The sequence below is a fragment of the Adiantum capillus-veneris genome, chromosome 29 (assembly GCF_014529385.1).
Source record: "Adiantum capillus-veneris isolate H3 chromosome 29, ASM1452938v2, whole genome shotgun sequence".
In the NCBI taxonomy this organism is placed as follows: Eukaryota; Viridiplantae; Streptophyta; class Polypodiopsida; order Polypodiales; family Pteridaceae; genus Adiantum; species Adiantum capillus-veneris.
Window position 1 is genome coordinate 34,451,484 of NC_140959.1, and position 72,089 is coordinate 34,523,572.

Consider the following 72,089-nt stretch of genomic DNA (forward strand, 5'->3'; position numbering starts at 1 on the left):
TAGACTTTTGTGCAATCTAGTTGAAATTGGATATTGAGGGTTTCTATCTTGGCGCTAAAGAGTGCTTGTGCATGAGAGTCTTCTAAGGTAAGACACAGAGGCTTCATGCAAAGACTATGAGGTGCTCTTTGGTTGGCGAGAAGGCTTTGAAGGTAGGTAAGGTGAGACTTAGCTTTGTTGAGTTTACAATTGAGGGCTTTAAACCCTTCCAAGGAGAGGGATACAATTTTTTAAATTCCAATGGTTTGTCTAATGCGGGCAAAATGGGAGGAGATATTAATTGGAGAGGGAGAAGGGGTCAAGTTTGAAGAGCTAGCGGAGAGAGAGCCAAAGGAAAAGGGTAAGGTCAGGGGGGGATTTGTGAGGATGCCATTATAAAGGGTATTGGATAAAAAGCCTCCGGAGTTAGAGAAAGAGGGGCTAGCCATGCCGGAGTTAGAGAAAGACGAATAAAAAGGGTACACTTGCCACGGTTATTTGTAAAGGGAATGGAGAGTTGGTTGAGATCTTCTATTGGAAAGTTCACGATAAGCCCCAAGATTTCTTTTGGGCTAAAAAAAAACCTTCTTAGAGGACATAATTGACGGGGTAGAAGGTTGCATCGGGGTGGTTAAGTTTGACAAAGGTGGGTCAATGAGGCTAGCCGCCAAGACAAAGCCGGCAAAGGGCCTATTGCCTACGAGAGGGGTATTGCGGGTTAGGGTAATGGCAAGGGTTGGGGGTGCGGGCGGGAAAGATTGGTGGTTTGGAGGGTTTGCCACAAAGATGGTAGAGGGGGGATTTGTGAGTGGAAGACCGGACCCTCCATCTATCACCATTGCTTCGGGAACAGAGGTTAAGGTTGTGGGAGTAAAAGGAGGGGGAGGGGTTTCCATAACGAGAACTTGGGTAAAGGGTGGGGAAGGGAAGGGAATAAGAAGAAAAGGCAAAAATTTGTGAGTTTTACTGCAATCCTATGACTAATAAGTGATTGCAGTTAACGGCGTAGAGGTGGTTGAAACTTATTGAGGTGATTGGCGCTTTGGTTGACGCTACTTGAGGTGATTAGCGCTAGGTTGACTGCCACCAATTGTAGAGAAAAATGCCATGAGGAGGTCATTGCAGCTACTTGAGGTGATTAGTGCTTGGTTGACAACTGCCAATTGTAGTGAAATTTTCCAAAGTCAAGGCTTTGAAGAGATTAAGGGGAACTACTGGCTGCGGGGGACGCCACTAGTGTTACAGGCCATAGGTGTTGTAGGTGCCGCGACTGCAGAGAGTAGATAGGCAAGATGCCACTATCTTTAGAGGCTGCTAGTGTAGTGACCCCAAGGCTGCTGGGATATATTTTGGTCAATATTTATGTCTTTTTGGAATACTTTTTCCATTGCTTAAGGTGTATGCATACTTTTTTACGTGGGTTCGTTTTTGGGTGCTCTAGACAGTTAGGAGAGCACGTACTCTTCTCATGTTTCAGCAAAGTACAAGTGGACTACATATTCCTCTTCAAAACCTCTCTTTGTCAATCCCTTAAATTTGCTCATGACTTGGATGAGCTCTCCTCCCTTCATTATGAGCTCTACTTTGATTGTTTCTGATTTTTCACGTGTACTGTTTTTATGGTTTTTCCTCATTTTGAGGTTTCCCATTAGTAATTCAATCTGATATTACTAAATTTAAAAAAAAATGTGTGTGTGCATACACTTTCCCAAGCCAACATTGCTTTGCAAATTTTTACTAGATTCTGGAAATGTTGACTACTTGCTTTCTCAAAACTCCAATGCTACCGTGGCAGGTCCCATTTTTCCAAGAAAAATCAAAACTTCATCGTTGTTGAAAATCTTTGTTTACTAATGTTCAATAAGATTCCCCAAAATCTTCAAAGAAGCTTCTATTTCTATAATCGGCTAAAGTTGGAAGCCCCATAGCCAAGGCTTATGTGCTATCGCCTTTGGGTTTCTCCTCCACCATTAAGAGTGAGTAGAAGATCCTCATGAAGCATTCGATGCCACCAACCAGTAGCTCAGCTACCAGTTGAAAGGGGACGAGCATGCCCGTGCATGCGGGAAGGGGAAGAAGAGGAGAAGCAAGTTTGGGAGAAATACCACACATCAAGAATAGTGTGCGTGTTCCCTTTATTGGGTACACTTGAAGAGTAAATAGCTACCTGTAGAACCATAAGCCTTTACCCCAACATATAGTGTCATATGTGTAAAAGCACTTGTCGTGGTTGCAATTGTTACATACCTTACCAGGGAGTCAAGGCCCTAGAAGTAATATTGTTGCGTGTTTTATCACATTGGAACATGTCTAATTTGGTATATAAATGTACATATGTCATGTGCATCATGGTGTTGCACTCGTTTCGCTTAGAAAGCTCAATGCAGGCAAACACCGTTCAAAAATAGCAATTGGAATACATAGTCGTCAATGGTGTGATTAGAGGTCAAGACAATAGAGAGATGGGCTATAAAAAAATTTGAGCTCAAGGGAATTTTGCCACTATTTTAGTGGTGTTTTTGAGCTTGTTTGGGCTTTTCACGACCAAAATGGGTCATTTTTTAGCTAAAAATGGATTAAAAAAGGCCATGAAATAAAAACAAATAGTATTTCAAGAAAAATAGACTAGAAATGCCACATCACTCACGGTGGCATGACTCTAAGCAAGGGGCTGGCTCGTTTGGGTAAAAGATCAGCATTTCAAGCCTCTTTGAAGAGTATGTAGGCTTGTCCTATGGTGTGTGAGTGCAATCCCGTGTTGCTCCTACCTTGTATTCGAGTATGTGAGGGTTCCAATTAGTATTTTCTCTCTTCATAATGATGTGTGAAGGTTCCAATTAGGGTTTTGTCTCTTCAAAATGGTGTGTTGCTCCTACCTTGTATTCAAGTGTGTGAGGGTTCCGATTAGGGTTTTCTCTATTCAAAATGGTGTGTGAGTTTATCTATGGAAATTCCCAAGCTTCCATGAAATCATCTCTACGTTGAGAAAGGAAGTTGTTTTCCGCCAAAGCAAGCATGCACTCTATTTGAAGCTACATAATATCATCACACACACATCAATTTTGGATTCTTGTTGGCCTTATGATTGAGTGGAGCTTACATGGCTAAATTGAAGTGTTTTTCTTTTTGTTTTTATCTTTTGAATAAGTTGTTTTTTTCATCGATGAAGTGGCAAACTCTCACAGTCCAAGGTCGTCGATTTAGCAGCGCACTCTCACAGTCAAAGGCCAGCACCTTCCTAGGTACGCTACAAAATTTCTTACAATGCATAAGGAACTCTTTCCACAATCTATGCATAAGCCATCAAATCATAACAATAGGAAATTGAAAATACTACAATCGATATCAAACGAGAAAAAAAGAGAGAAGTTCTTGTGTATCTTGTAAAGAATGAGGATGCAAGAGAGCTACACAAGACAAGCACAAAGCACACAGAGATGGAAAGCTTCTTCTTCTTCTTCACAGAAAAGAGAGTACAAAATGACTAAGTGCTAAAGCTGAAAAGTAGCACATATGTACATGCGGTCACTAAGTGTGAACTCGCTAGAAGCGTACTAGGTTGGCACTATAAGTGTAGTCTAGCTGTAGAATCACTGGCAGAGATCCTCCGTGTCGGTCACCTAACGCGCCAGTGAGTAAATTCCGTAAGCGGCCAAGACCCGTAGTGGATGCCAGCTCAAGGTGTAGAGCTCGACATCTCAACACTCCCCCTCGAGCTCTACATGTCGCAGAGTCCAAGCATAGTCCAGAAACGTCGAAGCTTCTCAGCTCCGAGGGCCTTGGTAAAGATATCCGCTATCTGCTCCTCTGTGCTGATGTAGACCAAGTCGATGTCGCCTGCCAACACTCGCTCTCGAACATTGTGGTAATGGACCTCTATGTGTTTGGTCCTGGCATGGCACACTTGGTTCCTAGCCAACTGCATGCTGATGAGGTTGTCACAATGGATGAAAATATGCTGGTCCACCTGCACTCCCAAGTCCTCAAGTAATGTGCGTAGCCAAGCTACCTCGCACGCTGCAACTGCTGCACCTCTGTACTCGGCCTCTGTGCTCGATAAAGCAACCGTAGGCTGCTTTTTGCTGCTCCAAGTAACAGCAGCACTCCCAAAAGAGAACATGAAGCCACTCGTAGATCTCCTATCAACAATGCTACCTGCCCAATCTGCATCTGTATACCCATACAATGCTAATGGTGCATCTGCTGCATAGAACAATGCGTAGTCAAGAGTACCTTGCACATACCTAAGTGTGCGTCGTACTCCATCCAAATGTGGCTTCCTCGGAAGCTGCATGAACTGACTCTCCAAGCCTACTGTGTAGCTCAAGTCTGGCCTCGTGATAGTCAAGTAGATTAGACTACCCACAATCTTCATGTACATGTTGACATCCTCAACAACATCACCCTTCTCTGCACTCAGCTTTGCATTCACATCCAAGGGAATAGAAATTGGCTTACAATCAGCCATACCATACTTTGACAACATGTCCAAAGCATATTGTCTCTGTGATATCCATACACCCTCTGGAGTCCTGATCACCTCAATGCCAAGAAAGTAGCGCAACTCGCCTAAATCTTTCATTTCAAACTCCTGTTTGAGAAGACCCTTCACATGGTCAATCTCCATAGCATTGTCACCAACAATAATAAGGTCATCTACATATATGGTAATGACCACAATCCCCACATCACTCTCACGTACATAGAGTGAATGATCAGCATGAGCTCTCCTAAAACCAACACTGACAAGATACTTGGCAATCCTATCATACCATGCTCTAGAGCCCTGCTTCAAACCATACAAAGCTTTGAGAAGTCTGCATACATAATCTGGGTAACCTGGATCGACATAACCAGGTGGCTGATCCATATACACTTCCTCTTGCAACTCACCATTCAAGAAGGCATTCTTTACATCCATTTGATGCATAATCCATCCTCTAGATGCAGCCACTGCTATGACAACTCTCACAGTCGTCATCTTTGCCACTGGAGCAAAGGTCTCCTCATAGTCTATGCCATACGTCTGTGCATAACCCTTTGCGACCAGCCTTGCCTTGTGACGCTCAATGTTACCATCAGCCTTATGCTTGGTTTTATACACCCATTTACATCCAATACCTTTCTTGCCACTTGGCAATGGCACCAACTCCCATGTGTCGTTTGCTTCCAATGCAGCCATCTCTTCATTCATTGCATCATCCCAATGCACATTTCCAACTGCATCCTCAAAACATGTGGGCTCCACATCCTGTATCACCTTAGCCATGTAGGCTTGGTGATGCGCTAGATACCCATCATAAGTCAATTTCTGAACTGGATTTCTGACTCTATTAGATCTGCGCGTCCTAGGTCACAATCCTTTGCCCTCTAGCATCTTCTTGTACTTTCCTTACACCAGGTGTCCTGACAGCCGGAATTCCAAATTCCTCATCAAGACTTTGTTCAAAACCATCTGAATCCATGTCTACATGTGAAAAACCTGATGATGCATCAGCCATAAAGGGAGGTTCATCAACCTTTTCCTTTCCTTTTCGTGATACATTCCCTGTACCTGTTGGTGGAGTAACCTGCGTACGTAGTCTACCATTGCATGGTTTCTCAACAGAGCCACGAGAAGAGGACTCTTGTGGTCCACTCAAAACCTGTGACTGTGGCCTCACATTTTGTACAACCACATCATCTTTTACATCAGCCCCAATAGTGCCATGTGCATTACTGTACCAGCAGCTCATCTCATCAAAGACTACATCTCTGCTCACTCGTAATTCTCGTGTAGTAGGATTGTAGCACCTGTACCCCTTTTGTTCAAGGGAATATCCCACAAGAATACATTTCTCTGCTTTAGGATCCAATTTCCTATGCAACTCATCTGGTACATGCACGTAAGCTATGCAGCCAAACACTTTCAAGTGTGCCAAATGAGGCTTTGTACCTGTAAACTTTTCCTCAGGTGTTACATCATGCACCGCAGCTGTAGGTGTCCTGTTCATAATGTACACAGCTGTATTTATGGCTTCAGCCCAGAAATGATCAGGCATGTTCTTCTCATTCATCAATGCACGTGCAACCTTTGCAATGTGCCTATTTTTCCTTTCTGCGACCCCATTCTGTTGTGGAGTATATCTGCATGTAAATTGCCTGCGTATACCATGCATTCGTAGAAAATCTGAAAAATCATTGGAGAAGTACTCTCCCCCTCCATCTAACCTCAATGTCTTGATTTGCATATCTGTCTCCTTCTCAATCATGACTTTGAAGTCTTGAAAGTGACCAAACACTTCACTTTTGTTACGCATGAAGTAGACCCATACTTTCCTTGTATGGTCATCAATGAAAGAGACATAATACCTGCAACCATGTATACTTGTAGTATCGGTTGGACCCCAAACATCTGTGTGCACCACCTCAAGTGGCTTTTTACATACATTGCGCTCATGTGGAAATGAGCCCTTTGACTGTTTTCCAAACTGGCATGCTGCACACACTTTATGCATACCATCCACCTTGAATTTGGGCAAACCTTTTACAATCTGTTTTGATTGCATGCTGCGCAATCTCTGCTCATTGACATGGCCAATGCGTTTGTGCCAAATGTCAACATCAGCCACAACACCTGTGCCCTGTGCAAATAATGCAGCTTTTACCTCAGGCATGTCTACATTTAGTGTAAACATTCTGCCCACACATTTGCCCTCTGTGATCAGCTTACAGCCATTCTGGAAATCTTCTACATAACAGCCATTTGGATTGAAGCGAACCTGCAAACCCTGCTCAACCATTTGTCCAACAGAAACAAGATTCTTTGTAATGTTTGGGACATGAATTACATATGCTAAGTACTTTGATTTCCCACTCTTTGTATTTAGAGGTATGTCCCCTACATGAGCAATGGGGTGAGCTGTGTCATCTCCTGTCTGCACATAGCCTGACACATCTGGTTTGCGCATATCTCTAAACCACTCTCCACGAGACGTCATGTGATTAGAGGCACCTGAATCCACATACCAAACATCATCTTGGGTGGAATTCTCTGCAGTCATTGTATTCATTACATGCTGCATAACAAACATGCGCTCGTTTTTGCTGTCATCTGCATCTCTGCTAGTAGATGCATAGTTGCCCTGTTCTCTCTTTCCACTTGCTTTTCCCTTTGGACAGTCACGTGACATGTGACCTCTTTCACCACAAGTCCAACATTATCTGCTATCTGGAGTATGTTGCTGCCTGCTTGATCCTGCACCACGACCTCTTTGACTCCCGTTGCCTTGAGACTGGTTTCCCCTGCCACCTGTATTGTTTTGATTTGATTGACCTTCCAGAAACTGGCCCCTGCAACCCCTTGGGCCTCGACCACGACCTCTACCTCTACCTCTGTTGGAGTTACAATAGAAGGCCTGTACAGAATTATTTCTTCCATGAGAAGAAGATGTGTCAAGGTTCTTCTCCTCAAGAATAAGCATAGAAATCAAATCTTGGAACACTGGGATGTTGTCTCTTGTATTCATGGAAGACCTAAAATGTACATACTCATCTCCTAGACCATCCAAGCATGCACAAACAATGCCATCATCTTCCACTGAGACTTTAATAGATCCAAGAGCCTCAATGATACTCTTGATCTTCAAGGCATAATCATTGATTGAGAGGTTGTTCCTCTTAACCTGATTTAGCTCCGACTTTAGTTGAAGCTTCCTGGCTTTGGTGTTCACCTCGAACACTCTGCCTAAGTTTCTCCATGCAATGGCGGGGGTTTCAACATCCTGTAGATAGCCCATCATGCCATCTGTGATGCTCATAGAAAGCAAATACATCACTTTGCTCTGGCCTTGTTGCCAGTCCCTCAAAGCTTTCCTTTGTTCTGCTGTAGCATTTGCCTCGGGAATCTCTGGTTCCTTTTCATTGTCTCCTTCTACATAGTCCCAATAACCTTTCCCTTTTAGGAAATTTGTTATTGTGAACTTCCATGCAGGGTAGTTATTTTTCTCAAGCTTCTCAGTAACAATCTGACTAAAACCGTCAGACATCTTGAAGCACTAAGACAAAATAGCTGCAATCTGCAAAAACCTACAAATCTGTTGAACCTGCTATCGTGGTACCTGTAACGCTTTCTACACTCAACGAGTGTCCACAATCAAGCGTGCATACAACCACTGTACTTGTACAGTAAATCTTTGTATACTGCACTTTGGAGACCTGTTCAGAAACTTGTGCGAAAAACCCCTAAAACTTATTGTCATCAGGTCGTGGATTGCGAACGAAGGGATTGTGATGCTCTTGCTCTCTTAGCCTCTCTTGCCTGCACCAGGCTCTGATACCATGTAAAGAATGAGGATGCAAGAGAGCTACACAAGACAAGCACAAAGCACACGGAGATGGAAAGCTTCTTCTTCTTCTTCACAGAAAAGAGAGTACAAAATGACTAAGTGCTAAAGCTGAAAAGTAGCACATATGTACATGCGGTCACTAAGTGTGAACTCGCTAGAAGCGTACTAGGCTGGCACTATAAGTGTAGTCCAGCTGTAGAATCACTGGCAGAGATCCTCCGTGTCGGTCACCTAACGCGCCAGTGAGTAAATGCCGTAAGCGGCCAAGACCCGTAGTGGATGCCTGCTCAAGGTGTAGAGCTCGACATCTCAACATATCTGACTCCCAAGATCAAGTTGGAACTCCAAATGGTTTTTTCGAAATCACTGTCATCAGTTGCATGGGAATGTGGTTCTAACTTTCCATTTTAAAACTATAGGAATTCCAATTTCTACCCATCTCCTTTGTTTCATATTCAAGGTTGCTTGGGTGAAGATTACTTTAAACTTTTATGGTCGGTTATAAGTCAAACTTTCTTTCCAATAAGTAGTGTTTCCACAACATCAGAGCGTGAATGACTGCCGATAGTTTGAGGTCATGAGTTGGTTAGTTCTTTTCATGAATCTTAAGCTTACGTAAGGTGAAGCTATTGGTCTGCCTTCTTGAACTAATACTCCTCCATTTGCTATTCCACTAGCATCAATGATGACTTCAAAGGCTTGATTAAAATCTGGTAGCTGTAGTCACATATTAATTAAGTTCGTCACACCTTTCTTGGTTTATTGGTTCCTAGCTTATCTTCACTCCTTTCTTCAGAAGGTCAGTCAAGGGTGAAGCGATCACGCCATTACCCTTTATAAAGATTCTATACCAGCTTCTGATTCCCAAGAATCCTCTAAGCTCACTTACATTAGATGGCTGAGGCCATTCAACAATGTCTTGAACTTTAGCAGGATCCATTGAGATTCCTACATGTGTAGCAATAATTCCCAAATACTCAATACTTGGAGTGAAAAATGAACACTTGCTCATCTTTGCATATAGCTTGTGATCTTGAAGAATTTTAACACCTTCCTCAGGTGGCCTTCATGTTCTTTTTCATTCTTTGAGTAGATTAGTCAGACCAAATGACTTTACTATAAATTCAAAATGGCCATATCGAGTGTTGAAAGCTGTGTTTGGAATATGTGATTTGATCATATCCAGACCTTAGATCTATCTTTGAGAAGACCTTGGAACCATGTAGCATATCCAACAATTCATGGATTTGTGGTATATGATAGTTGTTCTTGATTGTTTCCTGGTTCAATCCTTTGTAATCAATGCAGAGTCATAGAATCCTATCTTTCTTCTTTTGAAAGAGTATTGGTGCTCCCCAAATTGATTTACTTACTTTAATAAATCTCTATTCTATAAGTTGAGGAAGATGTCCCTTCAATCCAATGTCCTCTAGTAGCACCATTTTATAAGGTCTCTTTGACACTCGTTCACTTCCTGGGAGAATCTCTATCTCATGATCAATCTCTCAATTGAGAGGAAGAGAGGTGAGGTCTTCAAGAAAGACATCTTAATATTCATGGAGCCAAGAGGGTTTTGTAATGCTTGATTTTGGATCACACTTATTCAACTTGCCCAGCTCTCATACCTTTGAGTAGAGTGTTTGCTTTAACTAACTAAATCCTTGGAATCCCATTCTTTCCCTGTACTTCAACTTGCCTTTCTTGACTATCTCTAAATCTCACACTACCTTGGCCATAGTGGATGCTAGCCTAGTTTCTAGATAACCAATGAATCCTAAGAATCCCATCATACATCCCAATTGGTAGGGTTTTAAAGAAAGCTGAAGTAGCATGCCCTCCTAGTTCAAAATCAAGGGTTCCCACATAATGTTGTGATACCACGAATTCTACTTTCATGGGGTTAGCTTGTTTTTTAGTTGGGTTCAACTTTTGCAAGCATTTTGGGGATACAAAAGAATGAGTATTGCCACAATTGATGAGGAGATTAAAAGATTTACCTTAACGGATGGTCGGTGTTTGAATAACAGCAAATTTTCTTTGGGCTCCAGGATTGTCAATAGATGCATAAATAGTTGCTCTCTCTTCTTCTTCACCAAGAGTAGGCTCTCCTACATGTTTATGGGCATTCCTACCTTGTCCTCTTTCAAAGGCTCTGGCTTCTCTTCCTCACCCTCTACCTCGTCCACCTTATGTCCAAAAGGGCAGTGTCTTTTGTTTGCTTCAATCACTGCTACTGCTATATTAGTTAGACATGTCATCTGTTCCGATAATGTCCCAACTCTCCACATTTGAAGCATCGAATATCCAAGTGTGAAGGATTTTGGGCATTAGCGACATAAGATCTTTGGGGTTGTCCATTATTATTGGAAAACCTTGTTGATCGTCTAGCACCATTAGAACTCTTATTTTGTTCAACTCTTCTAATCCCTTACTCCTTCATTAAGGGCTTAGCTTGTAGTAAGGCATCTTGCACACTGGTAGCTTGTAGTAATCCCTTACTCCTTCATTAAGGGCTTAGCTTGTAGTAAGGCATCTTGCACACTGGTAGGTTTCATGGAATTTCTAATCTTGAGCTAATTGGTTCTCTTAAACCTTGATAGAAACGGGCTACTTGGCACTCTATGGTCATTGGCGGAGTATAACGCCTAAGCCCTACAAACTTTGAGTAGTACTCTTCCAAGGATAAGTTGTATTGTTACAAGCTAAAGAACTCATTCATCTTTAACGCTTCATGGGAAAGAAATAAGTATCTCTCCTTCACTGTTTGTTTAATTTCCCTCCAAGTCTGGGAGTTTTTCAATACCCCCATGTTGTGGCAATGTTGTTTCCACCATAATTTTGCTTCACCTGAGAGGCGAAACATTCCTAGCATCACTTGGTTTGCAAGTGCAGTCTTTGCAGCCAAGAAGTAATCATCCATAGCTTTAAGCCATAGTTTTGAGTCCTTCTCAATATCAAAACCCTCTCCTTTAAAAGAAGGTGGTTGCATTTGTTTGAGCAACAATTTTTTCTCTTGAATTTTCATGTAAATAGCATCATTCTAAGGGTTTTCCATTATAGGAGTGATTTGAGGGTTCCTGTGAGTGTACGCATATATTAATATCAATGTTTATAATAACTTAAAATACTAAGATATTTTCCAGCTTAGACTTAACCAATCTGCTAAAATCTCAATCATATGACTTAACCAATCATGACTTACAATCACATGACTTAACCATTCATGACTTATCTAATCTACGAAAACTCAATCAATTCTTTTGAAGTAAAACAACTTGATTTACTATTCATAAAATCATCAAAAAGTCATATAGGGGTCTACAAAAGATCTCTCCATGAGAAAATATAATAGAGGTTTCAACCATAGTTGTGATACACATCATCTGGCATGTCTTAATATTTTGGTGGGTCGGGCCATGGGTAGAAAATGATACACAAGAGGAAGTTTGGGATAGCCAATGAAAACTTTTTCCTTGAAGGTCGGTCAAGTGTGATTGTCAATAACAACTCGATTGTCAAGATAATTGATGTCACTTTGTCATATACCCATTGATTACAAATTGTGACTCCATCAAAGGAATGACAGTTAGTGGTGCTTCGTAAAATTGAAAGTGTAGAACCAACTTCAAGTCTTCAACCCACTTGATTTGATGTAGGTCAATCTCCAAGTGTTTAATGTGAATCGTGATGTGCTCGGATAGCAAGTTTGTTCCATGAACCCACCGACTTGTATATAACCATGTATTTGGTGGGTCAAAATTTATGTGAGGTGCAAAAAACTTGTCAAGAATGCAGAACACGTTCCCTCGGAATATGAAGATTGGTGATTGGCAAGTAGTGTGATACATTTCTTTAAATACAGCTAAACAACTGGTGTCCATAAATGTATGCTACCAAAAAAACAAGATAACATTGTCAAGCTAAGTATTCATGCAATCAATCCCAAGAATAGTGCAGACTATTAAGAAACCAAACTTTAAACCTAACACTCTGCTACGAATTGTGAGGTCCCCAACCTGAAAGATTGGGGCGACTTGATAGGTGGCCTTCCTTGATCCTCATCCATTGACAACACCTTTACTCTGATTCCATGAAGTAAGGATCCAAGCAACAAAAGAGAGGAAGTCCTCTATCCATCATGATCATGGTTATAATGGTCATACACCACAAGCCAGGTTGATAAATGAAGGATTCTAATGGAAGTGATTTCCTATAACATAAAGATGAAATCCCATTGAAATATTTAGAATCTATAAACAACGCTTATTTGCTAATCGCAAAATGTGCAAACTTCTCCAATCACTAACCGCAAGGCATCCTGCTAACCATAAGGCATCTTGCTAATCGCAAGGGACAAAAAGAGAGCTGATAATCTTAGGTTATTCTCTGCTAACTACGAAATCATCTCGTTGATCGTGAGTTCCATCGGATTAGCAATACGTTCGACTACCTCCTGTGTTGGAGGTTGGGCGGCTTCAACTTCTTCTACAGTTGATACCTCCGCTTGAGTCATAATTGGAGTAGTTGATGTCTTCCTTTGTACGTTTCTTAGAGGTGGAGTGACTAGAGCATCCTTGGACCTACGAGTCACTTGCTTCGGGGCCATCATGTCGCGGAAGAGAAAAGGGAAAGTGAACTGTTATGTTCTTTTGTGTATAAGTATAAGAACACCAACACACACATACACACACACACATATCCCACTTTCATTGTGGCTGACTATTCTAAGAATGGATACCTATGTTGCATACCTTGGTTATAACTATTTCATGACCTACCTAGGGTTGGGTTCACTTTAGGAGTCTACATGGTATGTTAGGGCTCTGAAATAAATTAAGCTAGGGAGGGTATTGTTGTTTGTAGATTGCATAAACTGGGAACACTCTTTTAGGCATTGAAATCTGCTTCTTTGTTGGGAATAAGAATTATTTGTTCAGATCTTACTACAATCGTAAAAGATAAGTTTTTTACAATCGTAAAAGCTCTACTCTTTCTAGCACTCCCTTCTTGATTTGTTTGCAAGTAATGAATATGCTCTTGATGGTTGTTTACTTCCATTGCTTAGGGTAAAGACCATTACCTACCTATTACTCCCTATGATGTTGTTTATAATACTTACACTCTAATTACAAGTTGATCCTAGTTACCATTAATTGGTTGGGTCTCCATGGATTATTTACTTCCTTGGGATACTTTGGGCAACTCCTAATATGATAATTTTCTCAGAGTGATAATGATTGTTTGCTGGCCTAGGCTATGTCACCTACTCGCTCATCGGTGCTGCATACCTTGGTAATGGGAACTTCATAACTTGACTAGGACGGGCTTACTTTGGCCTTAGACTGCTGTTCCTAATTTTAATTAAGTTTTGACTCATGTTGGCTGAGAACTTGCTAGCTCCTGATGCTTTCATCGATTGGTTGTTTATAGGAATTATGATCATTTATATCTAAAACTAATGGAGCTATACTAGACTTGGCACTGATTGGGCATCTGTTGGTTCAAATTACCTAGTTGATATAGTGCTATTAGGATTTCCTACATTATACTATACCTTATGGTAGATATAACTTAGGTTTTCTTTGATCATCTACTCTCTTATGATCTCAGTCAAGTTAGAATGCCTAGCTACTAACAAGTTTTTCATAATTTTGACTTCTTTGATAAAATCACTATAATCTATATGTGGTTTGTCTATAAGGCTTACTGGAAGTAATGCCCGCTGGATGTTAGCATATGGTTTTACTAAATCTGATAGGAAATTTCTACCTCATATGTAGATTCAGCTTGGCATAAACTATCACCTAAATTATTGGTTAAAGGTTAGCATACCTTTCGGTCATTACAGTGAGTAAACCTCACTAATGGGTTGGACATTAGCTGGTTTAGGATCTTGCTTATGACACATGTAAGATCTTAGGTCTATCTCTTGTTTACAAAAACTAATTTGGACTGCAAGTAGTTTAGCAAAAAGGTTGTTTCGGAATAATGTCTCTTGATAGCTCAGGATACCCGTTAGTGCCCACTTACTAGCTTGGATTACCTGGTTGATTTAGGGCTGCTAGGTTTTCCTACTTGGTAATGTTTCTAGGTTACACATGTTAAATTGTTCACTTTAACCCCCTTTTTCATCACAAACCTAGCTTATTAATGTCACTTACTTTGATAAATGTGGGTTCATAACATACCTAATGCTTGGTTGATAATACCTTCTACTAACTAGCTTATGCTATGTTATTAACTAGGAAGGATTTAACATTTGTAACTACTAAACTACATGCCTTAAAAACTAGACATATATATTGTATTGATAGTTAGTGATGAGTAAACCATTCTTTTACTAAGAATTGAGTAAACCATAGATTTTGTGGACTAAGATGAGATTAAACCATTTGTTGACCTTAGATTTCATTACAAGCAAGAACATCTTGAAACCTGAAAGTGGTTTGATAAAAAGGCTTCACACAGATAAATGGTTAAAACACTTGGATTAAAAGAGGTGATAACACTTGGATTAGAAGAGGTGATGACCTTCTGAACATAATGTAATCTAATTAGTATATATAAGTTTTTGTTAAAAAACGGGTTAACTACTTACTTTTACAACCTATTGTAAAAAATACCACTTGTATTAGAAGGGGTGATGGCCTTCTAAACAGAAGCCTCAAATGAATTTTATTTTAGTTTTAATTTTAACCACTTACGGACACCCTATCACCTTTGACGGACGCCTTATCACTTTATTTGAGTCATGGACCGGGCTTGTTGGTCCTATAGGTGCGTAGGTGATCACCGATGAGATACGCACCACTTATCTCATTTTTACATTATTTTTGCTATGATCGACCATTGTGGGCGCCTGTTAAGTATGGAGCCTGATTTACCCTTGTAATTTTCTGTGGTAAAAGCGCACATTTGTAAGGCCCCCATTATGAGGAGAAGCCATCATGCGTGAAGGAAAATCACTCACCGGAAACCAAAATTTTCACGGACAAGAATCAGGGGCAACTTTAAAGGCCTTGGGGGCGGAGGCCCCCGAGACTTTTTTTTTCGCCAGAATATTATGGCCGGACGACGGCCGGAAAGTGGTCGAAAAACAACCGGTCGGTTGGCCAGTGGCCGGTAGTCAATGGCCGGTGGCCGAATTCAAAAGCGGACTTGTCTTCTCAAGGGCGGCCACACATGGGCGGATTGGAGGGTCCGATTTGGACTTATTCGCACAAGGGCAGCTGCACATGGCTGTCTCTCATAAGAGAAGGCAGCCCTTTTGGCCTATAAAAGGAGGCCATTTCTACACACATTTCATAGTGTGAAGTTGATGCAACAAGGTGAGTGTGAGGTGGTGAGAGTGAAGCAAGGCGGGAGCTCCATTAAGGGTATAATCCCTTTGTAAACTACTTCTTGTTTTGAAGTACTGAAGCCATTGAGTGGCTGCTTTCCCGTGGATGTATCCCACATTGGGTGAACCACGTATATCGTGTGTACTCTCTCTCTCTCTCTCTCTCTCTCTCTCTCTCTCTCTCTACTCTATAATCTCATGTATATAAATCTGTCTCTCTCCATTAAGTAATCTACTTAATTATCTATTTAGCTACGTCTTATTTCCTAACAACTGATATCAGAGCAAGGTTTGCTCGTAGCTAAATTATCTCAAGGAAAGGATTCCTTGAATTGAGTGGGAGTTATGGCGGAGGAAGGGAAGCTCAAGATTGAGAAGTTCAACGGCAAAAACTACCAACATTGGAAGATGCAGATTGAAGACCATCTCTACCAGAAGGACCTCTATTTGCCACTAGGCGGTCTTACGAAGAAGCCCGCAACAATGGCAGATGAAGCATGGATTGTCCTTGATCGAAAGGCACTGGGAACAATCCGGTTAAGCTTGGCGTCAACGGTGGCCTTCAATGTTTCGGAGATGAAGACCACGGAGGACTTGATGAAGTCACTTGACGACTTCTACAAGAAACCATCAGCATCCAATAAGGTATTTCTTATGAAGCGCTTGTTCAATCTAAAGATGGCAGAGAATGGTCCAGTTGCAGAACACCTAAATGACTTTAACACAAACATAAGTCAACTTCGATCAGTGAAAATCAATTTCGATGACGAAGTGCGAGCTCTCCTTATACTATCATCTCTACCGGATAGTTGGGACAGCCTTGTGATGGTTGTAAGTAATTCTATCTCTGGCACAAATACTCTTAAGTTTAATGATGTTGTGTGTGTTCTCCTAAGCAAGGAAATGCGAAGGAGAAGCACAGGAGAATCATCAAGTGCTGCACTATCAGTGGAAACAAGAGGAAGGCTTAATGAGAGGTTCAAAAACCAAAAGGGTCGTGATCGCTCAAGGCGGAGCAAGTCACGCACAAAGTCAGTTCTTGAATGTTGGAACTGCGGCAAGAAGGGCCACGTCAAGAAGGATTGTTGGTCCAAGAAGAAGAAGGAGACAGAGTCTCAAGACAACAAGCCAACATCGGAGGCCAATGTGGCAGGTAAAGTAGAGCAAGATGCTCTAATTCTCTCATTAGACAATGTGTCTAATTCCTGGATAGTAGATTCCGGGGCTTCATTCCATGCGACACCACACAAGCAACATTTCCAAGACTACACCAAAGGTAATTTTGGGTATGTATACTTGGGAGATGATGAAGCTTGTGAGATTGTCGGCAAAGGTACAGTTTCTGTCAAAACTGCTAACGGAAATGAATGGAAGCTTAAAGATGTTAGGCATGTTCCTTCTCTTCGCAAAAATTTGATCTCTACAGGACAATTGGACGATGAAGGTCACAACATTGCATTCGGAAACAAACGGTGGAAGATCTCAAAGGGATCTTTGGTGGTTGCCAAGGGTGAAAAAGTCGGTACACTTTACTTGTGTACTATTAGCACGCAACCTTCAGCTTGTGCAGCAACTACAGAAGTTGACAGTGCGGTGTGGCACTACCGACTTGGGCATATGAGTGCCAAAGGAATGCAAATCCTTCAAACAAAGAAGCTTCTACCAGGTTTGAAAGAAGTGGACTTAGAGTTCTGTGAAGATTTTGTTTATGGTAAACAAAAGAGGGTAAAATTTCAAAAATCAAGAAATGAAAGAAAAATTAAAAAACTTGAGTTGGTTCATTCTGATGTTTGGGGTCCTGCAAGTACACCATCACTTGGTGGCTCATTGTCCTATGTAACATTCATAGACGATGCGACTAGAAAAACATGGGTTTATGTCATGAAGAATAAATCCGATGTATTTTCCATATTTCAAAGGTGGAAAGCCTTTGTGGAGAATGAAACAGGTACCAAGGTTAAATGCCTCAGATCCGACAATGGAGGCGAATATTGCAGCCAAGCTTTTGAAAGATTTTGTGCTAGCAATGGAATTCGGAGGCAAAGGATAACCCCAAGGACACCTCAACAAAATGGGATTTCGGAAAGGATGAACAGGACAATCATGGAACGAGCACGAAGCATGCGGCTACATGCAGGCCTACCGCTTGAGCTTTGGGCGGAAGCTATAAGTATGTCTGTGTACTTAATCAATCGGTCACCCTCAATGGCATTGGATGGGGGAGTTCCAGAAGAGGCATGGATAGGTAAACCGGTGAATTATGCATTTCTCAAAGTGTTTGGGTGTGAGGCTTTCATGCACATAGATAGAAGCCTAAGATCAAAGTTAGATGCAAAGTCCAAAAAGTGTTTCTTCATTGGCTATGGAGAAGGAGACTTTGGGTATTGCCTATGGAATCCTGAAGATGGTAAAATCTTAAGGAGTAGGGATGTAATTTTTAACGAACAAAATATGTACAAAGATTACTTGGAAAGAAAACAAACAAAAGAAATAGGTGATGAGTACATGGAGCTTGAGGACGGTGAAGACTCAAGGACTGCAAACGGTGTCAATGTGCAACAACGTCAACCAAATGAGGACCCTCAACCTATTCCCCGAAGATCTACAAGAGCAAGTAGACCTCCAGAAAGGTTTGTTCCTTCCTTCAACCATCTCTTGATCTCAGATTCTGGAGAGCCGGAATCATATGAAGAAGCTATGCAACATGAATCCAAAGAAGAATGGACGAAGAGCATGCAAGTGGAGATGGACTCACTACATCGCAACCAAACATGGGAGTTGGTTGAGTTGCCTAAAGGTAAGCGGGCACTTCAAAACAAATGGGTGTACAAGCCAAAGGAAGAAGAAGGTGGGAAGAAAAGGTACAAGTCTAGGCTTGTGGTAAAAGGTTTTTCTCAAAAGAAAGGTATTTACTTCAATGAAATATTTTCTCCTGTTGTAAAAATGAACTCAATTAGTCTTGTCTTAAGCCTTGTGGCTGCTCATGATCTAAATCTCGAGCAAATGGATGTAAATACGGCATTCCCTCACGGTGACTTAGAGGAGGAAATCTACATGCTTCAACCAAAGGGGTATGAAGTAAAAGGTAAGGAGAAAATGGTTTGCAGATTAAAGAAGAACTTGTATGGTTTAAAGCAAGCATCAAGACAATGGTACTTGAAGTTTGATCGATGGACGTTGGATCATGGATTCACAAGATGCAACTCGGATCACTGCGTCTACACGGAGAATTTGGGAGATGGGAAATTCATCATCCTAATGTTGTATGTTGATGACATGTTGATTGCAAGTGCTAACATGCAGGACATCAAAGACCTAAAAGAGGAGTTGTCCAAATCTTTTTCAATGAAAGATTTAGGTGCTGCAAAGAGGATACTTGGTATGAAAATATCAAGGGACAGGACGAAGAAGACAATAAAGCTATCTCAAGAAGATTACATCAAGAAGGTACTAGAAAGGTTTGCAATGCAAAATGCAAAACCAGTTTCTACACCTTTGGCTGGTCATTTTAAACTAACGAAGGATATGTGTCCAAAGACACAAGAGGCGATAGCCTATATGTCTAAAGTTCCATATGCTGCAGCGGTTGGTTCTCTAATGTATGCTATGGTCTGGACAAGGCCAAACATTGCACATGCAGTGGGAGTTGTGAGTAGGTTCATGGACAACCCAGGTAAAGAGCATTGACAAGTTGTGAAGTGGATACTTAGGTATCTAAAAGGGACAACAACAAATGCTTTGTATTTTGGAGGAACTAATATTTTTCTAGAAGGGTATGCTGATGCAGATATGGCAGGTGACAAAGATACTCGAAGGAGCACTACTGGCTATGTGTTCACGGTTGGAGGCACAGCAGTAATCTGGGCTTCAAAGCTGCAGAAAGTGGTTTCACTTTCTACCACGGAAGCAGAGTATGTAGCAATGACGGAGGCAAGCAAAGAAATTCTGTGGCTTCACAGATTCTTAGAAGAGCTTGGATTCAAACAAGACAATTGTGTCTTGTACAGTGATAGCCAAAGCGCTATCCATCTTGCGAAGAACGCAGCCTTTCATTCAAGGACAAAGCACATTGAGGTGAGATATCACTTCATACGCACTCTTTTGGAAGAGGGACAACTAAAGCTAGGAAAGGTGCATACAAGTGAAAATCCTGCAGACATGTTTACAAAGGTGGTCAACAAGGAGAAGTTGAGCTTTTGCTCATCTTCAATCGGCATTCAAGGATAAGAAGCCAGAATGGAAAGCAGTCACAGGTTTGGTTTGGAGATCAGTCTCCAAGTGGGAGATTGTTAAGTATGGAGCCTGATTTACCATTGTAATTTTTTGTGGTAAAAACGCACATTTGTAAGGCCCCCATTATGAGGAGAAGCCATCGTGCGTGAAGGAAAATCACTCGCCGGAATATTATGGCCGGATGGTGGCCGGAAAGTGGTCGGAAAACAACCGGTCGGTTGGCCGGTGGCCGGTAGTCAATGGCTGATGGCCGGTGGTCGGAAGTCAATGGCCGGTGGCCGGTGGCCGAATTCAAAAGCGGACTTGTCTTCTCAAGGGCGGCCACACATGGGCGGATTGGAGGGTCCGATTTGGACTTATTCGCACAAGGGCGGCTACACATGGCTGTCTCTCATAAGAGAGGGCAGCCCTTTTGGCCTATAAAAGGAGGCCATTTCTACACACATTTCATAGTGTGAAGTCGATGCAACAAGGTGATTGTGAGGTGGTGAGAGTGAATCAAGGCGGGAGCTCCATTAAGGGTATAATCCCTTTGTAAACTACTTCTTGTTTTGAAGTACTGAAGCCATTGAGTGGTTGCTTTCCCGTGGACATAGCCCACATTGGGTGAACCACGTATATCGTGTGTACTCTCTCTCTCTCTCTCTCTCTCTCTACTCTATAATCTCGTGTATATAAATCTATCTCTCTCCATTAAGTAATCTACTCAATTATCTATTTAGCTACGTCTTATTTCCTAACAGCGCCCATGTGTGAATGGGTCAGATTCATATAAAAGGTCCATTTTGACCTGCAATCCTCATTTTGAGGTACGTGCTAAAGAAATGCTCTTACTCTACCTCTACCTTCTTCTCCATCGTGTGCTCAACGAGTGTGTATGTGTGTGTATGCTTGAGAGAGAGAGAGAGAGAGTGAGTGAGTGATCAAGCATTGTGGCTGCATCAGCCATGGCGAGGCAATTGAGCACGGCGGCGGCGACTCCCTCTTCTTTGCGGCACGGAATCTTTCACGACGGCAAGCATAGAGCGGTGAGTGACACACCATTGCCCCCTTTGAGCTTACTAGGATATTCTGCTTGTGTGCTTGTAGCCATTCGTGGCTCACACACAATGTTCGACAAGTCCCCAGCCTCCGACACGTGCGATAGAAGTGCACATTTTTTGGCACCACTGTCAAACAATGCCCTACACCAAGCTTGAGGAGCACTTTGTGCTGCCTCGTGAAGCCATTCATTTATATCCTTTTTGGTTTTTCTTGAGTTTTGATTAGATTTGTTAGTGCTGCAAGGTGCTACTTTGTGCAGATTTTGTTAGATATACTAAAGCTTTGTAATGTGAAGGTTTGAGCATGCTTGTTAGTGTTAGTAGCTCTGTAATGTGCAGGTTTTTTGTAGAAGGTTGTTAGTTCTATTAGTGTTGCAGTGGGCATTGCTAATTAGTTCTACTAGGCATGGAGCACGTAGTTGTACTTCTGACGGAGTTGCAAGGAGCATTGTGTACATAAGAAGGCTCTATGTGCGTGAGCTCGACGTCCACGTAGCACAACCTTATCCACATAAAAATATATATATAAATAGAAGTAAAAAAGTAATCTTTAAAAAAAGTTCTTTAAAAAATGCCTGAAAATTTTGCTTATATTAAAAGGAAGGAAGAGATTGGGATCATTTCCCAAACCCAAGCCCAAGCCCCGGCCTCAATCCTCAGTCTTATGATATAATATAGACACTACTATATATATATATATATAGACTACCCCCTCAAGAGGAAGGGAGGGCATGTGGGACAATTCCTTCAAGTCCTCCACCCTTCCCTTCACAATCACACCCTTGGACTGACTAATTTTGATATATCCTTGCAACAACTAGGGAAAAGAAAATTGAAAACTTATGCAAGGCACAACAACGGAGAGAGCTAAAGGCGAAGGTCCCTATGTCAACATCCATGCTATTCGAGAAATCGAGTGCTCCTAAATTAGCAACCACTAAGGGTGAGAGCCACATTACATCTAGTTCAATGGACATCCATGGCACCTCAATTCTAGATGGAGCATTTTTAAATGAAAATTGGGAGTATGAACTACAAATGGGGATTTTAATCGACCTATATACATGTCACACCTATCACCTGGGTTGGTTAGATGTCCTACAATCCACATCGGGTGATACTAGTGTATAGGAGCAGCAACAAAGAGTTTGTGATGTCATCCATAGGGTTATTGAGTTGGAGAGGCAGAACAGTGGGATCCACATGCCTTCAACGGGTCTCATGAGATTCTTGGATACAGGAAAGGCTAAGAAACCAAATTTATCACAAATGGAGACTCCCGTTTGAGCCCACAAACATAGCTTTACCTTTCCAAATCTAGCTCATCTTTCTCTTGATGACACCATGGCTACCATGCCTATCCCAGTAATGGGCATGAAAAAAAACAAGCTATGGACCTCATTTATTAGTAAATCACCACTACATGGTGCCCCAATCCTTACAACAGTACCTACAAGTGTGTATCAATCATAAGCACCTATGGGCCCTTGTGCTCATGTAGCTCCTACCCCTCCCATTGTTTCAACAACTTATGCTCCACAGCCACAACATACAAGCCCTTATTTCAATTAGACCATCTTTTCTAACATTAGCATGTCACATCCCACGTCTGCTATACCTAGGGCCACACAAATGAACTTTGTGCCACCACATGGCACAACATTATACCCAGATTGGGACCTGAGGATCACTTGTATGCCTAACCCGATGCAAACCCCCATTCTACATGCAGCCTCGAGAGCGCATGTCCCCACTATACCTACTCACTTGGGTGACTTGGCAACATTTACTCAAGTTATCGATCGATCTATTGCTGAAAATTTACATAGCACGCCTAATAGAGAGCCTAGAAGTAAGGCAATACAAATAGCCAAGCTCACACAAAAATTTAGTGGAGATGGGGATGTGAGAAATCATATCGAACTATTTGAACAAATATGTGATTCCCTAGGAGAACACAATGAGGTGCATAAGAGTAATGCTTTAAGCCTGACCTTGACTAGGAAGGATAGGGATTTGTATAGGACCCTAAGGGTGAAAGATAAAATGATTTACCCTACTCTTAGGAGAATGTTCTTGAAAGAGTACATATGAGAGGGAGTGCTTTGGGTGTAGCCTCTCAGCTCCAAACACCCCAATGAGAGGAAGGAGAGTCCACGAGAGACTTTATTAGTCACTTGAAGCATTTGAATTCTTGTTGTAATCCAAATGAATGCTTCAATAATAATTAATTGCTTGATAGATTCATTAGGGGACTACGACATGAGGATATCTACAATGGCCTAGTCATTAGAGGTCTCACCACTTGGGAAGCAATCACCACCAATGCGATCCAATTGGAGGACAATTTAATGATTCAAGGAGAAAGAGTGTCTGTTGAGCCTAAATCTACTAGCTCGCAAGCATCGGGGCATGAGCCAATGACCATAAAGCCTATTTCTAAAGAGGCAAAGATATCTGAGATGACTTTAGCAGATCTCACCAAGGCCATTCAAGAAATTCTTAAAGACAATCGTGCTCCACAAAACAATCATATGTAGCCCAAAAGGGAGCAACAATGGTGCTCATTTTGATTTGGTCCACATAGTACCAGTGAATGCCCTACATTTAGACTAAAAGTTAATGGGAATTGCAATGCATGTGGGAGATATGGTCATCAATCCAAGGATTGCACAATATTTAAATGCACAATAGCAATAGACAAACCTTAGCATGTACGGACACACCTCAAGTGCCTGCATTGATGTCGGTCCCATCTCTTGAACAACCATCACAACACATGATCGCTAGGGCCCAAAATGTTGTTCAAACAACACCATTACCACCTCTAGTGCTAGGACCACAACCCCCACATCCGAGAATCACTTCTGTGAATCAAGTGGGTTGTGAGTCATCTATTGCTTGTGTGGGTTTCCAGGATGAGTTAGTCCCTAATATTGCCTATGGGATTGATGCGCTTGAAGAAAGTCCACAGTACTACATGGAGGACTAGTGGGGACAAGTTAAACATGTCTATCAAGTAGCTGCTCTTGCGGCAAGAGACTAAAATATCAATTTCACTACCAAGATACCACCTCTTTAGTGCTACAAGTGTGGGGATCCACATCGTGTAGCCGAGTTTCCGATTAGACTACAAAAGAATGCCACACTAATGCAAACCAATCAAGCGAGTACAAGTAGGACATCGATACTCATGTGTAATCGATGTGGCATAGATCATTTGATTGCCCAACGTCCTAATACTCCAAATTCACCAAAGATCATGCCATTGAACTTAATTGAGGTTATCAAGGAGCCATCACAAAGTACACATGTGGTGCCAGTAAATGTACTCACACAACCGATGCTCCAAAACCAAAATTATATTCTTGAAGAAAGAGACACTGCATCAATTGCCCAATTTCAAAAGAAGAAGAATACATTGAAAGAGATGGCAAAAAGTAGCGAAATCAGACCCCAGTTCAAAGACCAACATAGGGACTGTTGAGGACCCCGTGTATATGAATGATGCTAAAGAGGATTCTAATTTGAATGAGACCATCGAGACTAAAATGGTCACTAGGAAAGAAACAACCAAGGATGACCAGGACCCAGCAAACCCAAGAAGAATATAGGAACTTACCTAAACCCTATAGAGGAGATTGAATGAGTCAAGCAATTAATGAGTTTGGTAGAAAGAGACCCAAAGGGGTCTACAACTAGCACCTAGGAAAATCTAGATTACAGACATAGTGTTCCCTATGCAAAATCAACCTCACAAAAACCATAGACCACTAGCCATACCTACTGTCATCCAAGAAAAAATTGACTCCCACGTCAAGGGACTGAAGCTCAAAAAGTGACATTTAATATTGCTAAATTGATGGATTTCATGGCTTCAGAAGTTAGAGCCACTATCATGTATTCTTAGCTCTTCGAGCTTTCCTCAATGGAGAACTGAAAGTCGGGCTACCACAATTTCACAGATGGATGGATCTAGGGAGGTTCCAATAGAAGAGTAATACTTAGATCCACAACCCAACCTAGATGAGAACTCTGTTGTTGAAATACATGTTAATGAGTTGGGACAATACTTTGAAGGCGATGAATTCAATGCAGCCATACCAATCACTACCAAGGGATTAACTGTGAAGGAAATCCTTGATGGTGGTGTTGGGGTTAGCATTATAACTAAAAATTGATGTGAATCTATGGGACTACAGATATAGTGGTAAAGATGGCCAATGGGACTATTGTTAAACCTATTGGGATGTTGAAGGTCTCAAGGTCAAGGTCCTTGGACACAAAATAAGGCATACCTTCATTGTTATGGATTTTTTCAAGCACACTATGTCATTTGAGACGATCTTAGGACGTCCTTTGATGAGGGTAGAAAAAATGGTGCATGAATGGTCTAAAAACTGGTCGAGCACATCCTCCAGGAAACAGATGTATAATTGATCATAGATCTGACACCACAATCACTCGGCCCCATTGCAATATTGGTGCACATGTAAAAAGGACATTGATGCTAGGGAAGATTCCGCTTATATGGATGTTCTACCTGGAATGACTAAGTCTGACAATGTGGATTGGGTCCACCTAGCACCATAAACACTTGGAGAAATAGGGGACCAACCTGGGTAACACCTGAGGGGGATGAAATGCCACAACTTGTACCTTTAAATATCATAGTAGCAAGGCATATAGCTCGCAGGGACCTACAAGGTGAAGGCTTGATGGACACTACAACCAATAGTGTCTCAAAAGACTATAGCCCACACGATTTGGAGTCAGAATCATCAATTGAGATTGACTCTAAGGATAAAGAATTTGAGCTAAATATTGGTGCAAATATGAAAACAAACCATACGGAGCCCAACAGTGCCCTAATTGAGAATATATCCCCCAGGAGAGGAGAAGACACGAGTAGCGATTCATGTAGTGACTCTTCACTGGAGGATGGTCATAATAAAAATTAAACAAGAGAAGTAAGAGATATAAGAGGCGATGTATCAAGCAAATGTGCATGCTAGGATAAATGAAAAGAAATCTACCACAAAATGACTTAATTATGTGGGGGCATGTGATGCTCATCGAAAGTTGGTAGAGAATTGGGTTGAATACCTTCATAGCGTCATGTGGTACAACCCACAACCCACTGACATTGCATAGTTAGAGGCCTCAAAGAATCCAAAGTTGAGCCGTACTATAAGGAGACGCCACCGAGAGTTAGCTCAACAACTAAGGGAAGTGGAAGCAAAATTGCAGTCCACAACACAATAAGATCCCACAGACTTACACCTTGCACCTGAGCATTTCAAATCCTACACCATGGAGGAGCATAAGGCTGTGTATACAAAGGCCTAGAGAACACCTATCAATGGAAGTAATGGAGTCTATGATGGTCGAGTGATAGTTAAGGAAATAGGGTTAGCAGACCCAAGTGAGGAGTCCAAACCTATTTTCATTAACCCATCTACTAACTTAACCATATATACACTTATTCTTTAATACAAACAGAATAAGGAGCTGCAACAAGATAACGTTGATGTGTGCTCCACCCAACAGTATGTCTCTCTCTCTGCTCTTGCACTTGCACTCGCACACGCTTCCCGCGGAACCTTCAACTAGTAGGTTTGTGCTTGCCTTTTTTGGTTCCGCATAGGCGTGCACTTTCAAAAGTGCAAACAAGTTTTTGATTTTGGCATCGGCAAATTCAGCATTTCGAGAGCGTTTCCAATAGGCATCTTGGGATTTTACCCCCCTTTCAAAGCTGTTCGTGCAATCGAAAGCTTCATCTGAGCTACGCTTTAGGAGTTTTATTTTTCAACTCCACTTTTGCTAGAGGTACAAGTACAGGTGCAAGTTGTTCAGAGACTATTTTGGGATTGTATGTAGACGTTTTATGGACATTATGTGCTATTGAGATGGTGTTTATGGGCTGATTAGGAGCAACTTTTGGCATCAACATTGTCTTGGGTTTTTCAGGCATCCATCTCCTCACAAGTTCTTGCATACATACAGGACATCCGGGTTTCTTGAAGGTTGCAATGTTTTCCATCAGCACAAATTTTTGTGGGAGTACTTGATGCACATATGCATTGTTTTGGCACTCTTGATAGTGCTTGAGCTCTTTTGAGAGAGGTATTACTCCTTGCAGGAATTTGTTATTTCTTGCACATTTTGTGTGTTGCCTGTTTGAGCACGTATATTGCACCTTGCACTATTTTTGACAGTGAATGTACATTGAGTTGTGGAAATTTCCACATGTACCTTTTGTGGAGCCAATTTGGCTTGTTTCTGGCAGTCCCAACCATTTTTGAGACTCAGTTCAGAGGCCCTTTTCTGATACTGGGCTGGTTTCTTGTCTACATAACCTTTTGTGAGGGTCGATAGCATGAGGTTTTCTTGAGCTGGGGGATTCTCAAATGTTGAGATCATTTCGGTGATACAGGTTGCGGAGTACCCCTTTTTTGTGGCCTCACCATAGGACATGTATAGAGAGAGCTAGGTGCATTTGACGCCGTGTTGGAAGTCTTGGGTCAGTTTTTGACATTTTTATGCACAGTTAGTGGTTGATGCGCCTGTCTTATGGTGTGAGAGCATTAATTTTGATGTGTTACTGATCTCTTGTGACAATTTTGGATTGAGATTCTATCCGGTTTTCTGGGGAAACTCGGCCGAATGTTTCCCAGAATTACCAGTGTTATCGCCATATTATCTTTAGCTTGCAGCCATGTCATCTAGTGGTGAAAAGGATATTTACAATATCTGAAATTTTGATGGAACAAATTTTGCTATCTGGAAAGAGCAGATTCAAGATGTTCTTATACAAAAGGGCAAGCTGAATCCTATCATGGAGCACCCAGAGGGCGAGTATACAGATGTTGAGTGGGAGAAACTTGATGCTAAGGCCAAATCTACCCTCCGTTTGCATTTGGCCAAATCTATGTACTTAACTATAGTTGGAGAAAGGACACTAGAGATGTATGGGATAAGTTGTGTTCTAGTTACAAGGACAAAACTGCCACTAAAAAGGTTTTCTTGATGAAGAAGCTGTTTGACCTTCGTATGAAGGAAGAGGGCACTATTTCTACTCACATTAATGAGTTCAATATCATTTTCACTCAGTTGCCCACTCAGGGTTTGGTCTTCGATGAGGAAATCAAATGTATCTTCTTGCTATGCAGTTTACCCTCGTCTTGGGATACGTTCTGTACTGCGATTAGCAACTCAGCACCTGATACCGGTCTAGTGTACAATGACGTCCTTGGGAGTCTATTCATCGAAGAGATTCGCAAGAAATCTCTCGAAGGCAAGAAGGATGGTGATGCGTATATTTGTTACCATATACATGTGGTAGTGATGTGTGTGAACACACGAGGACCACCGGGGCATTTTTTCCCTCTTTAGGAGTTTTTTTCCCCCAAGCATTGTATATACGCCCATCACTCTAGGGCTATCTATCTTTCCATTTTATACTAAGTAACACACTCTCTATTGTGTGCCTTGAGCTTCCTTCATCTTCTCCAAGCTGTGTGCGTTTCTCTGCAATCCTAATTCCAATTGGTATCAGAGCAGGTTGCATCATCCCGGGCTTAGTCGCCAGCTGCTCCAGCACACGCCTGCTCACTTTCTTCTATTTCAGTGAGCTTTGGCGAGCGTTTGCAAGTCGACAAATATTTCAGGGGAGCTCGTAGAGCATAGTCTGCTCAGATTTTTGATTTGGGCTCATTTCGGCCTCCGTTTCCACTATAGGCAGGTCTGCACATGCAATTTCGTCATTTTGTGCAAAATTTTTGTCAGTGATGTTTTCTGCATAGCAAGTGCCTTATAGTCTTCTACGGTTTGTGCTATATAGCACGTGTTGTTCTTGCTCCGTTTCTTCTATTTTCGGGAAATTTTCACATCAAGTGCAGCATTTACCATGGCTAACAACAACAACGAAGATGTGTTTAAGATGTTTGTTGTTGGGGATAGGTTCGATGGGGACAATTACCCTATGTGGGCTTATATGATGGAACATGTTCTTGTGTCAAAGGGCGTCTGGAACATTGTGCATGGCATTGATGTACGTCCTAGTTCTGAGGATGTAGGCGATGTTGAGGATGTTGCAGGTCTTGCTGCAAGGCTTGCTGCTGTTAGAGTTTTTTTGCCTACGGTAGAACAAGCTCATTGGGATGTTAAGGATACGCAAGCTCATGCATTGATTGTGTTTTCTGTGAAGCGCACCATTGTTCCTCACATCCCTTCAGTAAAATCTGCAAAACAGGCGCCTTGCTGCGTAAAGAGCTGGAGTCGAAGATTATGCATGAGGAAAATGATATGGACACTTTCCTTGCTAGTGTCAAGGATATCAATGAGCAACTTATTTCTGCAGAAGAATTCATTTCAGAAACCTCCCTTGTGTAGATTGTTCTTGATGCCTTACCAGATTCTTACGAGACTTTTGCTAGTACTTGGAGACTTATGACCCAAGGAAATCCAGAAGTTGTCAAGTTTGATGCATTATGCACATTGCTGTTCCAAGAGTCACTTTCGAGAAAAACAGGACTAGACAGCGTGCAATTGAACAGGATTTTATTGCTTCTCAACGAAAGGGTGGTAACAGCAATGTAACCACTTCTTATGGTTCTGCTACGAGTGGCAAAACTTATGTTCCTAATGCTTCTGCTAGCAGCACTTCGTCTGGAAATCATGGTGATAAGGGCAAAAAGAAGATACGTTGCCATTATTGTAAAGCTAATGATCACTTGATCAAGTCGTGTCCTAAGTTGAAGGCCAAAGAGGCTAAGAAGAAAGAGGGTGGTTCCACTGCAAATGCTGGTTCCGCTACAAATGCAACCATTGTTGAGACTTCTGTGAAAGGAGACTGTGATGTTGATGTTGATGTAGAATGGGCTTTTAGCGCAGAGTGCACTTACAATCCTGTTGTCCATGATGCATGCTTGTCAGTTGCTACAGATTCACATGTGTGGTATTTCGATAGTGGTGCTACAAAGCACATTACCTCACATCGTGAATTGTTTACCTCTCTCGAGTCTGTCCCTCATGGGAATTCTGTCACTTGTGCCAACAATGCCTCTTTTCCAGTTCAGGGAGTTGGAAAGATTGTGCTCACTACTGCTAATGACAGTTCCTTCACACTTTTTGATGCACTTTATGTACCAGGGATCAAAAAGAATCTCTTGTTTGTATCCGCACTTGCTAGACTTGGACTTGTAGTCAAATTTGTGGATGACAGATGTACAGTTCATGATCTCAGTTTTGGTGATGAAATTGTTGCATCTGGCCTTTTGTGCCGTGGGCTGTATAAGCTCACTTTGTATGACAAGTGTGGAAAAAAAATTTCAAATGTTGTTGCAGATTCAAGGGCTATTTCAGATGCAAAACTTTGGCATGCACGTTTTGGTCATCTGAATTTTGGCAGTTTGCTGCGTTTGCAAAAATTTGACATGGTTGCTTCTTTGCCCCCTCTTGAAGCACCTATCAAACATGTTTGTAAAGGCTGTATTTTGGGTAAGATGCAGCGTTCTAAGTTTCCAAAAGATGGTTCAGTTCGGGCCACATGCAGGTTGCAGCTTGTGCATAGTGATGTTTGTGGGCCCATTCAAACTCCGTCCTTGGGCAATTACCTTTACTTCGTGACTTTCATTGATGATTACTCCAGGCATGCATGGGTATTTCCGCTTAAAGCGAAGTCTGAAGTTTTTATGTGCTTCAAACAATTTTTGGCTATGGCTGAAAATGTCTCAAAATGTACTATGGGCACCCTTCGTTCTGATCGAGGGGGGGAGTATATGTCTCATGAATTTAATGCATTTCTGGCTAGTTGTGGGATAAAACACCAATGTACAGTGCCTTATACACCTCGGCAAAATAGTATTGCTGAGAGGAAAAACAGGTCACTGACGGAAATGGCACGATGTATGGTCAAAAGTCAAGCTTTGCGGCATTCTTTTTGGCTTGAGGCCATCATGTGTGCCACTTATGTACTAAGCAGGTGTCCTACGAAAGCTTTGCAGTCTATTACTCCATATGAAGCATGGCATGATAGAAAGCCTTCTATTGAGCACATGCGTGTTTTTGGCTGTTTGGCATATGCTTTGGTGCCACAAGTGCAGCGCAGAAAATAAGATGATAAGGCTGTCAAATGTATTTTGGTTGGTTATAGTGATGAAAGCAAAGGATACAGATTATATCATCCACAAACAAAGCGTATTCTAGTTTCACGAGATGTAGTGTTTGTGGAAGATTCTGTTCAGCCCCTGCTATCATGTACTAGAGACAGTAATGTAAGCTCGCAGGACATTTATGACACTTTGTTGCCTCTTTTAAGTGGTGGAAATACGAATGTAATTTCCAACGAGGCAAATGTACAACCTATGGGGGTTTCTTGAAATGTTACAGATCAGCCTATTACTGATGCAGATGTACATGATGTACTTGATGAGGAAAGGGCTGAAAATGAGCAGGCTAGAGGTATGCCAAAATGACTAGTGCACACTTTGCATGACAGTAAACTGGATGCACCTTTGTCTAGTCGTACTCGTTCAGGCTCTCGCCATGCATCTTATGCATCAGATTTTTATGCTTTGGTTGTGTCTAGCTTACATGATGTTGAGGAGCCTCTGTCTTTTGATGAAGCACAGAATTCAAAAAATTGGATGGCTGCTATGCAATCAGAATATGATGCACTTATAGAAAATGACACATGGACTTTATGTGATTTGACTCCTGGAAAAAAAGGCCATTGGTATGAAGTTGTTTTACAAGTTGAAACGCAATCCAGATGGTGAGATTGATCGCCATAAGGCTCGACTTGTTGCAAAGGGTTATGCACAGCAAAAAGACATAGGTTATGAAGAGACTTTTTCTCCCACTTGTCGTATGACTAATGTCCATTTTCTATGTGCATTGGTAGCTCATTTTGGTTGGGATGTACATCAATCAGACATTGTTACTGCTTTCTTGAATGGTAACATATTTGAGGAAGTTTATGTAACACAGCTTCATGATTTTGTCATAAAAGGACAAGAGGACAAAGTGTGCAGATGTAAGAAGGCTTTGTATGGGTTGAAGCAATCTCCTTGTTCTTGGTATGAGAAAGCTGACACTCATTTGGACAAACAAGGTTTTCGTAACAGTCCAGCAGAAAGCACATTGTATGTAAAGCGTGAGGGTGATGTACTTCTCATTGTGGTTCTTTATGTCTATGATTTGCTGATCACTGGACCAAATGAGAAACATATTGCTGAATTTAAGGCTGATTTGAATGCTACTTTCAAGATGAAATATTTGGGGCTGTTGCATCATTACTTGGGTATACAGTTTAAGCAGTGTGATAGTGGTATTGCTTTGTGTCAGAAAAGTTACATAGAGACATTGCTATGTAAGTTCAGACTTGAGGATTGCAAACCTATTGCCACTCCCATGGAAACAGGTTTGAAGTTGAGTCTACATGATTTTGGCGATCCTGCTGATGTCACTCTTTACCAAACTGTTGTTGGCTGCCTCATTTATGTATGCAACACAAGGCCCGATATTCAGTTTGCAGTCTCACAGGTCAGCAGATTTCTGCATAGCCCAGGGTCCAAGCATTGGCAGGATGTCAAGAGGATTTTCCGCTACCTTAGTGGCACTTTAGATCTTGGCTTGTTTTATCCCAAGGGGGAATCATTGCCGCCAGACTTACATGCTTTTTCAGACTCAGATTGGGCTGGTTGTTTTCACACACGAGTGTCCACAAGTGGTTTTTGTTTCATTCTTGGCAGTTCATGTATATCATGGTTGAGAAAGAAGCAACCTACTATGGCCACTTCAAGTTGTGAGGATGAGTACAAGGCAGTCTTCACAGCTACGGTTGAGTGTGTATGGCTCAGACGCCTTATGGCTGATTTGGGTGTTGGACAGGACACTGCCAACACTATCTACACTGACAGTCAGAGTGCATTGGCAGTTGCGAGGAACCCAATTTTTCATGCTCGCACAAATCACATTGAGGTGCATTACCACTATGTTAGGGAGAGGCTCTCAGCAGGAGAGATCAGGTTGGCTTATGTGCCAACACAGGACAACCTTGCAGATCTTTTCACAAAGGCATTGTCTCGAGAGAAGCTTGAAGATTTCCGCAAAGCTTTGGGCTTACTCCCCTTTGTGGATTGATTATGTCCTCAGGGCATGGAACTTCCCTTTACTCATGTGCCAGCTCTCGTTCACCACATCACTCTAGGGGGTATTTGTTACCGTATACATGTGGTAGTGATGTGTGTGAACACACTAGGACCGTCGGGGCATTTTTTCCCTCTTTAGGAGGTTTTTTCCCCCGAGCATTGCATATACGCCCATCACTCTAGGGCTATATATCTTTCCATTGCATACTAAGTAACACACTCTCTATTGTGTGCCTCGAGCTTCCTTCGTCTTCTCCAAGCTGTGTGTGTTTCTCTGCAACCCTAATTCCAACAATATTTCTAGTGATAGACAGAGGGGTCGCACTCAATGTCGTGCCAAAATCAAGGAACGTGGGGGCTCACGCAGTAAGTCTCGGGGTTCTATGCGTAATGTCAAGTGCTATCACTGCCCTAAAAAAGGGCATGTGAAGAAGGATTGTAGGAAATGGTAGCAAAGCAAGAAGGATAAACAATCTGGCAAAACTTCTAAATCTGATGATTCAAACAAGGGTAAAGCAAAGTTAGAGGAGATCAATGTGCTAGAGTTTTCAAATGCTCCTATTGTAGAGACTCTTCTAGCGGCTGTTATGCCACTTACATCTGACGTATTGGTCTTCACAACAGATCTACCTGTCGAGGCTCTTGTTACAGAAGATGCGCAGTATGCACATAATTGGATAATAGATTCTGGTGCGAGTTTCCATGTGACACCACATAGAGAGTGGTTCTCTACTTATTCTCACTCTTGTGGCAAAGTGAGACTTGGTGATGCTTATGAACTAGACATTGAGGGTGTCGGAAACATCAAATTGCATCTAAGGAATGCCACGCACTTTACTTTGTAATGTCAGACATGTGTCCAAGTTGACTAAAAGCTTGTTTTCTACTGGTCAGCTTGATGATTTGGGCTACAACACCACATTTAACAATGGTTCGTGGATAGTATTCAAAGGTAATCTTGTTGTACTCAGAGGTCAGAAGCATAGTACCTTGTATTCCATGCATGTGTTACATATCTATAGCCGAGCTACCGTGTACTGAGTTGTGGCATTTCCGGCTAGGTCATATTAACCAAAAAGGAATGAGAACTTTGACTCATTTTGGCTACTTACATGTCTTATGTTATGTTGACTTTCCTATTTATGAACATTGTATCTATGGCAAACAGACTAGGTCCGTTCACTTACCATTGGGTCAAAAGCGAGTTGAACCTCTAGATTTAGTACATAGTGATGTTTGTGGTCCTATGTCAACCAAATCTGTAGGGGGGGGCAGCTATTTTGTGACATTCATAGATGACTCTACTCGAAAGATGTGGGCATATCCTTTGAAACATAAGGATCAAGTTCTTCCTGTGTTCAAAAATTATTGGCGCTCGTTGAGAATCAATCTAGCAAGAAAAAAGTTTTCGGACTGACAACGGTGGAGAGTATGTCTCCAAGGAGTTTGACAATTTTTCTGCTAAAAGGGGGATTAAAAGGCAGTTTACTACACCATACACACCAACTCATAATGGAGTTGCTGAGCGCATGAATCATACAATTCAAGAAAGAGTCACAGCCATGCGTTCTATGGCAAATCTCACACAAGGTTTTTGGGCAGAAGTCGTCTTGACCGCAGTGCACATTATAAATCGTTCGCCTAGGATGCCATTTAATTATGAGATTACAAAAGAGTTATGGTCTAAACATAAGCCCCACTATGACCATCTACGTGTTTTTAGTTGTGAAGCTTATGCTCACGTGCCTAAACAACTTCTACAGAAGTTAGAGCCAAAGTCACACAAATGTATTTTCATTGGATATGGTGCAGATGGAGAGATGGGATATCGTCTCTGGCACCTGGAATCTTGTCGAGTCATCCGTAGTTCAGATGTGATCTTCAATGAGGCGAAGATGCATAAACAACCTATCAAGGCAATAGAGGTTCAGAGAGTCACTTTTGAGGATGTTGCCTTAGAGACAGTAAAATCAACTCAACGGGCTAGTGATGTACCCTCACTAGCAATGCTCCAGAGGGAGAAGATAGCAATGGTCAAGGAGTGAGACGGTCTACTAGAGTCTCTCGTCCACCTGCATGTTTTGAGCCAGGTCTTGATTACATCGTGTTGACCGATTGCGGTGAGCCAAGTTGCTACCAAGAAGCCATGATGACGGAATGATGTGGTGAAGTGGGAGCAGGCTATGGAATCTAATTATAGCTCAATTCTGGCTAAAGACACTTGGGACTTGATAGAACTACCAAATGATACAAAAGCTTTACCTTGCAAATGGGTTTATAAGAAGAAATTTACCTCAGGTGATCCAAATCCAAAGTACAAGGCTAGACTTGTAGCCAAGGGGTTCAAACAACAGAAGGGAGTCTATTTTGATGAAATCTTCTCACCTGTGGTCAATATGACAACACTTAGAACCATACTTGGTCTAGTAGTGATTGAGGACATGGAACTTGTCCAAATGGATGTGGAGCATCCTGAAGGGTTTGTTCAAGAGAATGCATCTTGTGAGGAGCTATATGTAAGCTAAAAAAGGCATTTTGGAATTCAACTTAGGACACTGCTTGATCAAGAGATCATTAGCTTTACAATAATGACAACGCATCTTCTTTTTACCCTTATCACCATTATTCCCAGACGGATTGCTGCTAGAAGAATCATTAAGAACAGGTGATTTACCACTCACAGAGGAACCATGAGAAGTGGCTACATTGTTGTTACCAACTTTTGTTTGAGTAGCAACACGTTGTTTATTCCTTTTTTTTGGATAGTGACTCTTGCAACAACAATGTGCACAATGCATCAAACTTGACAACTTTGGGATTTCCTTGGGTCATAAGTTTCCAAGTACTAGCGAAAGTCTGGTAAGAATCTGGCAAGGCATCAAGAATAGTTTGCACAAGAGAATTGTCTAAAATGAATTCGCCTATATAAATAAGTTGCTCATTTATATCCTTGACACCAGCAAGAAAAGTGTTCATATCATCTTCCTCATGCATAATCTTCGACTCCAGCTCTTTACGCAACAATGCAATTTTAGCCTCATTGTGACTTGCATAAAGACTAGCTAGAATATACCAAGCCTGTTTTGCAAATTTTACCGAACAAATATAAGGGGTAATAGTGCGCTTCATAGACAACACAATCAATGCATGAGCCTACACATCTTTCATATCCAACGAGATTTTTTTGCCGTACGAAAAATAACTCTAAGAATAAAAATCCTTGCAGCAAGACCTGCAACATCCTCAACATTGCATGTATCATCAAAACCAGTATGTACATCAATGCCCTGGACAATGCTCCAAATGCCCTTTGAAACAAGAACATGTTGCATGATATAAGCCCACATAGGGTAATTGTCCCCATCCAATCTGTCCTCAACAACAAACATCTTGAATACGTCTGTGTTGTTGTCAGCCATGGTAAATGTTGCACCTGGTGTGAAAATGCACGAAAAGATAATAAAGAATGTGAAAACAACGCGTTCTATATAGCACAAACCGTAAAACACCGTACATAAGGGACTTGTTATGCAAAAAACGGCATTGACAAATTTTTTGCACAAAATGACAAAATAACTTGCACAATACTGCTTGTAGTCGAAACAAAGGCCGAAATGAGGCTGAATAAAACATTTGAGTAGACTAAGTTCTTTGAGTTCTCCAAAAATATTTTTCAACCTTCGAGCACTCGCCAAATCTCACCAAAATCAAAGAAAGCGAGCAGGCGTGTGTTGAAGCTAATGGTGACTAAGCCCGAGAGGACGTAACTTGCTTCAGTACCAATTTTTGGAACTAGGCTTGCAAAAAAACACACACAGATTAGAGAAGATCAAGGAAGCTCAAGGCATACAACAGAGTGTATATTACTTAGTGTGCAATGGGTATATAAAAGATAGCCCTAGAGTGATGGACATATATAAAATGCACGGGAGGAAAAACCTCCTAGTTAGGGAAAAAATGCCCCGATAGTTCTAAGTGTGTTCACACACATCACTACCACATGTATATGGTAACATCTGCCATACATGCCTCTAGCTGGGACTATAGCCCCAGAAATCTTTGAGAGTCTTTATAAATCTCTCTAAAAGAACATCTATCATGCATGCACTACTCCACATATATCGACCTTCTCAACCACATGAACCAAGATGTGGATTTGGCTAAGAACTACGGATCGAAGAAATGCATTCTTAATGGCGTACACAATTTCCATGACAAAATATTGAGCAGCAGGGATGTCATCTATTTCAATTTCTTTGGAGCTTACAAATCTACAAGAAAACACACAAGAGTACACTAAGTGCTTGTTGAGAGTATTGTGTAAATAGAAAAGTTTAGTTGAGTAAATGAAAAAGTGAGAGAAAGTCATACACACAAATCAATAGCTAGACAAAATGAGGGAGAGGGAGAGGATAGAGAGAAAGAATTACCTATAGTATCTTGTGCCAATCATGGGACTTCAATCCATACACCTGAACGCTTCAATCTTTCTTTGCTTTTGTGAAAGCTCCCTTCAGTACCCTTGTGTATCCTGTTGGTGTATGAATAGATGCAATGGAACCCTTTAGTTGATCTAGCTCTTTTTTGGTTAGCATCCATGGTGCTTCAGGAAACACAATATTTTCATTGGGGGCTCGACGTGGAGTGGCGGAGGAGGCAGAGAGAAGTTTCAAGATCCTGCTCCCAATGAGTCTTTTTTGCCAATAATGTGGTCCCATAAGGTGTGAGCTACATTCTTAAATATGTGCATGGATCCACGAGGTGTTGTATTTTTAAGTCCTTTCAAAACTTACAATTCAGCAAAACATAAAATCGTTGTAGCTTTCTGCTCAAAACTTGAACTTCAGTGTTTGAAGAGTCATTCTTACCATTTGGGGCGTTCTAGAGCTGTTGGTCATGACAAATTTGTCAAATTCTATAGTAGAAGTAACTTATAATAAATTGGTAACTAATTTCAATACGTTTTCAATTGAAACCTTCAAAAGGTAAGAGATTTTATATTTTCAAATCCATTTTTGTTAAGCTTCTTGTTATGAATCTTTAATTTACTTTTCATGCATGACATACAATTTGATTTTCGTAAAAGAGCTTAGATCAAGAGTTAATTATATTGTATTCAATTAGATTTATATATAGACGAGTACGACCGGCCACCAAAGGTGGCCTCTCTCTCTCTCTCTCTCTCTCTCTCTCTCTCTCTCTCTCTCTCTCTCTCTCTCTCTCTCTCTCTCTTTATTGTGTGCACATGAGCTTCTCTTACTTTTGGCATTTAGCCTTCATGCACCACGTGTAAAGGACACTCCCCTCTACCATATTATGTTAAATGTTAAAGAATATGATGTTAAAGAATATGTTCATTGTGCTATGGGCGGCTGGACACTGACTATACTATGTTGTAAATATACTTTGGATAATAGTTAAAAGAGAAGAAGAGAAGAGCAGCTCGTTGAATGGCTGCTGCAGGGTAACGATTGTGTGTGTGTCTCAATGTGTGTTGGTGTGTGTGTAGTCCTCTTTTCTACCTTCTCCATCACCTGCGCACTCTACAAAGTGGTATCAGAGCTCAGTTTAAGGAGCTACAGTCAATACACAGGTTTCCGCAGCTCTGAAAAACAGCCAAAAAGAGAGGTTTTTTGGTCATAACTCTCTCACCCGAACTCAGAATGCAGTGATCCAGGAGTCTATCTTTATGTTTTTGGGCGTTCCGGATGCATTGGCGTACTCAGATTTGCCAAAATCTGCAATTTTCTGCAGCAAACAGCCAGCTCACACAAGCATAGGAGATGTCCAGTTTTGCACTCGGCAATAGATTTACAGGTTACAGGTGAAGAATTCAGTATTTACACAGGTTTTGGAGAGCGACATAGAGCTTTTGCATCATGATATTGTGTTATCAAAGATTATGTTTGGTTGTTGTGGGTCCTTTATGGACAGCCGCCTATGTAAGAAAGATTGTGGGAAGAAGTTGAGGCGGTTATATTGTCAGATTGAGTACTTTGTGGTTATGTATGGATATGCGGTTAATGTATTTTGGAAAACTGTAGCCTTTCTGAGGGTCGAGTGAGATTTTTTGAAGCCTTGCCTTGGGAGCTTTGGTACCTTGGCAAGGTGGATTAGGTACTGGAGCGAACCCCCGACTGGCCCCGCGAAAGACCTCATATGTCGTTTACGACTATGGGAAGAAGGTGGATGTATGGATATGTGGTACAGGACAGCGTATGGATTGCATTTGCATATAGGTCCATGTGGACATTGTTTTAGAGTATTTATGCATAGTACTGAGTCAGTCTGTGGCAAAGTGAGTCATTGGATTTTCCCTTGGCAGTGAGAGATTTTCTGTCAGTGTTTATGAGCACTTTGGTTGAGATTGTCACTTGAGATATTGTCCAAATACAAACGAAAATCTGCCGAAATTTTGTCAAAATCCTTTGGAAGAAATTGAGAGAGTGAAGATGGCAGAGAGTTCAACTCAAGTCACACAGATTGTTGGAGAGAAGCTGACCAGAGAGAACTACAACATATGGTCTTATAGGATGGAGAACTTTATCATGGGCAAAGGTTTATGGGATTATATTACAGGTGAACAAGAGTGTCCCGAGGTTGGTTTGGAACCAAATAGAAAGAATTTTGAAGCACACAAAACATGGCAAGCAGGAGTAGAAGCTTACAAGAAGTGGATCGAGAATTCAAGGAAAGTGATGCATTGGATTTCACTATGCATTAGTGACTTCTTTATACCACATGTGAAGAAGGCTCAATCTCCAAAGGAAGCATGGGAGATACTAGCAAGAATGAACAGCTCCAATACAGAACCACGAAAAGTTCACTTGAAGCAAAGGTTACATTGTGTATGGCGAGGAAATAGATCCATATCAGATTATGTGACAGAGATAAAGCAAATATAGGAAGATCTTGCGAGCATTAATGTTGAAGTTCCAGATGATGACTTAGTTTCAGTGACATTGAATGGTTTGGGACCGGAATACAAGTTATTGGATACATCTATATCTGTTCAAGGACACATGCCTGATTTTGAAGAGTTAGTAAACCTTTGTTTGCAAGAAGAGGTGAAGTTAGGCAAGTCAGGTCCTTCTACATCAAATAACAATTCCAGAGATCAGGTTTTTTACTCTAGAGGTCGTGGAAATAATAGAGGTGGAAGAGGAAACTATGGTCGTGGAAACAATGCTGGAAGAGGTCAATGGCAAAACCAACAAAGTCAAAGTTACAATGATTATAGCCAAAGAGGCAGGTGGAGAGCCCGAACTCGTGGACGTGGAGGTGGACGATTTGTACATCCTCAAAGAGATGGATATTGTAACAGATGTGGCATTTATGGTCACTTTGAAAGAGAATGTTACACAAGGCTAAATCAAAACCGTGATCGTGGTGGAAGAGGCCGAGGTTATGGCAGACATGGAGGAAACTTTACTAGATACAATCCTCATGATCAAAATATATATGACAATAGATCGAGTGGACATTTATTTCCTATGGAGCATGTTGTTGGAAGCATGGTGGAGCCACATCATACAGATGATTGGTATTTAAATAGTGGTGCCACAAATCATATGACATATCATGGTGAATGGTTTGACAGAAAAGAGAAATTAGAAGAGGATGAGTTTGTCGCTACAGGTGATGATACTATGCATCGGATTACACATGTTGGTTCAGTTCCATTGCTAGAAAAAGACGGGACATACAACACATTGGGAGATGTTCTATATGTGCCTTCAATCACAAAGAATTTAGCATCAGTTGGACAAATGACAGATCAAGGGTTGCAAGTTCGTTTTAATCATTATGGCTGCTTCATAGAGGAGTTTCACAAAGGCAGACCAGGAAAGATATTGGCACGTGGAAGAAAGAAAGGTCGCTTGTTTTGATTGGAAGCTGGAGATCCATGTTTACACAGTGGTATGTATGCAAACAAATCAGCCACTCAGATAATTGGGCAGAATTATGGCATAAGAGGATTGGTCATGTCAATTTTAGAAGATTAAAGCATATGCAATCAAATCAAATTGTACGTGGATTACCAAAGTTTGGCAAATTGAATTTTGATCATGTTTGTGAAGCTTGTCAATTTGGAAAGCAATCTCGTTTACCATTTCCAAAGAGGGGGAGAATTAGCCAAAGTCCTTTGGAAATTGTTCATTCAGATATTTGGGGACCTTGTGATCATGCTACACCAAATGGTTGTCGATATTTTATCACATTTACGGATGATTACAGCATAATGACATGGGTTTACTTTCTAAAGGCAAAGTCAGAGGCATTTGAGGTATTCTTGGAGTTCAAAGTTATGGTTGAGAAAGAGAATGGTTGTCAAATTAAATGCCTACGTACAAATGGAGGGGGAGAGTACATGTCACATAGTTTTGATGATTACTTACGTGAACAAGGCATAAGAAGACAAATTACTTGCAGATACACACCACAACAAAATGGAGTTGCTGAGAGAAATAATAGAGTCATAGCAGAGATTGCAAGAGCCATGATGAATGAGATGAATATGCCATTAACATATTGGGCTGAAGCAGTTCATACAGCAGTACACATTATGAATCGAACACCAACTGCTGCCATTCATGAAATTTCACCTTATGAGAGACTTTATGGGATCAAGCCAACAATTTCCTACATGAAAGTTTTTGGATGTGTTTGCTATGTTCATGTGCCAAATGAAGCAAGAAAGAAGATGGAGCCAAAGGTAGTGAAGTGTATATTCTTGGGCTACCCAGTTGAAAAGAAAGGTTACAAGTGCTATGATCCTACGACAAGACAAGTTTATGTCAGTAGAGATGTCAGATTTTGTGAGCATGAACCATGGTATAAACCAAATCCAGTGATGATAGAAGATGAGTATGAAGAGCAAGAGAATGTGCATCATGTTGTTGATAAGCCAGGACCATCAACAAGAACTATTTCAGGACCACATATGGCAGAGGAGAGTACAGGAAGTGTCAACCCATGGAGCGGTCGTTTGCGAGATAAGAAGCAAGACGAGAAAGGAAAGAAGAAAGTGGTCGAAGAGAGTTCTGGAGATGAAAGCTTCGATGAAGAGCATGGTTTACCACATTTGAGGACACCTGGCAGTAAGAATATTGAGAAATATGTACCCCCATATGCAAGAGTTAAAGAGAAGAGTGCACAACAGTTGAGAAGATCGGAGAGGGTGCGTTATCCAGTTGATAGATTGACATACAACGGTTACATGCGTACACATTATGCATACATGGTTTCACGTGTGCAACATAAAGAGCCTACATGTTTTCAAGAGGCAATTGGAAAATCAGAATGGGAGTCAGCTATGGATGATGAGATGGATGCTCTTGTGAAGAATGACACTTGGGATTTGGTTCGCTTGCCAAGTGGAAAGAAAGCAATTGGTTCAAGATGGGTATACAAAGTCAAGTGCAAGTCAGATGGTAGTGTGGAAAGATACAAAGCAAGGCTTGTTGCTAAAGGTTATGCACAAACAAAAGGTCTTGATTATGATGAGACATTTAGTCCAGTTGCAAAGATGACAACAGTCAGATTGGTGATAGCAATGGCAAGTATGTTTGATTGGAAGTTACGGCAAATGGATGTCGATAATGCATTCTTGAATGGTGACTTGGAAGAAGAAGTTTATATGATACAGCCAGAGGGTTATCAACATCCAGAGTTTCCATATTATGTGTGTAAGTTGAAGAAAGCATTGTATGGTTTGAAGCAAGCATCTAGAGCTTGGTGTGAAAAGATAACCAGATTCTTGAAGAAGATTGGATTTAAACAGTCTACTGCTGATCACTCATTGTTTTTGAATCATGTTGATGGAGAGATCGTCGTTATTGTTATCTATGTTGATGACTTGATTCTCACTGGAAGTCATGATGAGCAAATTTTTCATGTCAAGAAGAGTTTTTTGAGAGAATTCAACATGAAGGACCTTGGTGAGTTGAGATATTTCTTGGGAATTGAAATTGTCAATACATTATCAGGAATTTGGATGATACAAAGACAATACGCGTTGGATATGCTTGAGAAGTATGGAATGAAAGCATGCAAACCGATTGATACACCCTTGATCAAAATGTGAAGTTGTATGATGATGGACATTACATTGAGGATGTCACTATGTACCGCAAGATGGTTGGAAGCCTTATTTACTTGACAATAACAAGGCCAGATTTGAGTTATGCAGTGGGTGTTGTGAGTCAATTCATGAAAAAGCCATGTAAAAGTCATCTTGATGCATTGAGATGGATTATGAGATATGTGAAATCCACTGTCAGTTATGGAATGTTTTATGGAAATAATGGGAAGCTTTGTCTTTATGGTTACACAGATGCAAATTGGGCAGGAGATTTTATGGATAGAAGATCTACAAGTGGTTATGCATTTTCCATTGGCAATGGTATGATAAGTTGGAGTAGCAAGAAGCAATCAACTATAGCATTATCAAGTACAGAAGCTGAATATCGTGGAGCAGCTTTGGCAGCATGTGAAGAGTCATGGTTGAGAGTGCTTATGGTAGAATTTGGTTTTGACTATTGGCAAAGAATCCAGTTTACCATGCTCGCACTAAACACATTGAGGTACATTATCACTTCATTAGAGAAAAAGTTTTGGCAAATGAGATTGATTTGGTGTATGTGAAGACAAATGATCAAGTTGCGGATATATTCACAAAAGCTCTTGGAAAGGAGAAGTTTTGCTACTTTCGTGAAGCATTGGGAATCCATCATATGAAAGCTCATTCTGAGCTTGAGGGGGAGTGTTAAAGAGTATGATGTTAAAAAATATGTCCATTGTGCTATGGGCGGCTGGACACTCACTATTCTATGTTGTAAATATACTTTGGATAATAGTTAAAAGTGAAGAAGAGAAGAGTAGCTCGTTGAATGGCTGCTGCATGGTAACGATTGTGTGTGTGTGTCTGAATGTGTGCTGGTGTGTGTGTGTGTAGTATTCTTTTCTACCTTCTCCATTACTTGCGCACTCTACATTAAATAGATACATGTTTAGTTTCTTTTTGCATAATTCTTGTATTTTCTTTTTATGGATCATATGCAATTCAATGATTCATATGGAGTTTCAAAGCAATCGTCATAAAAGATTTATCAAAATCCTACAGTAGAAGTAACTTACGATGAATTGGTAACCATTTTTGATACGTCTTATTGAAACCATCAAAAGGTAAGAGATTTTATATTTTTGAATACGTTTGTGTTAAGCTTCTTGCTATGAATCTTTGTTTAGCTTTCATGCATCATATACAATTTGATTTGCATAAAAAAACTTAGATTAAGAGTTAATTAGTTGTATCATTAGGAAAAGTTTGGACTCAAATTTGGGCTTTATAAGAAATGTCATGTCAACGTAGAGAGAGATAATAGCAAATTCATTTTAACCCTTTTTTATACCTGTTTTCTAAAAATTTGGATATCTTATTCATGCAAGGTACGTTTATTAAAAAACCCAAAAAGTATTCCAGTCATGATAACACTTCACTCTCTACGACGGCTACTGAATTCAATGTGAATATCTCAATCTTCTGCATTTTTGAAAACTAAGCTCTATTTCCCTGTCTCCTTCTTCCCCCCATTCCCTCCTGCGTTCTCTCTCACGTGCGTGATATTTAAATTGCCATTATTCCCCCCATTCCCTCCTGCGTTCTCTCTCACGTGCGTGATATTTAAATTGCCATTATTCAATCGCCCCCACCTCCTTTTGCACACAGTTTTGATCAGTCATGTCTCAATCGACACTTGTAGCTTCTCCACAAAGAAATTCTACAAGGAATAGGAGAGATGTATATCACATGCACATAGAGCTCTCACGAGAGTATGAACCCCTGTGCAAGCAAAAAAACCGCAGACGCTTTCTGAAGCTTCGAAGGAGAACTGAAGATCACAGGGCATGAAAAATGTGGACCTTTGGCTGGGCGGCAAAATGTATCCAAAGCATCCCGTCGCAAACTCCACTCCACCTTTTAAGGATATTACATCCTTAATGAACTATGTCAAAGATGGCCACCATGGCTTGTATGGCTACACTAAGCAGTTGGCTACAAGAAATGATGTTCTGCAACAAGATAGAGATATTGTATACAACGAGAATGTCCACTTACACCAGAAAGTCGTGCAATATGTTCAACAGGTTGAAGGTAGCAAGGAGACCATCAAGGAGCTTACACAACAACTTAGAGAAAGAAAAACGGCGCTAGGTCTTCACCAAAGAGAAAGAAAACTAAGAGACATCGAGGACTTAAAAGTTGGTTCGGGAGGAATTAAGAAAAGGGTGCAAGCCATCAAGGGAGTGCATCTATCCTTCTTAGATCTATATTCATAAACTCTCACATCTCTTACTGCTAACATGCTTGCACAGATCTTTGCTTCACCCTGCAAAAGAAGTGGAGCATAGCACAACCACCTTCTCGGCCCATTACGGACTCATATTGAATCTCAAAAATGTAGCTCGCCTCTTGGATGATAAGCGCTATGGTAAGATCATTGCTAAAAAAATTGACAGCCTTTTAAAGGAGAGACAACTCCTTGCATGGGATGCTCAATCAATTTTGGATGAAGTTGGTATATCCAATAAGGGATATGCTGCCATTTTTAAGTATGTAGCATCATTTGCAGTGCTATTCCACTAGAAATGGGTTTTGATTCTTAACTCCTCTTACTGAGGTCTATGCAAAGACAAGTCAAAAAGTTCCACATCAAGCACACACTTCTTCCAAACCCTTTCTCTATTCAAAAAACAAGACGGGAAGTCAATGAGGAGGTGCTTCAAAAGCTAGGAAGTCCTTTCCTCATTGAATCGACATACAGATCTCCAAAAGGAGAAGAAATGGTCTATGACAATTATAAAAATATTTTTTATGATATCATCGTGTTGTAGTCATACATTGTGCAATTGTTCGATGTCACCGCTGAAGAGTGCAACGACGTCCTGAAGTTTGTTTTTAAGCTAGATGAATGTGAGCTTGTAAAGGAGACAAAGTTTGAGCGAGTCACAGTCACACTTATGAATAGAGCTTTGGATGCAAGCATTGGACCAGATGATCCTCAAAACTTTAGTGTGCAATCTAAACACAACATTTTCCTTCTTGCGATGTTCAAGGTTCGTAGAAGTTATGTTTAAGTGTGAGGTCCCCAACCCCGAGAAGATTGGGGCGACTTGATAGATGGCCTTCCTTTATTCTCATTTTCCATTGACAACACCCTACTCTGTTTCCACAAAGTAGAGATACGAGCAACAGAAGAGAGGAAGTCCTCTATCCATCCACAAGCCAGGTCAATAAATCTAGGATTCTAATAAAGCTGTCTCATAACATAAAGATGAAATCCCATTGAAATATTTAGAATCCATAAACAATGCCTTTTTCCCCACGTTTAAGAGGCACGGCCGTCATCCATAAACCATAAATATGATATGAGACTTAGTCTAAACTAAATAGTAATCTTGTGTCACGTAGATTTGGGCCATCTTGACTCTTGGCACAATGAGTCTCTAATTTCACTTCTCTTAATAAAAGGGAGTGGAAAGTTTCTCGACTAATCAAGACCACCCGTCCTTGACTAGCAACCTGAGCCAGCCCCCACTTTCCACCCCACACTCACACTTTTTACCACACTGTTTAACATATACAAACATTGTTCCTTAATTAATTCCAAACACAGGTTCTTTTATCCAGCCCTTCAAACAATACCAAAACAATTCAAAGAGGGCCTAATGAAGACAGCCCTATTATTCAACAAAAATAACTTTTCCAATTTCTCATGAGTTTGCCTCTACCCGCGGACTTCCTCTGTGTAACCAACAGAGCCTTTGCAAAGGATTTATTTGCTAACCGCGAATTGGGCAACCTTTCCATCGCGCTAACAGCGAGGCATCCTGCTACCCACGAGGCATCCCGCTAACCGCGAGGCATCTTGCTAACCGCCAGGACTCCCGCTAACCGCGAGGCATCTTGCTAACTGCTAGGCATCCCGCTACCCGCGAGGAACAAAAGAGAGCCAATAACCTCAGCTTAATCTCCGCTAACCGTGGAATCATCTCGCTACCCGCGAGGAACAAAAGATATTCTTTTAACAATTCTTCTCTTTAAATGTTTCTTCAAACATGGTCAACCAATTCTTCATATCAATCAGAATCCACTTATCAAACAATAACAATTTGTTAAGCAATAACAATTCAACAAACAGTGAAAATTTATCAAATAGTTCTTTCACTAATCTATAAAAGCACATGCTTGTTTCTTGTGATAGAATCACGTTTCTCGGAAAATTTAAGGGGTTCCCTATGCTTAGCTTCCCAAGTCAAACATGAATAGCAATGCAGAATTATAAATTTGTCTTACCGGATTTGGAGCATGTGTGGCTAACTCCTGTGCTAGAGGTTGGACGGCTTTGACTTCTTCTTTGATTGATGCTTCCGCATGAGATACGTTCAGAGTAGGCACATTTCTTTGCACCTTCCTAGGTGGTGCAACGGCATGGGCATCCTTAGAACTTCACGTTACACACTTCGGAGCCATAGCTTCGGAATAGAGAAAAGAAAGCGCATTGTTGGAGAGAGAGAGAGAGAGAGAGAGAGAGAGAGAGAGAGAGAGAGAGAGAGAGAGAGAGAGAGAGTGTTCACAAACCAAGAGACGGCACGTCGACGATTGGAGATAGAGATGGATTGAAGGTGAGAGGTTTAGGGAGAGAGGCTTCCTATGGCACGTCGTTGCAAGAGAGCTTGTGCTTCTGTAGATGTCTATGTAAAAAAGTGAGAGGAGAAGGATCCTTTATATAGGCTCTAGGGAGACGCAATTTTTGGGCGAGCAATTTTTGGCGAGTTCTTTTTAAGAATCGGGCGAGCGGATTCCCAAAAGAAGGGACAATCTACCCATCTCTCTCTCTCTCTCTTTTGTTTCCTCTCTCTCTCTCTCTCTTCAACTAAAATTTGATTGTCATTTCACGACCAACTTACATTCAAACAAAAAACACCATGGAATCATTCAATACACTATTAATAAGAGAAATAGAAGTTCCTTACACACAATTACGGTCATTTTCAAATAGCAAACCCCAAATCTATGCATTAGGGCCAAAAACGACTCAAAAAGGGCTGTGTAAGGAATTGGTTAAATTACTAATTAGCAGAGCCGTTTGTGGTCAAAACGGCTCCAAATTTGTCCGTTTTGGTCATTTAAAGCATATCTACGCAATCTAAAGCATATCTAGGTACATATCTCTAAATATTCAAAAAGATATCGTTTTCTTCACATTCCTTTGTGGCTCACCTTGAAATTTGTTTTCATTTACTTCACTTGGCGGCAAATAGTTGTTTCCACTTTTGAATCTCTCTTTTTTCTCTCACCTTTCGCGAGCTTTATCTCTTCTTCTCTGATGCACCTTGTTCTGCTGCTACGTTATTTCCATTATACTTTCTGCTCCTTCATTACTTACAATGACTAATACATCTTTCATTAGTGATAACCGCAAGTTTCACTTGAACATTAAGCTAACCCAGGAATATGCTACTACGCGGAGTGTCTATCAATGACCAATTACAACTGCAAATGAAGCACAACAACTTCACAAAACGAGGGAAAGAAACACATTGATATATGGACAGATGGGAGCTTGTATCCACCGGATTCTAGCACTGGAAGGTATCCATCTTTTCACACACCTCATGATTTGATGAGATTTGTTGGTGATGGGGTTGATGGCTTACTAGGATATAGTTCTAGGTTATCTCATTTACACATTGATCATACACATTACATTCAATATCTCAAAACTATTTTGTCTTCAAATGCACCAAGAATTTTAGAACTTGAAAACCAAATAGCATCTCTAAAACAAGAAAATCACCAACTTTGGACTTTAAAAGAAACTCCAATAGGATTAAGAGCACGAGTAAAACGAATCAGAGATGTAGTAAACTTAACAGAAGGTTCTGGATAAAGAAAAAAAAGATTAAAGATTACTAGAGAACATGTGACTAGTCTTTTAGGATTTGATATGTCCAATGGTCAAGAAAGGGTGAGATTTTTGAATGAGGTAATGAACAAAAGTGATATTCTTAAACTTTTGAAACTTTCTGAAAATCAAACTCATAAAAAATTGGTATTTCAAAGTTTACTGAAAGATATGGCTTTACTGGTCCAACCTTCTCAAATGCAAGAAGTTTGTGACACAGTGGGGGTGAGTAGAAGGGGTTACAGCGCCATCTCTAAAACCTGGTTTCAGGTTTTAAAGTATTACAAGATTAAAGCTTTTGGGTTTCCCAGGCCTCATAATGTTGGGAAAGTTAGGACTCTATTAAACGAAGAAATACCCGAACATTTTGGAGAGTACTATCATATAGAAGGAACGATGCCATATGAAAAACAGGAAAAAAAAATCTTCTTTTGAGTATAATGTTTTTAATAACATTTGGATGAGTATAAAAAATGTTCAATCTGCTATGGTGAGATACTATAATATGCAAGAAGTAGATTGTGAAGGAAAACTTATATTTGTTCTAAAATTGGATGAAGCTCAAATTCAAAAATGTCAAAAAATGGAAAGAGTATCCATATCCCTTATGAATAGAGCATTGGACTATAGCCAGGGTAAGCTTGATTCCCCATACCACAAAACTCAATCAAAAATGGAACTTTGGTGGATCGGAGCAACTCAAATACCAATAGAAAATCACAATACATTGAAATGGCTGCTTTTGCAAACCAATATCCCTTCTGTTATACAGGACCAAAATGCAGGTGAAAAACTTTGTGTAGATGGCATGGGTGGATTTTTTGTAGAATGGCACTTGAGTGCCGACCTAAAAGCATTAAAGTGCATGTTTGGTGTATGTGGAGGTGCCAATACCAAGTATCCATGTCTATATTGCATGGCAAGCACTGCAACAAAAGGATGGCTTGCAAAACACGAGGTTGGAAAAGCACCATCGAGGAATAGTGTTAATGTCATTGACTACCTATCGTCTTCTATGATTTGGGATCCAACTCTAACAATAGATTTAAAAAATGTACATATATGCACAATGCATGCAGAGATTAGAATCTTGGACAAATTGCTTCGACTCCATCTTGACTATGCATATTCTATTAAGCCAACTAAACTTGCAGACGAGTGCATAAAAGAAAGATTTCAGTAGGGAGATCACCTTTTGCAATTCATCTTTGGCAATGACTTTTTCTTGAAGGAGATTGCATGATCCGGTCATCTCTCTTATGTCAACTTCCTTTCCAATTTTTTTCAGCTTAAAGTCTCTGCCAAAATATTGGATGCCAGGCTCAACAAGCCTCTTCTCAAAATCCTCATCTTTGAGGGAAGGTTTTTCCTCTTTCACTCTTCTCATGCATAGAGCAAGTGCATCAGGATCAGGCAAAAAATCTTTATTGGATGTATGAAGATCAAATGCCAAAAACTCCTCTTTTGACTCTTCTTCTGTGTCAATAAAATCTTTGGCCACCTCAGAAGCTTCAGAAATGGTTGCAATACAGTAGTCCTCCCTCATATTAAGCAAACACTGGATATGATGGAGAGGAATATACTCTTTCCCATTGATAAAGAAGTAGGGAAGGCTTGGAATAGTAAAGGAAGATTCAGATACCTCTACCTCATCTGTTGGCTCATCAATGACAGTACTAGCTCTAAATTGAGCAGCATCAAAATTTGCACTCTCCTGCTCCTCAGCTGCAACATCAACTTCCTCCTCTTCTAGAATTTCACTTTTCTCAAGCTGCAAAACTGTGGAAACATTTTTATTTGTTGCCTAATCTGTATCTTTCACTTCATCAGCTTTGCCTTGCATGTCAACTTTAAGGAACAAAAAGAAAAGAAAAGCAACTTCTTTTGAAACAAGGTTACAAGGTTTTACATGTAATTGACAAGAAATGGTAGGTGGACAAACAAAGGAAGTCTTCTTAGAGAATCTTCCAAACCTCCTTGTTACTTTGCTCTTCTCAATTGAGTTTGTAGTATATTCGGCTAGATGAAAATAAGCCTTCCCATCTAAAACCAAACACTTGCCTTCAACTGCTTCTTCAAACTCTTTGAATTCTTCTGCCAATAAGTCTTTCAAATGGTCTAACAAAGCTGCAAGATCAAACACAGGGTTGAATATTTCATATGCTTTGGTGTACACCTCCATGTCACCACCATCCATCACAGCCACCAATAGTTTCTCACTTGGACTCTCCTACAAAATCTCCTCCCGGCCTTCAATCATGGTAGAGGAAAAGTCGACAGGTGAAGCTAGGTACAAGGTACGGAAATACGCAGAACCACGCGATACGCGTTGGACCCAAGCTTTGGAACTTGCTCCCTACGCGTTGTGCGGGACAAAACCACAGCAAAACGAACAACCTTAGACCACGCGATACGCGCTGGACCCAGGCTTTGGAAGTGCCTCCCTGTGCATCATGCGGGACAAAGCTACACCAAAACGTAAAACAACCCCGAACCACACGATAGGCTGTTGACCGCTGGGTCAACAACACAACATAACTCAAGTTTCGTACCAAAGTCTTATCTTTTGCGAGTTATGAAATGCTACAGATTATGGCTATAAACATCATTTGTAATGAGTAGTTATTCTAGTTTCAGAAGTCGGGGTGCAATGGCACTTTCATATTGTAAATACAAAGCCATTTGACCCTTTCAACCCCATTTTTGGTTAAACCTAAGGTAGCCTTAGTATATAAGGTACCTAGGTCATTTTGTAAAAGGACTTTTATCATAATCAAAACTTTAGCGCTGCCGTCTACTGTGTGTGAGAGAGAAAGAGAGTGAGCGTGAGCTTCATCCTCTTGCTATGCCCGGATCGCTCAACACATTGGAGATCCGATTGCACCATTGTTGTAGGCTTGAGGAGAGCTATGCGACAACGCCAAGCATTCCACGCGAGACGAAGCGCACACGCCGACGCATCTACGAGCTATTTGTGGCATAAGTGTATTAAACAATGTCTGTTTTCTGCGTGCTAGTAGTCTATAGAATCGTGGCGACATAATCTACGCATAGGTACCCATAAATTTCAGTTTCGAGCACTTTCAAAATTCTATTCTGTCATCCTACACGTTTTTCGCATACGGGTTTTGAGTGAGGGTTTTGAGTGTAGAAGCTTACGGACCTAGTGAGGGGATGGTGTTCCTTTAGTTTCGTACGAATCTGGCATGATTAGGTGAGTTACCTTTCGTATGTGTGTATGTGGCTAGGTGGTGTAGTTGAGAGCAGTGAGGTTCTTGATTATGGTTTAGTTGGCCTTCTAGAGTGTTGTATGTGTAGGATGGTCTCAGCCTGACAAGCTTAAGAGATTTCCTCCGTGTGCCTATCGTGTCATCTGTGTCCTCGATTGACATTATGTTGATCTAGGTAGTGTTTGCATGCACTTCATGGGTGTGTGAGTTGCTTCCCGTCCAACATTGGCGCCGCTGCCGTGGACACAAGGACCTAAGTAGGTTTCCTACTAACACTCGTGTGATGGTTGCTTGATTTAGTTTCGGCTAAAGAAAGCGTTTTTCTTAAGTGGATCCGGAAGAGAATATTCCGTGATCAAGTGGATAGCCAGGAAGCGTGTGTCTTGCCGAGGGTCTGCGACTAGATAGGTTTAGTTAGGATCTGTGGATAAGAGTAGTTGTCGGTGGTTGAGTGATTTGTGAGGTGATAAAAGCGTTAATAGTCCGTGTATGGAAGTGAATCGTTTCTCTACTCATAGATGCAAAATCCCATATGATTTGTAGGAGTAGCTGTAGGTAAGTGATCCGATTCTGATCTAGAGCTATTCATCACTGAATTATTTACTAAAGTGCTTGATTGCATTTGAAATCACGGAAAAGTGTGCTTTTGAGGGTAAAAATGCATTAAACAAGCTTTTGTGGATATTTCTGTATGACTGACTGATGCTGTGCATATAAAAGAGCATTTGCAAGGGTTCTCTGAAGAAAACCTGCAATTCTGTAAACATAGACATCCTACGCGTAGAATGTCTCAAGGGGGTTCTGGAGACCAAATTTGAAAATTCTTACTGCTCCAGTGGGTTCAGAGGGTAGGTTTTACCCTAGTAACATATTGACTTGGGTGTTTTTTCCTATTTTTGTTGACCAAACGCCAAAAGGCGAAGTCAGAAAACGTAAAAATTCAGCAAAGGCTTAAATTGAGGGATTGTTGCATGTTTTTGCAATTGTGAAGCATACTTGCACTTGCTAAGAGCATAAGGAAGCATCAGGGACACTTCAGTCTCAAAAAATCAGCAGTAGACATCCTCCGTGTAGGATGTCTACAGGGTGATATGGGCACTTTTTTGAAAATCTGAGTTGACCAGTGTGTTTAGAAGGTAGGTTTTACCCTATATTCACCTGGAAAGTGGAAATTTGACCAAATTTTGACAGATCAAGACCAAAAGATGAAAATTGCCAGACATCCTACCCAAATTGTGCCCAAGGCATAATTTTGAGACCAAACCATAGGATGACTTCATGTGCATGTTATACATGATGTTTTGAGTGCATGTGATAAATTTCATCTCATTTGGGTCAGTAAAAGGAAGATTAAACAGAATTTAGCATTTTTTATTGAAAAAGGTGAACAGCTAAAATTTGGGACTTTTGAAATCCAAACCAAAATCTGAGCATACCACTGGGTTGCTGACATCAAGGGGAAGCTGTGGGACAAGTCTAGGGTCAAATAGGCCATAGGATGTCATATGTGTGATTTTGCACTCCAAACTTAATTTTGAGCATACCACAGTGATCAGCACCTTAAGGAGAGTCTGTAGTTCAAATTTGGATTCATTCTGAGCAAAAAGACATCCTATGCGTAGGATGTCTCCTGCATGATTTTGAGACCAAAATTCTACTTTGACCATACTATGCTGTCATATAGCCTTAGGCAAGCCTCCTAGTCAATTTTGGTCCAATTTGGAGTTGATTTGACTTAGGAATTCATCAGAACAGACATCAGGCTTCTAAAGCAAATTCTTGATCATTTGACCAACCTATAGGTGTCACAATCAAAAAGTAAAAATAGCTGTGAGTTTAGCACATCAAGGGGAAGCTAGAGTGCAAGTTTGGACAAAATCTGAGCAGTTAGACATCCTATGCGTAGGATGTCTTCAGCTTGATTTAGGACTCCAAAACAACTTATGAGCACACCACTGTGATCAGCACACCAAGGAGAATCTAGGGTGAAAATTTCAAGTCATTCTGAGCAAATAGACATCCTACGCGTAGGATGTCTCAAGGCCACTTTTGACATCCAAATGAAATTCTGAGCATACCATTGTGTTGCTGGACTTAAGGGGAGTCTCTGGACCAAATTTTGTTAAATTCTGAGCATATACACATCCTACGCGTAGGATGTCTCTAGGCCAGTTTTAGGGTCCAACTGTACTTTTGACCATACAGGAGTGTTCACAGTCTCACAGAGATCCCAAATCCTCTTTTAAATTTGAATTTGGACTCATTTTGACCATTCTAAACTGCATTTCACTATTTTGGCCATAACTTTCACAAACGGTATCGGATCGGAAAAGTTTCTATATCAAAACGTGGCTTGAGAGCGGCTCTACAGATCTTAAAGCAAAACTTGAACTAAATGTATGCATACGGCAACCATTTAGTTCAACTTTGAAAAAAACATCGTTTGAGGACTCAAAATTCATCCGGAAGTCAGGGGTGTCTGAAAGCGACAATTTGCGAGAATTGTGACGAAACGGTTGCGGTTTTGGACATAGTTTCGACTTTTCCCTAACCAAAGCACTTGAACACAGTGGACTAAGTCTACTTGAACCAAGCAAAAGCTCTTAAGCCCAGAAATCATGTCTACCCTAGATTCAAACGCAAATTACACAAGCTTGGAGATCCCGACGATAGAGGAATATCCTCCCACAATGGATCTTCCAAACTTGCAATTGATAAAGACCCATCTTGTTGAGAGAGTTTGGATGATTGGTCATGAGAGTGAAGGACTATATAGATACATTGACGACAATGAGGTCAATCTTTATAGGTGCTCAGATCCATACCTAGAAGAGATAACGGATTACAAGCTCTTATATGTCTACACATACGGAGTCGACTGTCAATGGAGATCTATAGTTGTCGACAAGTATGGACTAGAATACAGAGTTGTAGAAAGCACAAATCCACAAACTGTACTAGAAAGAGGTGGATATTTGGTCAATGAAGGACCACAAATGCCTCCACCAAACACGAGAATTCCTATAGGAATTCCAAGAAGAGAGCCACCAGGATTCCCTTCAAGAGCGATAACGAGAGAAAGATTGGGAGAGTCTCTGGTTAGACTTGTAGACAATCGACGAGTTAGACCATCCCAAGTCCAGAAATGGGTAAACAGAAAATACTCCGGAGATAAAGATCCGAGAGATCACGTAGTGGCTTTTAGAAGAGTGATTATAGCAGAGGAAGTTTCAGATTTTGCGACACAGTTTGCGGGATTTGGATTGACTCTAGAAGATGATGCAGCTACATGGTTCGACTCGGTGGAAAAATGGGATTTTGAGACCCTAGATGAGTTGTTTGAGGAGTTTATTGAAGAATTCTCGCCAAAAGGCATTGCTCACAACACTGTCTCGCAAATCCATAGATTCAAACAGAAAAAGGATGAATCAGTACGCAAAGCATCATTACGGCTCAAGAGATATGTTAAGCTCTGTCCGAGAGCGGAATTACCTACGCAAGCACGACTGATGCTGATCTTTATCCTGGGAATGAGACATGCGGGCCTTCAGAAGGACCTGCATATGATAAGGAGGATGACGCTAAACGAGTTGATCAAAGAATCTCTTCATCTAGTGGATAACTGTGAGGCATACAAAGAAACGGACTTAAAGAGTCAAGGAGATGACACATCCTCCCAGCACAGTGTTTCACAGATAAGTGAGTCCATTGCCAAGCCAACGGCACCTATTGATCAAGAAAATCTTATCGACGACTTGGTCAAGAGGTTGATTCCTCTTGTAAGGTCTGATTTGGGAGAGCCGAAGTGGTGTGAAATTGAGAGAAAATGGACGAACCATACGGGGGAAGAGTGCTATTATAGCATGGAAAATGCTAGGGAGAGGTATGTACAACCTGTTCCAGAAGCATCTACTCCACCTAGATACATTACGGGGAATGCGCCAAGACCAGTAGGAGTTTTAAGGCCACATCTTGTCTTAGGACAACAACCTCCGCTGCCAGGTGCTAGAATGCAGGTAGACATGAGATACATGCCAATGATGGAAGCATCAAATAAATCAATGCCAGTACCAGCTACAATGTGGTATAGCAACCAAGGTAGGTACTACCCTTCGGAGAAACAAAATGTGAGAGAAACACATGGAGTGGTGAGGCCGATACAACCTCCACCTCGTGGGTTTCAGTCAAAAGAAAGAAGGTATGAAATGGACGAAAGGACATTGCGATTCATTGCAAATAGTGGCTTATCTAGGTCAAAGCTTGCTTATAGCCAAGAGGAAATGCTAAAAGAATCTCCTCAACCAGAGACAGATTGTCTCAAAAGTCGTGACAACCACTTGGTCAAACAATGTCCTCAGACGGAGATCACTGAAGTAAATGCCTATTGTCTTGAGTGTGGCATCACTCACTTGATCCACGATTGCCCAAAAAAACCAAACCAAATCAGGAAAATCACGACAAATGTATCAGGGATTGTTAAGCTACCTAGTAGCTCAAAAAATGACAATGTTGTACCAGTTCAAGTGGTTACAAGAGCACAAGCTCAAAAGAAAGATGACGAGAATCCAGAGACAAATCCTACACGGAAAGTGACACGAGTCCAAAGACAGATGATGGACCAAAGACAGACGCACCTAGTCATAAAATCAAGAGCAAACGAAATAGTTGGAAAGCTAGAAAGACTAGGATGAAAGCACGCAGGGAACGAGAGCAAAAATCCCTAGCTGAGAAGCTTACCAAAGCTGAGGAGAAGATAAAACAACGTGAGGAAAAGGAGGCACCTTCTCTTACACAAATGGTTAAACCTCTAGAAGAACCCTCCACGGATGAGAAACTGAGAAGTGCTAGTTCAGGAGGATCGGTGTTGGCAGAGAAGGTTAATGAGACATTAGATGCCCTCTTGAAAGCCTATGATGCGAGGCTCAAAAACAACCAAACCCAAGAACACAGGTGGATGACATATCCCTATACGGAACTAGAAAAGCAAAGGTTTGAAATGTGCCATAAAATGATTCAAACAGCCCAAGCTTTACTAGAACCACTAGTTGCAAAACCTGAGGACGTGATCTGTGTCATGCCTACACAAGTAATCCCACCAAACCAGGAACTAAAAGAGCTAGATTCTAGTCATGACCACATACCAAACCTCAAAGACCCAGCATTAGAACCAAGGATAATACTGAATACCACGGATAACTCTTCCGAGGGATTTCACCAAGCTATACCTGAGGATTGTAAAGAGATAGATGGTCTTAACGAATTGTGGAAACAAGTCAGAGAGGCCAATGAAGCCCATGACCTAAGAAGACAAGTAGACAAGACAGGTGATGAACGAGTGTTTTTACCACCAATAGAGGAATTTGAGACTAGATCTCAAATGAATCTAGACGTGCAATCGTGTTGGGGCGACAAAGGATCTGTACAATCTATGGATAGTCAACCCCATTCTCTAAGAACACTACCGTCCTACATGGGAGAGTACGAGACCAAGTCAGATGTGGTTGCAGTCTCATCAAAGAGACTGTCTCCCAGAGACTGTCTCCCAACAAGGCCATCAATTCAAAGGGGCTAGTAGATATTCTATCTACCCCACTCACCTGTACAATAATGTTAGCTGAGTTGATCAGAATAAGACCAAACCTGTGGGCTAATGTGGGTAAATGTCTAGAGAAATTTGGTGTAAAAACCCCAATGACTCAAATCGAGGAAGGCATCAAAGAGCTTGAAATGCCTCAACTAAATACTAGGCCGGTGCCATTAAACAAGGTAGGTGAGTATTACGAGGGAGAAGATGGAAACACCACCCTTCCTGTGGAATACAATGGTGTAAAAACCATGGCAATCCTTGACAGTGGAGCTGGTGTGGCCATTGTAACCAAAGAGGTTTGGAAAAAATGGGAAAAACCTGCCTTGATACCCACACGAATGACCCTGCAGCTTGCAGACGGACACAAGGAAAAGCCCCTAGGACTGCTGGAAAAAGTACTTGTTACTTCTTGTGGCATTGAATATGAACACACTTTTGCTGTTGTTGACTTTGGCAAGAAGAACAACTATGACATCATTCTGGGAAGACCATTCATGCGACAATTGAAAATGGTCCAAGATTGGGGTTATGACCATATATACCTGAGACATATGGAAACCATAACAAAGGTAAACTTGAGGGACCATAGCTATAGGGATGTGACGAGAACACCGGTTGAGGAGTTTGATTCCGCCACAGTAGCAGGATCAGAACTTCCAGCTTGGTTAGGTAAGCCTAAAGAACTGTGGATGTGTGGAGCTTCACAATGTGGTAGCTTGAAACGTGAGGAATGTATCCTAGAGTGGGTTAGAGAGGATATGGACTATATCCCAAAACCATTTCCTGAAGAAGAGTTAGAGCCTTTTGGATGGGAACACATCTTGGCTACTCTGGACGTTTGCGCAGTGGAGGATGCTCCCACAACAAAGTTTTGTGATGAAAATGGCTATGATGTCGTTCCTTATTTTGTAGTGAGTGTAATCCAGGAAAACGAAAAGATCCAGACATCAACAAGCTCTCGAACTAAAGAGCAAACAAAGAAATGTGGAGAATTAAAAGATGAAGAAGACGACGAGTTCTATGACTCTGTAGAACACTTCGAGCTTCAAGAAGATCAACAACCCGGGAATCAATGTCATCGCTACACGAATAAAGTGCATCAAAAGTGGATTCCAATGTCCTCGGTGAAGACACATCCACCACAAGCATCCTCATACATGTCTCCTAATAAGGATGCAAAGACTCAGCTAGGAGGAATATGACCAGAGCAACAAGCTAACAATGCTCTAATCAATGGGCTAGAAAAGTCCTCCAAGAAACTACCACCCACGAGCACACAGACAGTAACTTTCCACTACCAGCCAAAAAATCAAGGGAAAGTACATGAAGTCAACCTTGCTGAGGATAGTAGTGATAGTGATAAATCTTACGACATCCCCTATCATCAACTCAGGCCATCACTATCACCAACCCCTTCAACAACAACCATGACAGGTCAAAAGAACAGGACAACAAGTCAAAGCCAAAAAGCTCAACAAATCTGGATACCAAAAAACCAGATCTGCCAAAAACAGATATGGATCAAGAAGACAAAGATCTCTAATGATAAATCACAAGATCCAACACCAAAACAAAAACAAGAAAAGCGTGCACGAACGGGTAAGAATATCACAAAATCACAAGCTTTCACAACTCAGGTTTGGGCTCCAAAGAAGTTGATTCAAGCAAAAAAAAGTCAGGAATTTATTTGGATTCCAAAACGACCACAATATCAACTTTCAAAGCCTAAATCCCGTCCCCAACCAAGCATACAAGGGCTGAAGCAAAGACCACTGTTGACTCACACAACAAAAAGGTGGATCCCAAACAAGTCTCTTCAAACACAAACGAAGCACAGGCAAGTATGGGTTCCCAAACGAGAGCCAGCAACAAAACATCCAATAATCACAAAGAAATGGGTCCCAAAGAAGAACAACAAAACTGCTGTCAGTGCATCGCCGCTTGAATTCTTACAATTCTTCCTACGATTACAGTATAGTTAGAAGAGAGCAAGTCGCTTCAATCAAGCAACGATACAGAAGCTTCAAAGACCATTACATTGCTTAGAATAGGAAGCCTCGCCAACAAATGCCAATAAGAAAATTGCTTATACCCACATCTTTCACAACATAAATCTTTTCCATGCATTGACTGTGTATGCATAATAGGGCTACATTACAAGGCCTGCATAGGCACAACTTTTAATTGCCCAAGCACAACACATACCCTTTGCGATACCCTGTCGTAAAGGATGACTCCAAATAGGAAGGGGGGAGGCATTCTCAATGCGGACCTAACATTATGACTATTAGAGGGCAATGTTTTGTGAGATGCATTGAATTTTTGCGTTTTATTGTGATAATTTTTTGACGAAATTTAGAGTATATGCCCTCATAGTAGTGTTACAGAGGAGTATGGGGACAAAATCCATATATGAGCCCCTAGGGACATGTGTATAGTGTACATAGCATTTTGATTTCTAATTGAATGATTTTTCTTTTGTTGAGTTGTTTTAAGATTTTCTTTGTTTATTATTAAGAAAAAATATAAAAAATCCATAATCCACATGAAGAAAAGACTGACGAGAGGCCTGAGCACTACAAAGAGAAGAAGGTACGGGGAAACGATGAAACTTCACGAAGTATGTCTCATCAGCCACTACAACAGCCGAAGAACTTGTCACAAAGCAGTGTCAACATGCAACCGACAAGTCATACAAGTCAGAATCGAGTAGCTACGCCACAAAATGAGTGAGGTGTTAGTCCCAAAGCTTCAAGTAATATTCTCTGTGGTCTAAGAGTTGTCATGAGTTTTTTGGAGCAAGGGATTGCGCATATGTACATACACATGCATGGTGCATCGAATAAAGGATTGCCCATTTTCGAGAGCCAGGTGGTTACGTGGGGCCCACATGTGTACAGGTAGGAGAAGGTGTACATAGTGCATCGATTTTCATCGTTACCAGTACCAATGTGTTTTTTCTACAATAATGAGGAGTTGGTAGCGCGTAAAATGTCTCGAGGAAGCTATCTCCACGGGCCGACGACATGAGGTAAGCAAGTGCGTCAGATGGCATCTAGTGGCGTCAGGAGGCCGAATGGGGTCAATATTTGCACGTAGAGAAGTACGGACACAACGTGGGTGTTTCCTTGTGATAATTATGCAGAAAGGTCATCATGAGGACCACTTTTTGGGGCCACTTCACGTGGTGGCGGGATGCATTATTGACAAGAAATGAGTGTCAGGTGTGCAGATGATGCAAAAAGGTGACAACTATGCACTGCGAGGTCAGTTTTTGGCCTGTTCGCGGTCCGTTTGAGGTCATCTAAAAGGCCAAGGGTGCCCAACTAATAAAGCTAAGTGTGGGAACTGAAAAAACTGAGAAAAGACCAGAAAAATCGTAGAGAAGAGAGGAGGAACAGTCGTAGGTGTGTTTTTGGGGTTTTTGGAGCCTGTTTTGGCCGTAAACTACTCATCCGAGGTCGGATTTGAGCACTTTGACATTGTAGACTGGGGTTTTGGGCCGTTCCGGACGCGATGGTGCTGTCCATTTTGCCAAATTACTCACTCTTTTTCTACTGTTTTGGCTGTGTAAGTTTATCCTATGAGCGAAGCTTCTGCTCCAATTTGTGATAGTATCTGGTATCTTTTACCCATATTGTGAGAGCTATTTGCCCCATTGGTGTTGGCCCAAGCTCAATCGTATCTAAACATCAGAATTTCTCCTCTTTTGAGCTGAGTTTTTTGGGTGTGTGTGTGTGTGTGTGTGTGTGTGTGTGTGTGTGTGTGTGTGTGTATGTCTGTGTCTGTGTCGAGTGGGCAAGTCGATAGTCTCTCTCCTCTCACTCCAGAGGTGTGTTTCCTGTGAAGGAGTACGAGCGGAAGTGCGACGCAAGAGAGAGTGCGAGAAGAAGAGCACGACGATATGGTGAACTCGCTCTACTGTAATGTGTAGAGCATAGTGAGCTCTTATTAGGTTTTTACAAAAGAATATGTGTACATACCTGGCAGCCTGCCCACTTACCTGGGCGACCACATTGGGCTTTATACCCCAACAACCTCCCACTTAAAGTCCAATGTGGTACTTTAAGTGTGAGAGAAGCTACTATACAAACTAATATACAAGAGATGTGGAGAAGTGATGTACTACCCTACACCTAACTGCTTGCGAAAATGTGCAAAGCTCTCTGAGGGAAGTCCTTTTGTAAGTAGATCAGCAGGATTTTCTGTGGTGTGAACTTTGACAAGCTGAAGTTGCTTATCCTCGAGCATTTCCCTGATGAAATGATACTTCACATCCACATGCTTTGTCTTTGAGTGATAAACTGGATTGCGAGCCAATTGTATAGCACTTTGACTATCACAATATAACACAGGTATCTCTTCTTTGATTCCCAAATCTGTTACTAGTCGATTAAGCCAAATTGATTCTTTGCATGCCTTTGATGCTGCAACATATTCAGCCTCTGTAGTAGACTGAGTAACACAAACTTGTAATCTAGAACGCCATGATACTGCTCCACCAGCCAATGTAAAGACATACCCTAACGTAGACCTTCGGTTGTCTAAGTCACCTGCATAATCTGAGTCTGTAAAACCCTTTACACTTAGCTCCTGACTCCCATAGCATATACGCATACTCTTTGTAGCTTTCAGGTATCTCAATATTTCTTTCACTGCCTCCCAATGTTTCTTGCCTGGGTTTGACATGTATCGACTTACCACTCCCACTGCAAATGCAATGTCTGGGCGAGTAGCAATCATTGCATACATCAAACTACCCACTGCAGACGCATATGGAATCTTATCCATTTCAGCCTGTTCTTCCTCAGACACAGGACAATCTTGTTTGCTAAGTTTCACATATGGTGGCAGTGGAACACTCAGTGCCTTTCCCTTCTCCATATTGAAACGTTGCAAAACCTTGTCAATATACTCTGTTTGAGATAACCAAATCAACTTCTTTGATTTGTCTCTCTCAATGCGCATACCAAGTATATGACTTGCCTCACCCATGTCTTTCATGTCAAACGATTTTTCCATCTTTGACTTCAAAGCTGAAATTTCTTCCAAGTGCTTGCCAGCAATCAACATGTCATCCACATACAAAATAAGGATCAGCCAACTGCCATCCTTAGCCTTCTTTGTATATAGACAGTGATCGAACTCACTACGTTTGTAGCCTTGAGAAATCATAAACTTGTGGAATTTATGGTACCATGCCCTCGGTGATTGTTTTAAGCCATAAAGACTCTTTAACAACTGGCATACCCAATCTTCCTTACCTTTCTCAACAAACGCTTCTGGCTGCTGCATGTAAATTTCCACATCTAAATCACCATGCAAAAACGCTGTCTTGACATCCATTTGGTGCAACACCAAATCTAATATGGCAACCAATGCAAGAAAGCATCTCAATGTAGTCATCTTGACCACCGGAGAGAAGACTTCATCAAAATCAATGCCTTGTTCTTACTTAAAGCCCTTGGCAACAAGCCTTGCTTTGTACTTTGGCTGACTATCATGAGAGGTGATCGTATACATGTAAACCCATTTACAAGGTAGAGCCTTTTTGCCCCGTGGTAATTTAACTAGCTTCCATGTCTGGTTTTTATGCAGAGCTATCATCTCTGACTGCATGGCCAATTGCCAATTCCCGGAGTACTTCATTTGCACTGCTTCCTTGTAACATGAAGGCTCATTGCAATCAGTCAACATGACATAATTCATAGATGGAGCAAACCTATCAGGAGGTCGCGTGACACGTCCAGATCTACGCACAATAGGTGGCTCAGGCTCAGCCACAACCTGTGGTTCCACTCTATCCTGTCCTTGCTCCTCTTGAGCCCTGACATTTTGTCTTGCACGTGCAGGTCCATCTTCTTGGAAGACAACTCTTCTAATCTCCTCAACCCTCTCTGGTTTAGAATGATATTTGGATTCATTAAAGTGAACATCATTGCTGCGGACAACCTTTCTGGATTCGGGATCCCAAAGTCTGTACCCCATCTCACCAGAATTACCATAGCCTAGAAAGATGCACTTTCTACTCTTTGGCTCAAGTTTGTTCCTAAATTCCTTTGGAACGTGAGTATATGCCTCACAGCCAAAGACTCTGAGATGCTCGTATGAGGGCATTTTGGTTGACCATACCATCTCTGGCACTGAATCCTTCTGCAAAACCTTGCTAGGAGATCTATTTACAAGATGAACAGCTGTTGATACAGCTTCAGCCCAAAATCCATTTGGCAGCTGTGCATTAGACAACATACTTTCGACCTTCTCTTGTATGGTCCTATTCATCCTCTCAGAAACACCATTTTGAGGAGGACTATAAGGAGCAGTAAGTTCACGTTTTATACCTTTTGACTCACAAAAGTCCTGAAAGGCCTTTGAAACATACTCTCCACCATTGTCGGTTCGTAAGCATTTAAGCTTCTTGCCACTCTGATTCTCCACAAGTGTCACAAACGTTTTGAAAACACTAAACGCTTCATCCTTGTGCTTGAGAAAGTAAACCCATACTTTCCTCGAGTAATCATCTATAAATGTCATAAAGTAAGAAGCTCCCCCTAGAGATAGGTTAGGCATAGGTCCACACAAATCACTATGAACAAGTGCCAACTGTGTATCTCTTCTACTACTTCTATTCTTATGTGGCTGCTGTGTTTGCTTACCATACAGACAATGTTCACAGAATTCAAAATCATTAAATGAAAAGCCAGGCAAATAACCAGAACGAGACAAGATTTCCATTCCCTTTTTGGACATATGTCCTAACCGGCTATGCCACAAAGAAACGTTCGGCTGCTCGGTTACATTGATTAAATTTTTAGAGACATTTGATACATAAATCATGTAAAGTCCTCCAGACTTTACTCCATGTGCTACTGTCATAGAACCCTTGGATATCTTCCACATGTTCTGTCCAAAAGTGGTGACGTAGCCAGCATCATCAAGTAAACCTGTGCTGATCAAGCTCTTTGTAACTGCGGGAACATGTCTCACATTCTTCAGCGTGAAAGAAGAGCCATTCTGAAACTTCAATTGAACATCTCCAACACCTAAGATCTCACATGTCTGCCCATTGCCTAGCCGAACATGATCTTTAGTGGTCACATAAGAGGTAAACCACTCCTTGTTTGGAGACACATGAAGTGATGCCCCTGAGTCTATAATCCAGTCACTCAATGCATTTCCATCAGATGCTGTAAGAAGAGCTGAGTCCATTGTATTCTTCAAGAAGTAGATGTCTCCTGACACTAGACTGTCATCCTTTGCAACAGTGTTTGTCACATTTATTTCTTGAATCTTCACTGAGGACTTGTTCTTCTCACCATGGTCTTCAGCTTTCTCTTTGCCTTTTTCTGCTTTCCATTCTCTGCAGTCTCTTTTCATGTGACCCTTCTTGCCACAATGGTAGCATTCTATGTCACTCTTGCCTTTAGCACTGCGGGACTTGCTATGAGACTGATTCCTCTTTCCACCTTTGTACTTTTCTTTGGTCCTTCCCCTAACAACTAAGGCTGTTCCTTTGCCTTTGTCCATTGTCTTTCTATTGGTTTCTTCAGTAAGCAGACTTCCTTCTACACCTGCTATGTTCAAACCATCTGGAGGTGCAAAATTACTCAAAGCTGTGCGAAAAGTGTCCCAACTTTCTGGCAATGTGATCAACAGGAACATAGCTCTAACAGGTTCATCAAACTTGACACCTTGAGCTAACAACTGACTATAGATTGTGTTGAATTCATTCAGATGATTGGACATAGGTGTCCCTTCTTTCATCTTCAAGTCAACAAGCTTCTTAAGCCAGTATACCTGTGAAGCTGCACTCTGCTTCTCATAAAGGTCACTCAGCTTTAACCATGCTTGATAAGCCGACATCTCGTCTACTACATTGAAGTAAACGCTTTCTGCCAAAGTCAGCATAATGGTAGAAAGTGTCAATTCATCCATTTCGCTCCATTCATCTTCGTCCATATCTTCTGGTTTTATCCCCTTGAGCTTTATAGGTTTTATCTGCTTCTTTTGTACCAACACGTGCCAAATCTGCTTCTTCCACAATGGGAAATTGGTTCCATCCAGCTTCTTGATATTGTAAAGAGCAGTGTCCTGTGATCCAGCCATAGCTACGCTTCACAGTGGTTTACTTTCCTGGGAAAAATTCGGCAGAGTTTCCCCTGTAAACTGACTCTGAACCAATATCAACCTGACAAATGAACCAAGAAAGCTTCAGATTCTGCATAAATTTTGGCAGAGTCTCTTTTGTAAAATGGCTCTGGTGTACTCAAAAAACAGCTCAAAAAACACTGTCTCTCTGACACTGTAAGCTGTGGGTAAACCTATCCTGCACCTGTACTATCTCTCACTGTCCTGTCACTGTCCTGTAAGCATAGACTGCGACAATGCCTCAACGGCAGTAAAGCAAAGATGCAATCCCAACTGTCTAACTCACAGTCAATACATCCTAGCTGCCTATCTAAGGGTGCTCGAGGGATCGCTCCAAGACCTGTATCACCGAAAGGATCTCAACATTCGAGAATCCCCCAGCTCAATAAAACCTCACTCGACCCTCAACAAAGGCTGCAGTAAATCTGACAGTACATAGACTTCCCACAAAGTCATACATCCACAAATTTCCCACTGTATACTGTAACCGCTGCGGCGGTTGTTTGCTGTGTGACTCACAGCTAGCAAACCCTCAACAGACATACATCATCTCTGACAATACATCCCATGTGGAAGTACCTGCAATGTCAGGATGAAATCTGGAATATCAAGCAGCAAACACAAGCTACCTGATAAACTAGTGGATGTCGCCTGTAGTCTGTATGTAGATACGCCCGTGTCGTATGTGACACGTCTCCAAGAACTGTGAGCCGTCCTTCGATGTGTAGACAGCCACAAATCAACACTCTGGGAGTGTCGATATCCTCAGCACCTGCAGTCGTAGGCCAAAAACCCCAAATTTGTAGAGTCGGATCTGCACCCGTCGAGACCACGTAGTCGAAAATGGCCTACGCAGACCTTTGTCGAAGCCGAACGGTGGCCGAGATGACCTCAGAATGAAATTCTGAGCACACCAAGCCCTTCCGGCTTTCCCAAAGGATTTGGGTTCGTGTCTTCGCCTGTCGAAATTCACTCCAATCTGAGCTGGTGACTCTAGCCTCCTGCAGTGCGGCCCCGAGCCTCGATCTGAGCTCTGATACCAGTTGAAGGAGTACGATCGGAAGTGCGACGCAAGAGAGAGTGCGAGAAGAAGATCACGAAGATATGGTGAACTCGCTCTACTGTAATGTGTAGAGCATAGTGAATTCTTATTAGGTTTTTACAAAAGAATATGTGTACATACCTGGCGGCCCGCCTACTTACCTGGGCGACCACATTGGGCTTTATACCCCAACACCCTGTCTCGGCCAGGTGTGTTGTGTAAGCCGAGTGGTGCCCCATAGTGTGTGTGTGTGTGTGTATCATTCCAAGAGTGTATCTCGGTTTGTTATAGAGGCGTTGTGTGTGTTTTCATCCCGCTCACATTCTTTTGGCGCCCCCACGGAGGATCTTCTTCGAGTACCTTCTGCTTCGAGCTTGAAGCTTTGAGATTCGGGATTACAGGTTGCAGATTGCAGATTACAGGTTACAGGTTACAGGTTATAGGGACAGGTACAGGTACAGGTGATTCACACAGGTACAGGTAGCTGGAGTACAGTGATATACTAGCATTGGTGTCACTTGCAGTTGTTGTGGGTATGCATCACTTGGCGCCTGTTTGAGCGCATTTTCTGTTGGATTGTACGTTACTTGTGGAAATTGCCATGGTACGCCTTTGTGGAGCCATATATGGTTTTATTTGGCAGTCCCAGCCATTTCTGAGACTTGGTATGGAAGATAGTCATTTCTGAGACTTGACTATACGCGATTTGCATTAGCCTTCGTGTGAGGGTCGATAGCGTGAGGTTTTATTGAGCTGGGGGATTCTCAAATGTGGAGATCCTTTCGGTGATACAGGTAGCTGGAGCACCCTTTTCATGACCTCGCCATAGGCTATGTACTAGTGATTCCTAATTGATGCTGGGGTTCTATTGTTGACAGTTTATGCATACATATACAGTCTATATTTTGGGTTCCTACTGCTCTACTTATGGGGAAACTCTGCCAAAATTTTTCCAAGTTATGATGGCTGGTTTTTTGGTCTTTTGAGCCATTTATGTTGTTATGCTGCTGAAATTTTGGCAAAATCAGAGGATAAGTCAGGTGTGCCTTCTTGGGAGCTTCATGGTTGACTTTAATGGATGATCAAAATGGCCCTCAATTCACTCCTTTTCATTTAACTCAGAGAATCCAAATAAATGTTCATGTATCCAGGAAGATTTTTTCCCAGCAACGCATAGTCTTTATGTTCGGGCCAAGAAGATTAAGAGAGATCCTGGAATGTCCTTTGCCTGTTGTAATTCCGATGATCAACTATGAAAACTCATTTGATGTGCATGTGTTTGTCCTTATCTAAAGCTGAGATCCATTGAAGTTTCTGGGGATTGGGTAGTGAAAATTTTTGGGTTCTTGCACGTATGCTTGAAGAGGTTCTTAAAGCATTAAACTTGGGTAGCCATGGATTTCTCTTATCCGGAATTTCATGGAAGAAGTGGTGAAGATGCGGAAGACTGGAGCAAGTCGAGGTGGCATGCATAAGCAACAATATGTGTGATGAGGAGAATATTTTGAGGCTATTTGGATTGCTTTTGAAAGATGAGGCCCGTGTTTGGTTCATGGATTTGGAAGCTAAAGAAGCAGTGGCTTCTTCTTATGGTTTGAGTCTTGACAAGTTTATAGAAGCTTTTTTAGAGCGTTTCCAGGTTTTTGAAGATACAAATGCAGTATGGAATGAGCTCAATGCTCTTAAGCAAGGTTCTTGTCAAGGTGTTGATGCCTATGTACAAGGTTTTACAGATTTATGGACTCGTTGGTGTGTTGCTCTTAAGGATGAGACCCCCCCTTATTCATTGAAGAAAAGTTTTTTTGTTGATGGTTTGTCACCTTTGTTGCGGTTCGAGGTTGAGTTGAAGAGGCCCGAGTCTTTTGAAGATACAGTATGCATTGCAAAGCACAAGGAATGGAAGTTTAAGCGTCTTGAGGAACATGGTATCAGTACAGGTATGCATGTGCAAGATGGATTTGACATGGAAGATGAAGTTAAGCCTAAGCAGGTGAAAAGTAGCCTATCCTATGATGTTTCTTGTTTCTTCCCAAGGTCTATTGTGAAGCGTAAAGAGGTCTTGCAGGTTGACAGGTTTATGGAAGAGCCTAAAGAGGTGAGAAATGCTTTGGATACAGGATTCAAAAGTCTTGAAGAGGATGCATTGGCTACTTCTGTACCTTGTGATTCTGGGTGTGAGTGTGAGGTTGAGGTTATTGATGATGAGCACGTATCTTTGGATACTAGTTCCTTGGAAATTAGGGAAGAGGGCAAGATTGAGAGCCATTTTGTGGATTTGTTGGATGTAGAGCCTGTTTTGAAGCCATATTTTGATGCATGTGCAGTGATTGAACCGATTTGTGAGAATAATTGTGGTTTAGAGCAGGGATCTGTATTCTTGGAGACTGATGAACCCATGCTAGAAGCTATGGATAGTGGTGCTAGCCATGATTATGATGTGGATAAAGTTATGTGTGATGATGAGTACGCTTATGCTGATGAGAAGGGGTTTGGCATATATGAGTCCAATCTCAGCTATGTGGATGCCTATGCTAGGGATATGTGTGCTGCGGGGATACTTTTTTTCTTTGGATATCAACAACTTTACCTTCACACAATGCTTTTAGCTACTTGGGTGCATGATTTGCAGGTTGTTGCTATGGCTGGTGAAGCCAAGATGCTAGGTGATGAGTCACTTGAGTTGTCTCTATCGGTTGGGTTGAATGTGGCATGCAATATTTATGCTTTTGGAACTCCAGACAGGGCGGATGTGTTAGTTGGATATGCCTATGGTGTGTTTTGGTTGATTGTTGACAAATGTAGGTGTGGTGTTATGATGCTTCTTGTGAATCAGGCGATATGCCTTTGGCCTTTTGATCCAGGTGGAATGACCATCTACTAGTGTTGCTGCTGAGCATGAATGCTCTAGCAGGCTAGGGGGTGGGCGAATTATGTCAGGAGTTTTTTGGAGCAAGGAATTGCGCATATGTACATACACATGCATGGTGCATCGAATAAAGGATTGCCCATTTTCCAGAGCCAAGTGGTTACGTGGGGCCCACATGTGTATAGGTAGGAGAAGGTATACATAGTGCATCGATTTTCATCGTTACTAGTACCAGTGTGTTTTTTCTACAATAATGAGGAGTTGGTAGCGCGTAAAACGTCTCGAGGAAGCTATCTCCACGGGCCGACGACATGAGGTAAGCAGGTGCGTCAGATGGCATCTAGTGGCGTCAGGAGGCCGAATGGGGTCAATATTTGCACGTAGAGAAGTACGGACACAACGTGGGTGTTTCCTTGTGATAATTATGCAGAAAGGTCATCATGAGGACCACTTTTTGGGGCCACTTCACGTGGTGGCGGGATGCATTATTGAAAAGAAATGAGTGTCAGGTGTGCAGATGATGCAAAAAGGTGACAACTATGCACTGCGAGGTCAGTTTTTGGCCTGTTCGGGGTCCGTTTGAGGTCATCTAAAAGACCAAGGGTGCCCAACTAATAAATCTAAGTGTGGGAACTGAAAAAACTGAGGTAAGACCAGAAAAAACGTGGAGAAGAGAGGAGGAATAGCCGCAGGTGTGTTTTTTGGGTTTTTGGAGCCTGTTTTGGCCGTAAACTGCTCATCCAAGGTCGGATTTGAGCACTTTGACATTGTAGACTGGGGTTTTGGGCCATTCCGGACGTGATAGCGCTGTCCATTTTTCCAAATTCCTCACTCTTTTTCTGTTGTTTTGGCTGTGTAAGTTTCTCTTATGAGCGAAGCTTCTGCTCCAATTTGTGATTGTATTTGGTATCTTTTACCCATATTGTGTGAGCTATTTTCCCCATTGGTGTTGGCCCAAGCTCAATTGTATCTAAACATCAAAAATTATCCTCTTTTGAGCTGAGTTTTTTGGGTGTGTGTGTGTGTGTGTGTGTGTGGAGTGGGCAAGTGGATAGTCTCTCTCCTCTCACTCGAGAGGTGTGTTCCCTATCTCGGCCAGGTGTGTGGTGTAAGCCGAGTGGTGCCCCATAGTGTGTGTGTGTGTGTGTGTGTGTGTGTGTGTGTGTGTGTGTGTGTGTGTGTGTGTGTGTGTGTGTGTGTGTGTGTGTGTGTGTATCATTCCAAGAGTGTGTCTCGGGTCGTTATAGAGGCACTGTGTGTGTTTTCATCCCGCTCACAGCGTCTTAGCTATTCTAGGTACTGCTCAAGCTGGAAGAGTTGAGCATATTTACGTTGTGTCGCTCATGCTGGTATAGGTGAGGAAACGAGTCGAAGTCTAAGTACTTAAGTCTGGTGAAGTGAAGGAGAAGGTTCAAAAGACACTCACGTACTGAGCACAGTGAGATACGAGTGGAGAAACTTCTACATCGAAAACCCTTCTTGGAAAGGTGGAAGCTATTGAGACATCTTTTGATGTCACATGTGCTACATTTATTCCTCGAAACACCCATCATCTCCTTCTTTCACATTGCATGCTTTTATTGACAAATTTCTCATATGCATATAGAGTGTCCCATAATTGGTACTTGCATCAGGCACTCTTTCCGTGTTTCACCCAAGCACTCACCTTTCATGAACATGTACTTCACGTTCAACTGCTCAACTCCAATAAGAGCGTATACCAAAGGCATTTTTTTTCCCACCGGGTTTTTTCCCTTTGGTCATCCAGGTTTTAGACCCTAATCTAAAGACACCTATCACCATCCTCTTGTACATATTCCTTCTACATCAACAATAAGGAAATGCTACTCAAATCAATTGACAAATGAATTGGAGCACCAATTTCAGATCATAGCATACTTCTCCTCAATGGCGAGTCGAAGAATGGCCTACAATGACAAAGCTGCAAACAACACTAACAACAGGATTGCACAGGAACAAAGAAGTCCCCAATGAAGAAGAACAGACATAAAAGTAATCAGAGGATCTCAAAAGATTGTCCTTGATAATGCGCATCGAATGCTCGGCAGGGTTTTGAACCTCAAATTAGAATAATTAAGTCCTGGATTCGGCCTGACAGACAGACTTTGCATTGGAGTGTAGCTTGGCCTAAAGAAGTTAAGGGTTTAG